At 51.8% G+C, this 70,156-nt stretch overlaps 3 protein-coding genes and 1 pseudogene across 4 annotated transcripts; 1 reads left to right on the top strand and 3 right to left on the bottom strand.

Moving 5' to 3' along the window:
• Positions 1 to 21,971: 21,971 nt before the first annotated feature.
• Positions 21,972 to 58,808, top strand: LOC310890635 (olfactory receptor 14J1-like). Its single transcript, XM_083852947.1, has 2 exons — positions 21,972 to 23,398; positions 58,162 to 58,808. Exons 1-2 carry the CDS (start codon positions 23,099 to 23,101, stop codon positions 58,795 to 58,797), a joined length of 936 nt encoding a protein of 311 aa, XP_083709073.1. The 5' UTR covers positions 21,972 to 23,098; the 3' UTR covers positions 58,798 to 58,808.
• On the bottom strand, positions 31,216 to 32,323 carry LOC310890507 (olfactory receptor 14J1-like; annotated as a pseudogene). The gene has a single exon. The product of its transcript is annotated as an olfactory receptor 14J1-like (transcript).
• On the bottom strand, positions 38,038 to 43,571 carry LOC310890648 (olfactory receptor 14C36-like; the record flags this gene model as incomplete). Its single annotated transcript, XM_083852960.1, has 1 exon — positions 38,038 to 43,571. Exon 1 carries the CDS (start codon positions 38,998 to 39,000, stop codon positions 38,038 to 38,040), a length of 963 nt encoding a protein of 320 aa, XP_083709086.1. The 5' UTR covers positions 39,001 to 43,571.
• Positions 58,809 to 64,595: 5,787 nt separating the features above from the next.
• Positions 64,596 to 65,889, bottom strand: LOC310890660 (olfactory receptor 14C36-like). Its single transcript, XM_083852972.1, has one exon. The coding sequence runs from the start codon at positions 65,771 to 65,773 to the stop codon at positions 64,838 to 64,840; it is 936 nt and encodes a 311-aa protein (XP_083709098.1). The 5' UTR covers positions 65,774 to 65,889; the 3' UTR covers positions 64,596 to 64,837.
• Positions 65,890 to 70,156: the final 4,267 nt, after the last annotated feature.

Raw genomic sequence — 70,156 nt, 5'->3', positions numbered from 1 at the left:
ACTGTCTTTATCTCAACTCACCGGCTTCACTTTCCCGTTTCTCTCCCCCATCCCAGAGAGGGAGGGGGGAGGGTGAGCGAACGGCTGTGTGGTGTTTAGCTGCCAGCCGGGTTAAACCACAACAGAGACAAAGGCAGTGTGAAGGTCACACTGATGTGTAGGGAAACTGGAAGTTTTTGACCAAGCACAAGGGCCAGGCCTTGACCCCTGTCCCCTGGGAAGGGAGATCCTTTCCCTTCTCACACTGCTCAGGGCTCTTCCTGGGGCAGGAGGAGATGGGGATGTGCATGGGCAAGTGCAGGAGAATGGTATGAGCACTGCCTGGTCCATGGCTGGGGGCGAGGAGGCAATGAGGCCCTGGTGCTTTACCGATAAGCTGTCTCCTCCTAGGCCTCAGTGGCAGAGACAACAGCCAGAGCCACAGACATGAAGCCCTGGGTCCTGTTGGGACTCTCAGCCTTGTCACAGCCCTCTATCCTCTCCATACCAGGCTGTTCGAAGGACTCCCCGACCTGCACCTCTTTCCCTGCTGGCTGCAAGCCCTTGTCCGTGTGGTGTCACATGGGATCTGATCTGAGTCTGATAACTCAGATCTTCTTGGTGGCCATGCTCCTCGTAAGGCAGCTCTGTAGGAAGCTGGCCTGGTTCCTGGGGAGCAGCACCACTGCTCGTATGGCATCCCTCGTGGTGCCCAGGCCCTCCTCCTCCTGTGCACTGCTCACTCAGCAGGGTCCCAGTCTGCCCTGATGTGTGGGGTTCCTCTTCCTCTGGTGCAGGACTGGGCTCTTCTCCTTGTAAAGGTCAAGATGTTTCTGTAGGCAAAATCCTGCAGTTTCTCAAGATTCTTCTGGACAGATGCTCCATTCTGTCAGCTGTTAATATCTGTAGGTAGATGGCTCACCCCGATTATGCCGTCTCTCACAAGGTAACAGCAGCAGGAATTTGCAGGACAGTTTCGACAATACAGCAGTAACTGGTTGAATGGAATTGCATCACAAACTCATATAGGGGTACAGGATAGAAGGCTGCCAAATTCCACATTTTTTGTTCTTCCTTCTCATGCATGCGGTTATTTTGTCTGGAACTGTGTCCTATATACAAACACTGCACCATACCAGCTAACAGGAAGAAAATTAAGTCTATCCCAGCCAAAACAAGGACAATATCCACCCCATATTCCACACCATCTGCATCGTGCTCAGCTCCAGTACTTTCTAATTAATCACCACCACCTTTTCTCTTTTGATATACACACAGAGATATCATGCCCTTCGTCTGGGGGTGTCCTGCTTTTGGCTGGAATCAAGTTAATTTTCCTCCTAGTAGCTGGTATGATGCTGTGTTTTGCATTTAGCATGAGAAGAATGATGATCACACAATGATGGCTTAGTTGTTGCCCAGCAGTGGAGGGCTGGGGGTGCCTGAGGAGCTGGGGGGGACAGAAGCAGGACAGCTGACCCCAAGTGGCCAAAGGGATGTTCCATACCGCAGCCGTCATGCTGAACCATCAATATGGGGTGGCTGGCCAGGGTAGGGGGTACCACTGCTGCGGGATAGGCAATCACCATCATGGTCATCATCATCATTGTTCGTATTATTTGTCTTCCCTTTATGGCCTATTAAACTGTCTTTATCTCAACGCATGATTATTCTTATTTATTTTTTTCCCCCTGCTCATTCTGTCCTGCATCCGCTGGGGGTGTAGCAGGGTGTGTGTGTGAGGGAATGGCTGTGTGGTGCTGAGCTGCCTGCCGGGTTAAACCACGCTCTTTTTGGTGTCCGACATGGAGCACAAAGTTTGAGCCAACGACAGCTCTCACCACAGCATGTTAAATAAAAAAATAATAATAATAATAATAATAAAATAATAGGAAGCTATTACAATCATTAGATGATTTTAATAGTTGCTGATAAAAAAGTTTATTTATTATTATTTTTTTTAAGCTCAGGTCTGTTGTGCTCAATTTCAGAACTGTGCTGTATAGCACATGACTTCCTGTATGTCTCCCCTGTCATGCTGTTTATCTTTTCTGATGGCTGCTTCAAGTTTATTCTTTTGTTGTATCGTGTAACACTGGCTTATGATATGATAAAATTCCTGGTCATGAAACTAATCTGGTACTTGTACTCAGCATTGCCATTACCTCCGTACCTTGGGAGCCATCTCTCAGAAACTATTAAGAATTACACTCTTGACCTTTTCTCCTCAGGAAACCAAGCCATGGGGGAGACAAGGGGAGGACACTTTTCCCCACTGCTTCACTCTCCCTTTTTCCTTCACCTCCCCCTTCTCCTCCAGGCTAATTACACTAGCTCTTCAGAGCTTTGAATATCCTTGGGATGGTCAAACCTGCATGTTCCTATTGTTACATCTCCTGGCTGTGTTTCAGCTTTTGTTTATGTTTAAGCAACTACTTAATGCATGCCATCCAGAGATCTGTCCAGAGGCAGGAGAGTGAGGAGTGGCAGGGAGTGTGGGAGGATCTGGGCAGGCACCTAGAGCAGGGGACACCTCCAGTGCTTTGGAACTTCACCTCTGAGCAAGTGCAGAGTCCTAAAGAAAAATGTGAAAACTGTGTGTCATCACCCTGGTAATTGCAAAGAGACACAAATCACTGCAGTGTGCTGGGCTCTGCCCCATGCTTAACAAGCCACAGTCAACACCTCCCCAACCCCTGTGACTTTTCCTGCAGGCACACGCCAGCCCCTGTGGCAGGCCCAGCAGCCACTCCAACCCTTGTGAAGGGCCCAGCAGCCACTCCAAAACCTGCAACAGGCCCTGCAGGTGCTCCAGCTCCTGAGATGGGCGTAAAATTAAACCAACCCCTGTGACAGGCCCTAGAGCCGCTCCCAAAACTGCAATAGGCCCTGCAGCCACTCCAACTCCTCTGAAAGGCCCTGCAGCCAGAACAACTCCTGTGATGGGTCCTGCATCCGCTCCAGCCCCTGCGATGGGCTCCATGGCTGGGCCAGAGAACCAGCCTATGCCAGTATCGGTTGCCTCTTTATGAAAGAGAAAACAATGGGTGTGGAAGTCAGTTTTTCTTTAGAAAGGAAAGAAACTCCTACCAAGACAAGAAATAAGGAAGAAGATCAGGCAGGTTTCTCCAAAGCTGGACCATCTTGGAAACAGGAGGACGAAGAAGAAGAGATCATCTAAACATCAGAAACCAAGTGATCCCTTTCCCAGGGTAAGCTATGAGATAAGGGATAAGATTTCAGCCATCATCTTGATGAGCACATTGTCACCTGGCTGCCCCAGTGCTGGGAGAAAAGGGCCAATAGCCTGGAATTAGAGGGCAGGGAAGCCAAGCAGCTGGGATCCCCCTCTAGAGAAGGAGTGATTGACAAAGCCGTTGCAAAAGGGCACAAGGAATTTAATCCTGTCAGGCGTCAAGGAAAGGTCTCTCTTCAAGAAAGATCTTGTATGTCAACCAGGAAAGTGGATCAACATGGAGAGGGGTATCCGGTACCTGAGGGAATTAGCCATGCTGAAGGTGATTGATAGTGACCTAGACAACAAACAGCTGTCCAAAGTTCCAGATGAAGTCGAGTGCCCATGACCCATGTGGCAGAAGTTTGTACAGAGCGCACCATCACCGTATGCCAGCTCATTGGCAGTTATGACCTGGAAAGACCAAGAGGAACCCACATGGATGAATCGACTAGCCTACTACAGCATTACAATGAAAGTCTCTCTTCTTCCCTATGGGCCTGCATCTCGTCTAGAGAGAAACTTTCTCACGAGATGCCAGAACTACAAGAGGATACATCTTCCTCCCCACCTGCACGATCCAATAGCTCGGCTATCAGGTGTAAGCATCCCTTTGCTCAAGAAAGTTGATATAGTGCGTGCATACTACGTGCCACCCTGTGGTTTTAACTGTGTGACCATGGAAAGGCCATGAGAAAACGGGATGCAAAAATCTACCCTACCTCCACCCTAGAGGCATGGATACATGAAGCGCAAGGAAAAGCATTCGCAAAAAAGTGGTTCTTCTGAGAAAATTGCTGCTCCAGCTTCTAGCAGCCAGTCCTCCAAACAGAGTAATGAATACTATGAGCAGGACTAGAGAGGCCCAGCCTCCACCCAGGGGGAGGAAGGGGACAATCGGGTGTATTGGACTCTGAGGAGTATTGGCCTGGCACATAAAACCCAAGAGTTAACTGTACTGGAGGCTGAAGTGAGCCTAACTGGGAAGGAGTGGCAAAAGAAACCCATTGGGACTGGCCTGGAGGCTCTGTGCAACCTTAACATAGACTACTTCAGGAGGGGGTACTTCAAAGATCCACAACGGTATTGGTGGGCTTTTGGCATGACTCCCTTGGAGATGGAGGACATCAAACAGTTGTCTACCTTGCCCACTCTCTCACAAGACCCTTCTGCTGTGCAGGTGCTGATGGCCAATGGGCAGCAGGTGCCAATCGCTACCACAACAGCGCACCTGAGGCAGTATTGCACTCACAGAGACTCCCTGATTCCCATGCATGAGCTGGTTCATTGACTGCAGAGCCAAGGGGTGATCAGCAACACTTGCTCACCCTTCAGTAGTCCCATATGGACAGTGCAAAATTCTAATGGTGAGTGGAAGAGAACGGTGGGCTTCTGTGGCCTGAATGAAGTCACACCACCGCTGAGTGCTGCTGTGCTGGGCATGCTAGAACTTCATTCAGTAGTCAAAGTAGTAGTCTGCAGTCAAAGGCAGCCAAGCGCTATGCCACAATTAATACTGCTAATGCATTTTTCTCCATCCCTTTGGCAGCAGTGTGAAGGCCACACTTTGCTTTCAGTTGGAGGGGCGTCCTGTCCACTTGGAATCGACTGCGCCAGGGGTAGAAACACAGCCCTACCATTTGCCATGGGCTGATCCAGACTGCCCTGGAACACAGGGAAGCTCCTGAACACCTCCTGTACATTGATGTTGTCATCACATGGGGCAACACATCTCAAGAAGTATTTGAGAAAGGGAAGAAAATACTCCTAATCCTTCTGAAATCTTGTATTGCCCTAAAACAAAGTAAGGTCAGGGGACCTGCAGAGGAGAACATAATGCAGGCTGGTCAGGTTCAGGGGGACCCCTGCTTGGGGAAAGGTTGGGCATCAGTCAGTGGGTGATGACCAATTGCATTGTGCATCACTTGCTTTATACATATAATAATAAAAAAATAAAAATTATTACTATTTTTTAGTAGTATTGTTAAAGTTATTACTATCTCTTCAATTTCTGTCCATTTAAACTACCTTTATTTCAACCCATTATCTTTTGGAGGTGGTTGTCAACTAACATCTGTGTGGTGCTAAGGTGGCTGACGGGTTAAAGCACAATGTGTTTGACAACCACAGTCCAACAGCACAAATCACACTTGTAAAAATCAGTCTCTGACATCTACAAAGAGGAGCAGTCGGCGATGACTTTGGTCTGCTTCAGACACCACAGCCCAGCAGAGACCCTGTTGCCTTCAGGAGCTGTCAGCCGTGAGGCCTTGGGGATACCTCGAGGGAGCCCAATGGCACAGAGCAAGCGATGCCATGGTCGGGTGCTGTGCTGCTGAGCTAGGCCGGGCTCGTGGGACAGAGAGAGCTCGTGGCAAGAGGGCCCTGGTGCAGGGAGACAGCTCTGCCCAGGAGCAGCTCCTGTGCACAGCGCAGCAGGGCTGGGGGCTCTGACCGCAGCTGGCACGGGGACAGGAGAGAAGGAGAGAGGGCTTGGAGGCAGTGAGGAGCGCAGCAACAGAGGGCAGCGTGTGGCAGGACAGATCTGCAGGCTCTTGACACCGTGAGTCTCTGGCTGCAGGCCCATGCAGGTGGGGTTGCCAGAGGGGTCTTCTACAGCTGGCACATCCGATGCCTGATAGCATCTGTCGGGATAGTTGTCTCTCTGTTTCTCCAGCAAGGAGTAGAAAATGCTTTAGAGAATGGCATTTATGATTGCAATTTTCAAAAGAAAGACCAAGTCAGGGGCTACCAGAAAGGCAGGACTTTGCCTGTAGCCTGTGCTTGAAGAATCCTGCAGTGGAGGGGAGGCAGGTTTCATGGTAATGAGTGGTCAGGATTTTGCAGGAGACTGAGACTCCTGGAGCATTGCAGTGAGGGACCAATATGTCATCAATGAACTTCAAAAAGTCCCTTCCCACACCTCAGCCCACAGACTGCACCAACATCATCATTGTGGTCCTCTCAGGCTTTATCCTAGCTAATCTTTAGGAGCTACAAAAGCCCTGATACCCCCCCTGCCTTTGGAAGGTGCCTGCAGGCTTGAGGTGAGCACAGATCGTTTGCAATGAGCAGGAGCTGCCTCCTCTGCAGGCAGAGCTGCAGCACAGGAGGGTGTGCTGAGTGTCCGTCTGTCCCTCCCTGGCCTTGCCTCCCCTGACAGCAGCACGCTGCCATTCCTCCTGGCTTCTCCACCTGGCCGTGCTGCTGCTGCTCTTGTTCCCAGGCTGCCTGGGGATGGGGGTTTCACCTGCCCATGGAGTGAGCCCTCGGGGTGCCTGGGGGAAGGGGAGTACGGGGACAGGGTGAGGGGTCTGGAGATGGGCACTTGGAGCCAGGATTCCTCTGCTCCCAGCAGTGTCCAGGTTCTGTAGGCACTGGAACAGCTACCCCAGGGAAGTGTTCACAGTGCTGAGGCTGACAGAATTCAACAAATATTTGGACAACACCCTCAGGTGTATGGACTGATTTTTGGGTGTTCTTGTACAGATTAGGGTGGGATCTGATGATCCTTGTGGAACCCTTCCAAGTCAGGATATTCTACAGCTTCTAGAGGATTCTACAACTCTAGGAACATAGGAGGAGAATTGTCCTGGAGCTCAAAGACCTGCCAACACAGGGCATCTGAGACCAGGACTGGTGGAATGACTGGCTCTCCTCTCTGAAGGGCACTCTGCTCTAACAAGGCAGTATCTGTGACTCTGAGGACCTACAGGGTTTCACTTGGAGTGCAGCAGAACGCCCAGGATTTATGCCTTAGAAACACTTCTCAGGTGTGGTGGGGCAGCTGAACAAAGAGGACAAATCAAACAAACAAAGAAACAAATAAATAAATAAATCTCTCTTCGATGAACTAGGAGCAAAACTGGGGAAATCTCTTCTATATCAGGAGTGAAGTGAATCTGAGACTACGCCATGTTCCTACCATGTTGTTACCTTGAGCTGTAGTGCACGACTGATTCTTCCATTGCCCACAGAAGAGTACTCTTCTTGCAGAGAAACTCAGAAGCAGTTGGAAGTCATTAAAGGGAACTTCAAAATAACTGCCCGCAATTGGACAATCCTCTTGATGTTTTTTAATGAGAAAATTAAATTTTCCTCAGGTAAATCTGTTGTACATTATTACTATTCTTTCTCTTTGTGCAGGACCACATCCCAAAAAAGCAGATGTCCAACAGCAGCTCTGTGAGCGAGTTCCTCCTGCTGGCATTCGCAGACACGCGCGAGCTGCAGCTCCTGCACTTCGGGCTCTTCCTGGGCATCTACCTGGCTGCCCTCCTGGGCAACGGCCTCATCCTCACTGCCGTAGCCTGCGACCACTGCCTCCACACTCCCATGGACTTCTTCCTCCTCAGCCTCGCCCTCCTCGACCTGGGCTGCATCTCCACCACTCTCCCCAAAGCCATGGCCAATGCCCTCTGGGACACCAGGGCCATCTCCTATCAAGGATGTGCTGTCCAAGTCCTCTTTTTAGTATTCTTGCTTGGAGCAGAGTATTGCTTTCTCACCATCATGGCCTACGACTGCTACGTTGCCATCTGCAAGCCCCTGCACTACGGGAGCCTCGTGGGCAGCAGAGCTTGTGCCCAGATGGCAGCAGCTGCCTGGGGCAGTGGCTTTCTCAATGCTGTCCTGCACACGGCCACTACCTTTTCCCTGCCCCTCTGCCAAGGCAATGCTGTGGACCAGTTCTTCTGTGAGATCCTCCAGATCCTCAAGCTCTCCTGCTCAGATGCCTACCTCAGGGAAGTTGGGCTTAATGCAATCACCTTCGGTTTAGGTATTGGCTGTTTTGTTTTCATTGTGCTGTCCTATGTGCAGATCTTCAGGGCAGTGCTGAGGATGCCCTCTTCTCAGGGCTGGCACAAAGCCTTTTCCACGTGCCTCCCTCACCTGGCCGTGGTCTCCCTGTTTGTCAGCACTGTCCTGTTTGCCTACCTGAAGCCCCCCTCCATCTCCTCCCCATCCCTGGACCTGGTGATGTCATTTCTGTACTCAGTGGTGCCTCCAGCAGTGAACCCCCTCATCTACAGCATCAGGAACAGGGAACTAAGGAATTCAGTGAAGACGGTTCTAGAATACACAATTCTTCAATATATTTACATATAATAATATGCATAAAATCAAAATTCTTATGTTTCCTCAAAAAAACATAAGACAATTTTTTGTTAATATTTGTCTGTATTATTATATTCTGAAAATATTGTTTCTGATTTAAATAATATATTTTTTATTTTCCTATTTGTTAATCATTTTCCCAGAGATGCCAGTTTCCTGTATAGATATACCCAGTAAGGAAGTCATCAGAAGCTCATTGCACTGAGTTGCTGTCTCTTCCCATCTCCTTTGGAGCTTGGGGAGCAGCCCCAGCACGCAGGAGGGGCTCAGGGCCCAGAGCCCAGCTGCCACAGGGAGGAGCAGCCCCGCTGGCCCTCGCGGCTGCCCCTCACTGCCCGCTGGGCTCTGCCTCTCTGCTGCCTTCGGGTCGGGGCTGCTGCTTCCCTGGAGCCATGGCCATGGCCACCAGCAGGACGTGGCCTTTTCACTGCTGCTCTCTTTTGCCTTCCAGTGTGTTCCTCCTGTGCTCTTGTATCTGTGTTAGTCCTGAGGTCTCATGTACCTTGGTGACAGTCCTGTTCTCTCTGCAGTGACATCCCTCTGGCTGCAGGCAGCAGCAGGCACTGTGCAGCCCTGGGTCACAGCCGGCGTCCCTGCTAGTAGCACAGTAGCAAGAGGGGCTGCTCAGGGCAAACCCAGAAGCCTGGGCACCTCTTCCAAATGTGCTATCAGGAATAGAGCCAAGGGGTTGCTCCCTGCTCTTCTGTTTTCTGGGCTTCTTCATGAAGGACACTGGCTGAAAGTCCCAGGGTGGTCTGTGACGCACCAAGGGCTGGACCAAGAGCTCAATTTGTGGTGCAACTTCCCCAAGCAGACACAACAGGTCTTGGACTCATCTGCATGGGACTGTGCCCCCTGCAGTGGGGCTGATGCCAGATTCCAGCCTGGAGAGGAATCTGGAGCTGGCATCAGATGTCAGGGGATCTCCAGGGACAATGTGCTCGGTGGGTAGTGATTAGGACCTCTTAAAATGAGTGACCATCCAAGGAAGAGTCTTTTAGGGGGAAAAGTGAATCTGAGGTGTCCAGGGGCTAAGGAGAGCTCTGCAACGCCAGGGGAGGATGTGAAGAGGCAGCAGGTGAAGGCCCATAAGACTGCAGAGTAATTGAGGAGACCTTATTTAAAGCCCTGAAGAAGACGCAATACTTCTTCATCTCTGCAGCCAGCCCCCGAGAAATTGCCTGCCCCCCGAGAAATTGCCCCCCTCTCTTGGAAAGATGACCCCTTTATTTATTGCTGAGCACCACGTTACTGAGTTCCACCTGGAAGGCAGGGCTAGGCAGTGGGGATGGCAGGAGGAAGACTTGTGTGAAGACTATGAAAAACATGGAAATTCAGGGCTTTAGCAGATCCTTAAAGTCCTGCCTGGGTCCCCAAATGGAAAGCGATGTATGTCTGTGGGTGGAGGAGGAGGAGGCGAGTCCCAGGACAGGGGCAGGGCTGAAGGGCCCTGCGCGAAGCTGGGCTGATGGAGAAGTGTCCACCTTGCGTGTGTGTCTCAGCCTGGGAGAAGGGGCCTGCCCGCGGTGCGGGATGGCTGGGCTGTGCTCAGCCATGCCCCAGGAGCTGACCTTGCTCTCTTCCTCCCCGCCACTCCCCACACGGGGCAGGCCCTCGGGAAACACCCCTGAGCCTGGAGATGCACCAACCTGCTGCGGTGAGGTGCCACTACTGCAGGGGAAGAGGGGAGGGTTGGAGAGACACGTGGGGCCTGCGGGCAAGAGTGGTGTGGCCTGGGGAAGTGAGGGCCTGGGAAAAGTTACCCTGGATCCATAGGAGCCATTCTGGAAAGAAAACTTGTAGGCAGGAACAGCGCATTTCTGGAGGTACAGAGCTGCTGCGCACATTGTGCAGGGTGCTCTGATGGACTTTTGTGTCCTTTTCCATCGTGTCTTCAGTGCCACTTTTCTCAGAAATAGAGTAGCCAGCAGAGGTGTGATGGATATGCTGAGATCATGAAAGCCATCATCAACATGCCCCTAAGAAGATGACTGTTAAGGGGAGGTCGGGAGAAACCCAGGACAGGAGAGATGTGAGATTTGGAGGACGGAACAGGGGCTTAGCCAGCAGAAATTAAGGATTTTGTAGAGGTAAGAAGGTTCAGGTTTTTGCTGATGCTGTTGTAACTGTGACTTAAAATAGTCACACGAAGCCCTTCACCGGCTTCAACCAGTAAACTTAATTCCTAAATTTAAATGCTACTCCACACCCTGACAGGAATCCACTACTCTTATGTCTGACCTCAAAGTATGCACTGAAGCCAAAACTCAGCCCATAGCCTCTTTCCCTTACCCTTACTCTCTTGCTTACCTTGATCCCTACCCTTAAAACAAGATTTAAATGCTCTATTTAAGCCTAGATTCTTGGAAGAACTAAACAAAATCCTAAATCACAAGGCTTCGCCATACCCTAACCACACACCTGACACACCAAGCACAACACCAAACCCTCCCACTAAATCTTTTTTTAAGCTCTAACCCAGAAATATGAGACCTAGTCCCTAATCCCATTCATGAAAATCTAACACATAAAGCCCTGTTCCTGTGCATTAACCTCCTCACCTTCAGCCCCTCTCCTAACCCTTAAGGTGCTTGGCCCCCTGGGGTAAGGCAGGAATTGTGAGACTTCTCTGCAGTCCCATGGCATTCAGAGATGGATGTGAGGGGCCATGGATCTGATCAGCTTGTGGGCCACAAGGAGGACATGCGTGGGAATGCTCTGCTGAGCTCAGCTCTACCTCAGGATCTCCTGCCCCAGCAGGAGGAATGGGACTGGGGCAGTGACTGGGAGGTCACTTCTGTCTCTGCAGCTGATAGGGCAGCAGCAGGAACGTGTCACGCAAAGGGACTGTGAGGTCCCTTGTGTCTGGAGTTGGCAGGTCACCCTTGGCTTCTCCCTGGGATCGGCACTTTGGGGCTGACATCTGCCAGTGGCCCTGCTAGGCCAGCAGAAGGCCCCTGCTTGGCATGCCGACTGTGGGATCCCCTCTGCCTCCATCCCCAGGAGGACCCAGACACAAAGAAGGCCCGCAGAGGGGTTGTCCTGTCCCTTCTGCTTGAGTCCAGGACTGGACAGCAGGAGGCACAAGGCTTGGCTGTGTCTAGCCAAGAAGCTGCAAGGCCAGCAGCAGGCCCAGGCCTTGGAAGATGCTGCTGAGGTGACTTCTGTCTGCTTGGCTGACAGGCCGCAAGGAGCCTGATGGGTTGGGATGCCTGCTTCACGAGTGGTTTCCGCCCTGATGGAGCTTTCTTTGGTAGTAGGAAACTTTAACTTTTCCTTCAGACTTTACGTTCTCAAGCAATTGCATCATTCTCCTCTCAGTATCCATGTTTCACTGACTCAGCACCAAAGTACACCACAGAACTCATTAAAACAGAGAAAGTCCTAAGCAGCCATAACTCTCCCACAGTTTTCTTCATGTCTTCAAAACTTGCAGAGCTAATTGGAGAGCTCTCATGGTGTAGTTAAGGAGGAAGATTTCAAAGAGCATCTAATAGAAATCTTTCCTCATTTTAAAGGCTGAATTTTGTTGCATTTCAGTTTGGAGCATCATTTTCCTATAGATATTGGTCTAGGGTTGCTCCTTTGGAGACCTGCTTAGGTAGGAAGAGGAAGGTTTTTCCTATTTAAAAAGAAACAGCACGAAATCATGCTGCAGTTTAAAAAAAAAAAAAAAAGTTAAAGTTCCTTATTTTTTGGCCTCCAGTTATGTTTACCTTCCCAAAAGGATGACTGTTCAAGATGTATTTTACAGTGATTAATAAGAAATTTAAAATCATAGTGTTAATATTAATCCATATCATACTAATTCAATGAGAAATTCTCATGATTCTCAGATGAGTTTCTGGCTAAGGAAACCATTAGACAGACTGCTGAGAGATGGGCGAGCTGGAACTCACTGAAACTCAAAGCAGCAACTGGGTTCGTGAGGGCGGTCTCAATGATCCAAGAGTAAGGGGAGGGCAAAGCAGGAGAACCATGGGAAGTGCATAGGTCCAGACAGGCAGCTGGAAAGGGGACATTCAGCAAGGTCTGTGTAATCAAGTCAGGTTTTGTGCCTGGAAGATGAGGGAGAACACCATTATAGACAAAGGAATGACAAAGCAAGTACAGGTGAACACCAGGATTTCTTCTCCTGCGATGAATATACATTCTGAAAATTCACATTTCTTCATGATCTTCTTTGTGAGACATTTAATGGAAGGGGTTGAATCATTTGAGCTGATGAGTAGTTGCTTTATTAGTTAAGTACTAAAAAAATTACAGGGTATTGAGGCAGAGCTTTGCTGTGTGACCATAAGCATAACCAGGGAAAACCTCCTGTGGCCCAGTTGTGTTTGAGGCACTTCCCTGGACCGGCAGATGTCAGAAAAGACCTGCACGAGACTGGAGACCTTTGGGAAAATCCGGTGGAGCCAGGTGGAGTTCCTAGAGCACCTCCACTGCCAGCAGTGGTCTTGTCCCTGTAACTGCAGCCCAGCTCAGCACAGGAAACCCCTTCAAAGACAAATCCCTTCTTCTGTGGGTTCCTGGGACTGACCTAGATTTGAAATGGCCATTGGAAACCCATGATATTCTTATTCCTACTTAACCCATGATACCCCTTATTCCTTCGAGACACCTGAACATGCATTTACCTTCCTGGGTCATCTTTAGCAAATTCAGGCTGAGAAATTCAAATATAGCACGCTTCAAATGGCTGAACCAGAACCCATCAACCTGCCCCAGTTTGGGAAATCATCCCCTTCCAACTAGGGTTTTGAAAGTGAAAAATGTGAAATGACCCGTCAGGTCAATGCGCAGAGTAAGGGGAAGTCACACATATTGTGCTGGAGTGTCAGAAGGCAAAAAGCACTGCACTGTGCCTCAGAGTAACCAAGGAGACCTAATCCAGTTCATCTGTGAGATAAAGCAGAGTGAAGGACGTTGAGTTGTGTCCCAACATGAAGAAGGATGTACATCACTGGTGAAGGAGCTGTCTTTTTGTGCCATCACCAATGCAAATTACACAAGAACTACATCAAATAAAGGTAAGCTGTCCCACCTTGGCCCTGTCACACCACGGGGCAGCGGAGGGACCTTTTTCAGTTTCAGCCTCTTCTTCAGAGAGGCTTTGCCCTCTCCCTGCGCACCACAGGGCACAGCCTGGCCCTGGACGCTGTGTGAGCGCCGTGCAGGTTGTTGCAGGCTGCGGTGAAGGGACGAATGCCCTGGGCCCCCTTCCTGCTCTGCCCAGGCCAGCAAGGGCCCCGAGCTGCCTCCTGTCCCCTGCCCCTGCAGCTCGGGGCTCCCTTCCCCAGCCCTGGCTCTGCAGCACCAAGCCCTGCTGGGAGCCCTCCCCTGCATGCTGCCACCGCTCCCTGACGCTGCTGGTGCCCTCTGCCGGGCACTGCCCAGCCCAGCCCAGCCCCTGCCCACCTCTCCCCACCCCCCGGACCTTGCCTGGTCACCCAGTCTTGGTCCTTTCCGCTTGTTCACTGAAGACCTCTGAGTCCTTTGTGCTGTGGCCTCGCTGTGTGTCCTGGCATTGCAGAGCTCCCATCAGCCCGTGCATCCTTTGGCTTGGCTTTACTGTGAAGACCCACTTGCTGCCCACCCAACACAAGGCACACGGCATCCCAGGAGAACCCTTAGGATATCCTGGTGGCTCCCAATACCTCCCTGATGCCGCCAGCCCTGTCACGTTTCAATCCCAGGAAGCTGCTTCTTGACCAGTCAGGGCCTCCAGGGGCACTGGGAATCCGCCAGTGACGACTCAGTCCAGCCCTGACTCCCTCACCCCCCACCCTGTGCCCTCCTGCCCCTGTGTCCAGGTGGCACCCAAGCACAAAAGTGAGGCCTTGAGCCTGGCATTCCCTGAGCGTCTTCTGCACTCCAGTTTGGGAAGAAGAGCCCTGAGCACCGAGCAACTTCACTTTTATTGACAAGATGCCACAACAGAGGCCAGATGTCATTTAGGAATAAACACATTCAGAGAAAGCGTGTGGGTCACACAGAGGGTTAGTCATCTGGAAAAGAAGAATGAAAGCAAATATTTATCTGCAAACAGAATTTTAAAGAATACGTACCTAAAGATCGAGAATTGCCTGAGATTAACTTGAGTAAAACTAGCAAAGGGAGATAGCCAATTTATTGCTAAATAAATATTACCACTAGAACCAGTTTCTTCAGTGTGGCTTTCAGGTCCTGGTTCCTCATGCTGTAGATGAGGGGATTCACTGCTGGAGGTACTACTACATATAAAACTGCCAGCAGTAGGTCCAAGGATGGTGAGGAGATGGAGGGGGGCTTCAGGTAGGCAAACAAGCCAGTGCTAACAGTCATAGATACCACGGCCAGGTGAGGGAGGCAAGTGGAAAAGGCTTTGTGCCGGCCCTGCTCAGAGGGCATCCTCAGCACAGCCCTGAAGATCTGCACATAGGACAGCACAATGAAAACAAAACAACCAAAGACTAAAGAAACACTAAACACAAGTGCCCCAACTTCCTTGAGGTAGGCATCCGAGCAGGAGAGCTTGAGGATCTGGGGGATTTCACAGAAGAACTGGTCCACTGCATTGCCTTGGCAGAGGGGCAGGGAAAATGTAGTGGCCGTGTGCAGGACAGCATTGAGAAAGCCACTGCCCCAGGCAGCTGCTGCCATCTGGGCACAAGCTCTGCTGCCCACGAGGCTCCCGTAGTGCAGGGGCTTGCAGATGGCAACGTAGCGGTCGTAGGCCATGATGGTGAGTACATAAAGTTCTGCTGATATAAAGAAGAGAAAGAAAAAGACCTGAGCAGCACATCCTTGATAGGAGGTGGCCCTGGTGTCCCAGAGGACATTGGCCATGGCTTTGGGGAGAGTGGTGGAGATGCAGCCCAGGTTGAGGAGGGCGAGGTTGAGGAGGAAGAAGTCCATGGGGGTGTGGAGGCAGTGGTCGCAGGCTACGGCGGTGAGGATGAGGCCGTTGCCCAGGAGGGCAGCCAGGTAGATGCCCAGGAAGAGCCCGAAGTGCAGGAGCTGCAGCTCCCGCGTGTCTGCGAATGTCTGCAGGAGGAACTCAGTGATGGAGCTGCTGTTGGACATCTGCTAACTCTGGTCATGAGGTCCTGTACAAGGAGGACAAAGGCAGTGATAATGTACCACAGGCATATCAGAGGAAAACTCTTTCCATTTTCTCACTTAAATTCACCAAAAATTACCCTATTCCAGGCACATATTTTGAAGGTCTCTTTCATTGATTTTGCCTTAGAGTGTCTCTGGGAGCAGGGGACTCATCTGTGGGCAATGGAAGAATCAGTCCTGTACTGCAGCCAGAGGTAGTAGCATCGTAGTAACATGGTAGTAACATGTTAGGAACATGGTAGGAACATGGGGTAGTCTCAGATTCACTTTACTGCTGATATCAAAGAGACTTCCCCAGTTTTGCTCCTAGTTCACCCAACTGCAGAGCAGAGGTGTGGAGATTTAGTTATTTAATTATTTGTTTTGTATTTTTGGTTTTAGCTGCCCCACCACACCTGAGGAGTGATTCTAAGGCAAAAATCCTGGGCGTCTGCTGCACTCCAAGTAAAACCTTGTGGATCCTCAGAGGCAAAGAGACTGTTCCTTTAGTGCAGAGCGTCCCACACAAACACCCAGTCTGTCCATCAGTGCTGGTCTGAGCTGTGCTGGCAGCAGCAGCACATTTGAGCATTTGAGCTGCAGGACAATTGCCTTCAGAGGTTGACCTGAGAAGTACCAGGACACTGCTGAGGGCAGAAGAAGCCAGGCTCAAAGTGCCCATCTCCAGACCCCTCACCCTCTCCCATAATCCCCTTTCCCCAAGCACCCTGAGGGCTCACTCCATGGGCAGGTGAAACCCCCATCCCCAGGCAGCCTGGGAACAAGAGCAGCAGCAGCACGGCCAGGTGGAGAAGCCAGGAGGAATGGCAGCGTCTACTTCATATTGGAGAAACAGAGATATCCATCCTGTCAGATGCTATCCGCCATGAGCTGTGTTGGCTTCAGAAAAACTCTTTGGAAATCCCATTTACATGTTCCTGCTGCCAGAGACTCACAGTGCCAAGAGCCTGAAGATCTGTCCTGCCACACGCTGCCCTCTGTTGCTGCGCTCCTCACTGCCTCCAAGCCCTGTCTCCTACACTTCTTTCCCTGTGCCAGCTGCGGTCAGAGCCCCCAGCCCTGCTGCGCTGTGCAGAGGAACTGCTCCTGGGCAGAGCTGTCTCCCTGTAGCGCTGCCCGCTTCCACGAGCTCCCCTTAGGCCCAGGAGCCCGGCCCAGCTCAGCAGCACAGCACCCGACCATGGCATCGCTTGCTCTGTGCCATTGGGCTCCCTCGAGGTGTCCCCAAGGCCTCAGGGCTGACAGCTCCCAAAGGCAGCAGGGTCTCTGCTGGGCTGTGGTGCTTGGAGCAGACTGACTTCATCACCAACTGCTCCTCATTGAAAGTGGGAAAGACTGGTTTTAGTAGTGTGATTTGTACTATTAAAGCTATTTTCTTCCCTTTCTCAAATACTTCTTGAGATGTGTTGCCCCATGTGAGGGCAACATCAATGTACTGGAGATGTTCAGAAGCTTCCGCCTCTTCCAGGGCAGTCTGGATCAGCCCATGGCAAATGGTAGGGCTGTGTTTCTACCCCTGGCACAATCCATTCCAGGTGGACAGGACGCCCCTCCAACTGAAAGCAAAGTGTGGCCTTCACACTGCTGCCAAAGGGATGGAGAAAAATGCATTAGCAATATTAATGGTGGCTGAGCGCTTGGCTGCCTTTGACTGCAGTTCGTACTGAATGAAGTTCTAGCATGCCCAGCACAGCAGCACTCAGCGGTGGTGTGACTTCATTCAGGCACAGAAGCCCACCGTTCTCTTCCACTCACCATTAGAATTTTGCACTGTCCATATGGGGCTACTAAAGGGTGAGCAAGTGTTGCTGATCACCCCTTGGCTCTGCAGTCAATGAACCAGCTCATGCATGGGAATCAGGGAGTCTCTGTGAGTGCAGTACTGCCTCAGGTGCGCTGTTGTGGTAGCGATTGGCACCTGCTGCCCATTGGCCATCAGCACCTGCACAGCAGAAGGGTCTTGTGAGAGAGTGGGCAAGGTAGACAACTGTTTGATGTCCTCCATCTCCAAGGGAGTCATGCCAAAAGCCCACCAATACCGTTGTGGATCTTTGAAGTACCCCCTCCTGAAGTAGTCTATGTTAAGGTTGCACAGAGCCTCCAGGCCAGTCCCAATGGGTTTCTTTTGCCACTCCTTCCCAGTTAGGCTCACTTCAGCCTCCAGTACAGTTAACTCTTGGGTTTTATGTGCCAGGCCAATACTCCTCAGAGTCCAATACACCTGATTGTCCCCTTCCTCCTCCTGGATGGAGGCTGGGCCCCTCTAATCCTGCTCATAGTATTCATTACTCTGTTTGGAGGACTGGCTGCTAGAAACTGGAGCAGCAATTTTCTCAGAAGAACCACTTTTTTGCGAATGCTTTTCCTTGCGCTTCATGTATCCATGCCTCTAGGGTGGAGGTAGGGCAGATTTTTGCATCCTGTTTTCTCATGGCCTTTCCGTGGTCACACAGTAAAAACCACAGGGTGGCACATAGTATGCACGCACTATATCAACTTTCTTGAGCAGAGGGATGCTTACACCTGATAGCTGAGCTATTGGTTCGTGCAGGTGGGGAGGAAGATGTATCCTCTTGTAGTTCTAGCATCTCGTGAGAAAGTTTCTCTCAGGATGAGATGCAGGCCCATAGGGAAGAAGAGAGACTTTCTTTGTAATGCCAGAGTTGGCTAGTTGGCTAGCTGATTCATCCACGTGAGTTCATCTTGGTCTTTCCAGGTCATAACTGTCAATGTGTTGGCATATGCTGATGGTGTGCTCTGTACAAACTTCTGCCACATGGCTCGTGTGCACTTGACTTCATCTGGATCTTTGGATAGATGTTCATTTTCTAGGTTTCTACAAATGGCATTCAGCATGGCTAATTCCCTCAGGTACTGGATACCCCTCTGCATGTTGGTCCACTTTCCTGGTTGACATACAAGATCTTCCTTCAAGGGATACCTTTCCTTGACGCCTGACAGGATTAAGTTTCTTGTGCCCTTTTCCAATGGCTTTGTCAATCACCCCTTTCTTACGTGGGGCACCCATCTGCTTGGCTTCCCTGACCTATAATTGCAGGCTATTGGCCCTGTTCTCCCAGCACTGGGGTAGCCAGGTGACAGTGTGCTCATCAAGATGATGGCTGAAATCTTATCCCTTATCTCATAGCTTACCCTGGGATAGGGATCACTTGGTTTCTGATGTTTAGATGATCTCTTCTTCTTTGTCATCCTGCTTCCATGGTGGACTTTCTTTGGAGAAACCTGCCTTATCTTCTTCTTCCTCCTTTCTTCTCTGGGTAGGAGTTTTTTTCCTTTCTAAAGAAAAACTGACTTCCACACCCATTGTTTTCTCTTGCATAAAGAGGCAACCGATACAGGCAGAGATTGGTTCTCTGGCCCAGCCATGGGGCCCATTTCAGGGGCTGGAGTAGCTGCAGGGCCCATCACAGGAGTTGTTCTGGCTGCAGGGCCTTTCAGAGCAGTTGGAGTGGCTGCAGGGCCTATCGCAGGTTTTGGAGTGGCTCTAGGGCCTGTCACAGGGGTCGGTTTAACTTTGGGCCCATCTCAGGAGCTGGAGCGCCTGCAGGGCCTGCTGCAGGGTTTGGGGTAGCTGCTGGGCCCTTCATAAGGGTTGGAGTGGCTGCTGAGCCTGCCACAGGGGCTGGCGTGTGCCTGCAGGAAAAGTCACAGGGGTTGGGGAGGTGTTGACTGTGGCTTGTTAAGCATGGGGCAAGGCCCAGCACACTGCAGTGATTTGTGTCTATTTGCAATTACCAGGGTGATGACACACAGTTTTCACATTTTTTTTAGGATTCTGCACTTCTGCACTTGCTCAGAGGTGAAGTTCCAAAGCACTGGAGGTGCCCCCTGCTCTAGGTGCCTACCCAGATCCTCCCACACTCCCTGTCACTCCTCACTCTTCTGCCTCTGGACAGATCTCTGGATGGCATGCTTAAGTGGTTGTTTGACATTAAACAGAAGCTGAAACACATTCAGGAGACATAACAATAGGAACATGTGTGTTTGACCATCCCAAGGATATTCAAAGCTCTGAAGAGCTAGTGTAACTAGCCTGGAGGAGAAGGGGGAGGTGAAGGAGAAAGGGAGAGTGAAGCAGTGGGGAAAAGTGTCCTCCCCTTGTCTCCCCCATGCCTTGGTTTCCTGAGGAGAAAAGGTCAAGAGTGTGATTCTTAATAGTTTCTGAGAGATGGCTCCCAAGGTACGGAGGTAATGGCAATGCTGAGTACAAGTACCAGATTAGTTTCATGACCAGGAATTTTATCATATCACAAGCCAGTGTTACACGACACAACAAAAGAATAAACCTGAAGCAGCCATCAGAAAAGAGAAACAGCATGACAGGGGAGACATACAGGAAGTCATGTGCTATACAACACAGTTCTGAAATTGAGCACAACAGACCTGAGGTTAAAAAAATAATAATAAATAAACTTTTTTATCAGCAACTATTAAAATCATCTAATGATTGTAATAGCTTCCTATTATTTTATTATTATTATTATTATTTTTTTTTTATTTAACATGCTGTGGTGAGAGCTGTCGTTGGCTCAAACTTTGTGCTCCATGTCGGACACCAAAAAGAGCGTGGTTTAACCCGGCAGGCAGCTCAGCACCACACAGCCATTCCCTCACACACACACCCTGCTACACCCCCAGCGAATGCAGGAGAGAATGAGCAGGGGGAAAAAAATAAAATAAACTAAAAAAAAAAAGTCATGGGTTGAGATAAAGACAGTTTAATAGGCCATAAAGGGAAGACAAATAATACGAACAATGATGACGATGACCATGAAGGTGATTGCCTGTCCCGCAGCAGTGGTACCCCCTACCCTGGCCAGCCACCCCATACTGATTGTTCAGCATGACGGCTGCGGTATGGAACATCCCTTTGGCCACTTGGGGTCAGCTGTCCTGCTTCTGTCCCCCCCAGCTCCTCAGGCACCCCCAGCCCTCCACTGCTGGGCAACAACTAAGCCATCATTGTGTGATCATCATTCTTCTCATGCTAAATGCAAAACACAGCATCGTACCAGCTACTAGGAGGAAAATTAACTCCATCCTAGCCAACAGCAGGACACCCCCAGACGAAGGGCATGATATCTCTGTGTGTATATCAAAAGAGAAAAGGTGGTGGTGATTAATTAGAAAGTACTGGAGCTGAGCACGATGCAGATGGTGTGGAATATGGGGTGGATATTGTCCTCGTTTTGGCTGGGATAGACTCAATTTTCTTCCTATTAGCTGGTATAGTGCAGTGTTTTGTACATAGGACACAGCTCCAGACAAAATAAGAGCATGCATGAGAAGGAAGAAGAGAAAAAGTGGAATCTGGCAGCCTTCTATCCCGTACCCTTCTGTGATTCTGTGCTGTAATTCCATTCAACCAGTTACTGCGGTATTGTCCAAACTGTCCTGCAAATTCCTGCTGCTGTTACCTTGTGAGAGATGGCATGATCAGGGTGAGCCATCTGCCTGCAGACATTAACAGCTGACAGAATGCAGCATCTGTCCAGGGGAACCTTGAGAAATGGCAGGATTTTGCCTACAGAAACCTCTTGACCTTTACAAGGAGAAGAGCCCAGTGCTGCACCAGAGGAAGAGGAACCCCACACATCAGGGCAGACTGGGACCCTGCTGAGTGAGCAGTGCCCAGGAGGAGGAGGGCCTGGGCACCAAGACGGATGCCATACGAGCAGTGGTGCTGCTCCCCAGGAACCAGGCCAGCTTCCTACAGAGCTGCCTTATGAGGAGCATGGCCACCAAGAAAATATGAGTTATCAGACTAAGCTCAGATCTGCTATGATACCACAGGGACAAATGCCTACATCCATCAGGGAAAGATGTGCAGCTTTGAGAGTGCCTAGGAAAGCCTGTTGTGGAGAGCAACAAGGGCTGTGACAAGGCTGAGAGTCCCAACAGGACCCAGGGCTTTGTGTCCATGGCTCTGGCTGTTGTCTCTGCCACTGAGGCCTAGGAGGAGACAGCTTATCGTGAAAGCACCAGGGCCTCATTGCCTCCTCGCCCCCACCCATGAACCAGGCAGGGCTCGTACCATTCTCCTGCACTTGGCCATGCACATCCCCATCTCCTCCTGCCCCACGAAGAGCCCTGAGCAAGGTGTGACATGAACAGATCTCCCTTCCAGGGTGCCAGGGGTCAAGGCCTGACCCTTCTGCTTGGTGAAACACATCCAGATTTCCTACACACCAGTGCCACCTTCACACTACCTTTGTCTCCTTGTCCTCATTGCCTCCAATGCTCTGCTCTAACGAGCTCCAAGGGAGGCTGTGTCAGTGCTGGCCCTCAGGGGGACATTGCAGGAAACTTGCCTCTGACTTGGACTTGTTGAGAGATGGCTTCAGTTGTCTCTCAGTGCCTGAGGTTCGTGGGCTCCTCAGCAAAGCCCCCCGAGGGGGTATTCCAATGCCTTGGGCTGGGCGTGTGGTGCTGAGCTGGGCCGGGCTCGTGAGACAGAGAGAGGTCGTGGCAAGAGGGCCGTGGTGCAGAGAGACAGCTGTGCCCAGGAGCAGCTCCTGTGCACAGCGCAGCAGGGCTGGGGGCTCTGACCGCAGCTGGCACGGGGAGAGGAGAGAAGGAGAGAGGGCTTGGAGGCAGTTGGCAGTGGGAGGATGCTGGGAGCTGCCTGCAGGAGAAATCTGCACAGCCCTTGACAAGGTACGTCTCTGGCTGCAGGGCCATGCAGCTGCACGTCCTGGAAGGGTCTCCTGCTGGGTCTTGTTGCTGGGAGGGCAGTGGGCAATGCAGTAGGCTTTGGGAGTCCTGCTGGATAGCACTGCGAGGTGAGGAAGTCTGGCAGAAGCCCCTCGGAGTGCCCTAAGCCAGGTGCCCCCGGTCAGCCAAGAGTGGTGTGGCCAAGCATCCTCCAGACACTGCACGGGTGCAGCTGGGATGGTGGCACATCCCAGCTTTAAGATATCCATCTCTGTCTGTGGGGCATCCTCCTGGTCTGCAGGCTGCTCTCCAGGAGGATGCAGCTCTCTCGTGGCATCCTTGTGTTATCCAGGTGCCCTAAGGAGGAGACACCTCCGTGTTAAGGCCATGTCCGTGCTGCTGGATGGCTGTCTGTGGGCAGCCGGAGTGAGGCCTCTGCAACCCAGGATAGGAGGGAAGAGCTGAGATCCTGCTCATGCAAGACAAGGTGAGGATTCTATCCCAATGCACTTGGACTGGGGCTTCTCTGCTCTCAGCTGTCTCCAGTTTCTTCTCAGGGAAACACCTGAGCAGAACGGTCCTTCAGCTCACAGAGGGGTGACACAGGGCAGCTGGGAACAGGAGTGTTCAGCAGTGTCAACTGCAGCTATGTTCTGCATTGGGATGCATTGTTTGAAACAGAACTGCAAATTTCATTGACCTGATCAGTGGACTGACCTTGAGTTTCCCCCATGTTCCTGCTTCCCTCCTGCTGCACTGCAGGAAGGACTCCTCTGGAGCCCACAGCAGCCCCTGCTCCCAGTGCCACTCTCAGCCAGCACCAGCCGCAGCTCAAGCAGGAGACCTGCAAAAAGGTTCTCCTGCAAAGAGAGTGGCTCAGGATGGTGGCTGCTGTGAGGCTTGCAATAAATCTCCCTCAGAGAAGTGTGTACTAGCTTTGTTCTCCCTTTATCGTCTTCAACAGGCAGCTGTGTCCAAAGTCAGAAAATGCCGAACAGCAGCTCTGTGAGTCTGAGCGAGTTCCTCCTGCTGGCATTCGCAGACACGCGGGAGCTGCAGCTCCTGCACTTCGGGCTCTTCCTGGGCATCTACCTGGCTGCCCTCCTGGGCAACGGCCTCATCCTCACCGCCGTAGCCTGCAACCACCGCCTCCACACCCCCATGTACTTCTTCCTCCTCAACCTCGCCCTCCTCGACCTGGGCTGCATCTCCACCACCCTCCCCAAAGCCATGGCCAATTCCCTCTGGGACACCAGGGCCATCTCCTATCAGGGATGTGCAGCTCAAGTCTTTCTGTTCACTGTCTCTGCTGGAGCAGAGTTTTCCCTTCTCACTGTCATGTCCTATGACCGCTACGTTGCCATCTGCAAGCCCCTGCACTACGGGAGCCTCGTGGGCAGCAGAGCTTGTTCCCAGATGGCAGCAGCTGCCTGGGGCAGTGGCTTTCTCAATGCTGTCCTGCACACGGCCACTACATTTTCCCTGCCCCTCTGCCAAGGCAATGCTGTGGACCAGTTCTTCTGTGAAATCCCCCAGATCCTCAAGCTCTCCTGCTCCATTTCTTATCTCAGGGAATTTGGACCTCTTGTGGTTATTGGCGCATTAGCCTTTGGCTGTTTTGTTTTCATTGTGGTGTCCTATGTGCAGATCTTCAGGGCTGTGCTGAGGATGCCCTCTGAGCAGGGCCGGCACAAAGCCTTTTCCATGTGCCTCCCTCACCTGGCCGTGGTCTCCCTGTTTGTCAGTGTCATTATGTTTGTCTACCTGAAACTCCCTTCCAAATCATTCCCATCCCTGGATCTGGTGTTGTCATTTCTGTACTCGGTGGTGCCTCCAGCAGTGAACCCCCTTATCTACAGTGTGAGGAACCAGGAGCTCAAGTATGCCCTGAGGAAACTCTTTTGATACATGCTTCTCCAACACTGATAAGGGACCAATTATCTTAAGAGGACAACAAGGACACTCAGAAAGTATTATGACAATATTTTGTTGTTCTTTGTGTTCAGTATGGTTTTCTCACAAGTGTTATGATATTATTTTTATTTAAATATTTTTATTCTTATGCTCTCATCTTTGATTATTCTATTTAAGTTGATCCAGTCCTCTCATGTATCTATAGAACTGGGCATCTTGTGTACATAAAGACAATTAAGAAGCCATGAGAAATTCAGTGGTCTCAGGTCCCCTCTCTTCCCATCTCCTGTGCAGCTGGGGGAGCAGCCCCAGCATGCAGGAGGGGCTCAGGGCCCAGAGCCCAGCTGCCACAGGGAGGAGCGGCTCCGCTGGCCCTCGGGGCTGCCCCTCACTGCCTGCTGGGCTCTGCCTCTCTGCTGCCTTCGGGTCGGGGCTGCTGCTTCCTGGAGCCATGGCCATGGCCAGCAGCAGGGCCTCAGTGATAGTCCTGTTGTCTCTACAGAGACCTCTCTGTCACATTTCTGCACACCTCTTCACAAACCTGGTGTCAGGAATACACCCAAGGGGCTGCTCCATTGACAGGTCTCTTGCTTTTCTGGGCTTCACCATTAATCAGAGTCCCAGAGTGACCAGTGTGGGACCAAGGACTGGACTGGGAGCTCCCTTCTTGGTTGCACATAGCCCAGCAAACAGTAACTGGCCTTTGACATATCTGCATGGGACTGTCATAGTGGTGCTGGGGTTGATGGCAAATAACATTCTGGAGTGGAGTACAGAACTGTCAGGATATGTCAGTTGATATCCAAGGACAGTTTGCGAGTCTGGGTTGGCAGCGGTTCCTCAACTAATGAATCACAGAATCACAGGATCACAGAATCATCTAGGTTGGAAGCGACCTCCAAGATCACCTAGTCCAACCTCTTACGTAACACTAACAAGTCCTTCACTAAACCATATCACTAAGAACAACATCTAAACGTCTTTTAAAGACCTCCAGGGATGGTGACTCAACCACTTCCCTGGGCAGTCCATTCCAATGCCTAACAAACTTTTCGGTAAAGAAGTTCTTCCTAATATCTCTCCCTGGACAGATTGGAGAGCTGAACAATCACCAACCACATGAAGTTTAACAAGGGCAAGTGCTGGGTCCTACACCTGGGATGGGGCAACCCTGGCTATACGTACAGACTGAGCGATGAGACGCTGGGGAGCAGCCCCGCAGAGAGGGATCTGGTGGTTGTGGTTGACAGCAAGTTGAATGAGCCAGCAGTGTGCCCTGGCAGCCAGGAGGGCCAGCCGTATCCTGGGGTGCATCAAACACGGCATTGCTAGTCGGTCGAGGGAGGTGATTGTCCTGCTCTACTCTGTGCTGGTGCGGCCTCACTTCGAGTACTGTGTGCAGTTCTGGGCACCGCAGTACAAGAAGGACATTAAACTGTTGGAGAGTGTCCAGAGGAGGGTGACGAAGATGGTGAAGAGCCTAGAGGGGAAGACATATGAGGAGCAGCTGAGGTCACTGGGCCTATTCAGCCTGGAGAAGAGGAGGCTGAGGGGAGACCTCATCGCAGTCTACAACTTCCTCACGAGGGGGAGTGGAGAGGCAGGTGACCTATTCTCCATTATCACCAGTGACAGGACCTGCGGGAATGGTGTCAAGCTGAGGCAGGGGAAGTTTAGGCTGGACAAAAGGAAGAGGTTCTTCACCGAAAGGGTGGTCGCCCACTGGAACAGGCTCCCCAGTGAAGTAGTCACTGCACCAAGCCTGTCTGAATTTAAGAAGCGATTGGACTGTGCACTTAGTCACATGGTCTAAACTTTTGGGCAGACCTGTGTGGTGCCAGAAGCTGGACTTGGTGACCCTTAAGGGTCCCTTCCAACTCAGGATATTCTATGATTCTATGATTCTATAATATCCAACCTAAACCTCCCCTGGTGCAACTTTAGCCTATCCCCCCTTCCTATCACCAGACACATGGGAGAATAGACCAACCCCTACCTCGCTACAGCCTCCTTTAAGGTACCTATAGAGAGCGATAAGGTCGCCCCTGAGCCTCCTCTTCTCCAGGCTGAACAACCCCAGCTCCCTCAGCCGCTCCCCGTAAGACTTGTTCGCCAGACCCCTGAGTGAACCGTCTGTGGTTCAATTTGGTAGAGAAAGGTAAAGCAAAAGGTGAAACTGAGGAGCCCATGGGTTAAAGAGGGCTCTGCAATTCCAGAAGGGTTTAAAGGAGCCAGCTGGCAAAGGCACATGAAAGTCCAGTGTGGTTAAGGACAACCTCTCTGAAACCCCAAAATTGCGACCTAGTGTAGCACTCGCCTGCCCTTTATGCCATTAGAGAAACCCCATGGTCCTGCGAAAGCACTGCCCTGTGCTGCTGAGCCATAAGGGGAGATGGAAAGGGGCTAAGCAGTAGAGATCCCCACGGAGTTCAGTCTGCTGCCCACCCTGAGCAGAATGGGCAGAGCGGAGATCCCTGGATGACCAAGGACACCAAAACCCCTGGCTCTGCAGAGCAGCACCACCAGCTCTATGCCCTCCATCTCCTGAGCCATGGCTGGCAGCAGCACGGGGGCTGCTGGGGAGGCCCAGAGCTGCCTTTGTGCCAGCAGCTGCGGTGCCTTGCAAGGGGCTGGGGCTGTGCTGGCCGTGCCCAGAGCCCTGCAGCAGGCTGCAGTGGGCACTGCCCTGGGGCCAGCCCAGCCTGGGCTGCTGGGCTGGGGAGAGGTCCGGGAGGTGGGGAGAGGTGGGCAGGGGCTGGGCTGGGCTGGGCAGTGCCCGGCAGAGGGCAGCAGCAGCGTCAGGGAGCGGTGGCAGCATGCAGGGGAGGGCTCCCAGCAGGGCTTGGTGCTGCAGAGCCAGGGCTGGGGAAGGGAGCCCAGAGCTGCAGGGGCAGGGGACACGAGGCCGCTCGGGGCCCTTGCTGGCCTGGGCAGAGCAGGAAGGGGGCCCAGGGCATTCGTCCCCTCACCGCAGCCTGCCACGACCTGCATGGCGCTCACGGAGCGTCCAGGGCCAGGCTCTGCCCCGTGGTGCACAGGGAGAGGGCAAAGCCTCTCTGAAGAGGCTGAAACTGAAAAAGATCCCTCTGCTGCCCCGTGGTGTGACAGGGCCAGGGTGGGACAGGTTACCTTTATTTGATGTAGTTCTTGTGTAATTTGCATTGGTGATGGCACAAAAAGACAGCTCCTTCACCAGTGATGTACGTCCTTCTCATGTTAGGCCACAACTCAACGTCCTTCACTTTCCTTTATCTCACAGATGAACTGGATTAGGTCTCCTTGGTTACTCTGAGGCACAGTGCAGTGCTTTTTGCCTTCTGCTACTCCAACACAATATGTGTGACTTTCCCTTCATCTGCGCATTGACCTGACGGTTCATTTCACATTTTCACTTTCATATCCCTAGTTGGAAGGGGATGATTCCCCAAAGTGGGGCAAGCTGATGGGTTCTGCCTCAGCCATTTGAAGCGTCCTGCTCTTGAGTCTTTCAGGCTGACTTTTCCACACATGACCTAGGACGGTAAATGGATGTTTAGGTGCCTACTAGGAAGGAGGGAGAGTTTCTTGGGATCCCAATGGCCATTTCAAATTTAGGCCTCTCCCAAGAAATGGCTGAAGAAGGAATTTGCCTTGAAGGGGTTTCCTGTGCTGGGCTGGGCTGCAGTTTCAAGGAGAAAGACCACTGCTGGCAGTAGAGGTGCCCTGGGAAACATCACCTGTCTCCACGGTATCCACCGACCGCCTCTGGTCTCCTGCAGGTCCTTTCAGACAGCTTCCATTCCAGGGAATTACTCTAACTGCACCAGAGCCTCTGCAGGCCTAATGATTTCATTGAAAACAGAACCAGGAAATGGGATTTCAAGGAAATATTTCAAGTGTGAGTAAACTAATCTGAAGACCTTGGCACTGGTTGCTTATGGTAAGACAGCAAAGCTCTGCCTCAGTACCCAGTATTTTCTTCAGGACTTAAGTCATAAAGCAACTACTCATTACCTCCATTGATTCAATCTCTTCCGTAAAATGTCACACAGTGTAGTTTCTCTCATGAAGAAATAGGCATTTTCAGGATGTATATTCATCACAGAAAAAGAAAAACTGGTGTTCACCTGTACTTGCATTGTCATCGCTTTGTCTATCATGGTGTGCTCCCTCATCTCCCAGGTACATCCACCTGTCTTGATTAAACAGCCCATGTTGAATGTCCCCTTTCCAGCTGCCTGTCTGGACCTATGCGCTTCCCATGGTTCTCCTGGCTTGCCCTCCCCTTCCTCCTGGATCACTCAGACCGCCCTCATCAACCCAGTTGCTGCTTTGAGTTTCAGGGAGTTGAAGCTTGCCCATCTATCTGCAGTCTGTCTAACTGTGTCCTTAGAAAGCTCTTCATCATTTATCATTGAATTAATATCATATGGATTAATTCTAATCTTAACACTTAAAATTTCCGGTTTATCAGTATAAAAGACTTCTTGTCCAGTCATCCTTTTGGGAACATAAACCTCAGAGGAGGCATACAGGATGAGGAGCTTGCTTTGCTTTTGGAAGATTGCTGCATGTTTTCCTGTTGTTTGGTTTGAAATAAGGAGAAACCCTTCTGCGCCTGTGTGCATCCAGGTCTCTAAGGCAAGCAGGAGGGAGCTGGTGCAAAGGAGCTGTAACATCCAGCTGCAGACTTCTGTGCCAAAGTCTGCTGGAAGGAAAAGTGAAGCAAGCGCCAAAGAGAGAAATGTCAGGGCTGGGGTGGTGAGGAGCAAGGTTCTCCATGCAGTGTCAGACCTCAAGAGTCTGCTTTTCCTCCCTATGCAGGATCCTGGATCAATATCAGTTAGAGAATAATGCTCCAAACTGAAATTCAACTAAACGAATCCTTTAAGATGAGAAAAGTGTATTTTTTCAGGTGTTTCTTGATATCTTCCTCCTTAACTACACCATGAAAGCTCTCCAATTAGCTCTACAAGTCTTGAAGACTTGAAGAAAACTGTGGCAGAGATATGGCTGCTTAGGACTTTCTCTGTTTTAATGAGTTCCATGGTGTATTTTGGTGCTCAGTCTAAGAAGCTCAGGTACTGAGAGGTGAATGATGTAACCGCTTGAGAAGGTAAAGTCAGAAGGAAAAGTTGAAGTGACTTGGAGTATTAATGGGCCCCACTGAGGGCTGTTCCTAACAAAGCCTCCCCAGGGACTTGTTAGGGCACATAATTGGAGGCCATGATTGCAGACAGGCAAAGCGCTGTGCTGGGAAAAGTCTTGGTTGGTTTTGGTGAAGCAGAAGGGCCAAGGCCTGAGCCCAGCCACTGGGAGGGGAGATCCTGCACCCCCCCGTCTGGCTCAGGGCTCTTCTTGGGGTCTGTATGATGTGGTGGGCAGTGTGATGCCACAAGAAGAACTTCATTATGGCACCTCCCCACCCCTGCACAGCGTATCAAGGAAGCAGTGAGGCCCCATTGCAATGACTATATCTCGTCCCCTCATAAGCTCTAGGCAAAGGGACAAAAACGTCAGGGCTGTTGGGGCTTTCCATTCCTGCCAGCACCCTCTGCCTTCTCCTCTGCAGGCTTCCCTATGCTGTCCCACGCTTTGCCCTATTTCCTTGAAGTCTGCAGACACCCTTCTCTTTCCACCACCTTACTCTCATCCCAGCACTTCCATCATTTCACGTGTGTCTCATCAACCCTCACCAGCTGTTCCTTGAAACACAAAGTTAGAGTCTCATCATAGACACTCACCAGCATCTTCCAAGGCCTGGGCCTGCTGCTGGCCTTGCAGCTTCTTGGCTAGACACAGCCAAGCCTTGTGCCTCCTGCTGTCCAGTCCTGGCCTCAAGCAGAAGGGACAGGACAAGCCCTGTGCGGGCCTTCTTTGTGTCTGGGTCGTCCTGGGGATGGAGGCAGAGGGGATCCCACAGGCAGCATGCCAAGCAGGGGCCTTCTGCTGGCCTAGCAGGGCCACTGGCAGATGTCAGCCCCAAAGTGCACATCCCAGGGAGAAGCCAAGGGTGACCTGCCACCTCCAGACACAAGGCACCTCACAGTCCCTTTGCGTGACACGTTCCTGCTGCTGCCCTATCAGCTGCAGAGACAGAAGTGACCTCCCAGTCACTGCCCCAGTCACATTCCTCCTGCTGGGGCAGGAGATCCTGAGGCAGAGCTCACCTCTCTTGTCTCTTTGGGACTAGGGCTCACTTTTCTGGGTTAGATATTTAGGAAATTTGTTGGTCTGCTTACGGTGTCAGGTCTTTGATTAGGTTATGGGCAAGCTTTGTGGATTAGCTTTTTGTTCTACATCTGCCTAGAAGTCTAGGTTTAATAGAGGATTTAAATGCTAGTGTTGAAGGCAGGGATTAGGGTGAGCACAAGATTAAAAGCAAGGGAATGGGCTATGGGCTGAGTTTTGCTTCATGGAATACTTTGAGTTCAAGCATTAGACTAGTGGATTCCTGTCAGGGTGTTGGAGTAGCATTTAGGTTTAGGGATTTAGGTTACTCTTTAAAATTGGGTAACAACCTTACTTTGATGTTTTGATTCAGTGTTAAAGCAGCATTAACATTACCTGAAGCCTCTTACCTCTACAAAATCATTGTAGAGGTTCGCTCACCCTTCCCCCTCCGTCTCTAGGATGGGGGGAGAGAATTAGAAAGAAATGAAAACTTGTGGGTTGAGATAAATAGAAAGGGTTTATTAGGACAGGAAATAAGGGATAATAATAATAATAATAATTATAGTAATAATAATAATGTGTACAAACAAGTGATGCACAATGCAATTGCTCACCACCCGCTGACCGATGCCCAGCCTATCCCCAAGCAGCCGGCTCCCCACCCCGGCCAGCCACCCCTATATATTGTTTAGCATGACGCCAGATGGTATGGAATACCCCTTTGGCCAGTTTGGGTCAGCTGTCCTGGGTCTGTCCCCTCCCAGCTCCTGCTGCACCCCCAGCCTGCCCGCTGGCAGGACAGAGCGAGAAGCTGAAAAGTCCTTGGCCTGGTGTAAACACTGCTCTGCAACAATTAAAACATCAGCATGTTATCAGCGCTCTTCTCATCCTAATCCAAAACATAGCACCCTACCAGATACTAGGAGGAAAATTAACTCTGTCCTACTTGAAACCAGGACAAATTCTATACCTAAAGGTCACAACTTCCCTGAGATTAACTTCAGTTAAACTAGAAAACTGAGATAGACAGTTCCTTACTAAGTAAATACTACAACCAGAATCAGTTTCTTCAGTGTGGCTTTCAGCTCCTGGTTCCTCATGCTGTAGATGAGGGGGTTCACTGCTGGAGGCACCACCGAGTACAGAAATGACAACACCAGGTCCAGGGATGGGGAGGAGATGGAGGGGGGCTTCAGGTAGGCAAACAGGACAGTGCTGACAAACAGGGAGACCACGGCCAGGTGAGGGAGGCACGTGGAAAAGGCTTTGTGCCGGCCCTGCTCAGAGGGCATCCTCAGCACAGCCCTGAAGATCTGCACATAGGACACCACAATGAAAACAAAACAACCAAATGCTAAACAGACACTAACTACAATAAGCCCAACCTCCCTGAGGAATGACTCTGAGCAGGAGAGCTTGAGGATTTGAGGAAGCTCACAGAAGAACTGATCAAGCTCATTACCTTGGCAGAGGGGCAGAGAAAATGCAGTGGCCGTGTGCAGGACAGCATTGAGAAAGCCACTGCCCCAGGCAGCTGCTGCCATCTGGGCACAAGCTCTGCTGCCCACGAGGCTCCCGTAGTGCAGGGGCTTGCAGATGGCAGCGTAGCGGTCGTAGGACATGACAGTAAGAGTATAATATTCTGCTGATATGAAGAAGAGAAAGAAAAAGACCTGTGCAGCACACCCTTGATAGGAGATGGCCCTGGTGTCCCAGAGGCCGTGGCCATGACCAGGGCATTGGCCATGGCTTTGGGTAGAGTGGTGGAGATGCAGCCCAGGTCGAGGAGGTCGAGGTTGAGGAGGAAGAAGTCCATGGGGGTGTGGAGGCGGTGGTCGCAGGCTACGGCGGTGAGGATGACGCCGTTGCCCAGGAGGGCAGCCAGGTAGATGCCCAGGAAGAGCCCGAAGTGCAGGAGCTGCAGCTCCCGTGTGTCTGCGAATGCCAGCAGGAGGAACTCGCTCACAGAGCTGCTGTTGGGCATTTCCTGCCCTTCATCAAGGGCACTGCAAAGAAGAAAAAATACAGACTGTTAGGGTAATTTTCCGTGAGCAATACTCATTTCTTTTCTCATTAAAGCCTTCACATTGTCTTTCTTTCAGGGTTACCTTTGTGTCTCTCCCTGCTTGTAGCCCTGCTTTGTGCTTCCTGAGTGTCCTGTACTTAGCAACCACCTCAGCCCATCAGCCCCCAACGCGCCACCTCTGCTCCACTGCAGTGGTAAATGTTGTTGCTGTGGCGGAAACCTCAGCCAGAGGTCACGTCCAGGAGGGCTGCTCTGTCCATCCCCTGGTGCCCAGCTGCTGCCGGCTTGCAGCACTCAGGTGTGGGATGGCTGCACTCAGAGGTTGTGCTAAAAAATTACATCTCCTTGTCTGCAGGTCCTAAAGAACAGCACAGAAAAACCCTGGTGCAGTCTCTAAGTAGGGGATAAGGGAGAATATCCCCTCTAAGGGAGGGGATATTCTGAGGTTCGTCACTAACCCGCTTAGGTCTCAGTTCAATGCAGTGGAAGCTCAGTCACCTGTGCAAATCCAACCACTCAACACACAGCCTGCCCCAGAATCAGAGCAGGAAAAGGCAGGCAGAGACTGCAGAAAGTGCCTTCTTTTTCGAGGCAGCCCCTGCCCCCCCCTTCCTCTGCCCAAGGCTGCCCTGCAGCAATTTCTCCTCTGCACTGCACAAGCCACGAGAGACATCCTGGCAGCTCCTGGCCAGGCAGAGATGTCCCGGACCCAGGAGCCCCTTCCAGGAACCTCCCCTGCACTGTCCTGCAGCCAGAGACTTACCGTGTGCAGGGCTGTGAAGGTTTCTCCTGCACTGAGCTCTCCTCTGCTCGCACCCTGCAGGCTGCCTGGAATCCCTTTCTGCCTGGGTGCCTGCGGTCAGAGCCCCCAGCCCTTCTGTGCTCTGCACAGGAGCTGCTCCTGGGCAGAGCTCTCTCTCTGCACCAGGGCCCTCTTGCCACGAGCTCCCCTTGGGCCCAGGAGCCCGGCCCAGCTCAGCACCAGACGCCCAGCCCAAGGCCTTGGAATCCCCCCTCGGGGGGCTTTGCTGAGGAGCCCACGAACCTCAGGCACTGAGAGACAATTGAAGACATCTCTGAAAAAGTCCAAGTCAGAGGCAAATTTCCTGCAGTGTCCCCCTGAGGGCCAGCACTGACACAGCCTCCCTTGGAGCTCGTTAGAGCAGAGCATTGGAGGCAGTGAGGACAAGGAGACAAAGGCAGTGTGAAGGTGAACCTGATGTGTAGGAAAACTGGATGTGTGTCACCAAGCACAAGGGCCAGGCCTTGACCCCCAGCCCCTGGGAAGGGAGATCCTTTCCCTTCACACACTGCTCAGGGCTCTTCGTGGGGCAGGAGGAGATGGGGATGTGCATGGCCAAGTGCAGGAGAATGGTACGAGCCCTGCCTGGTTGATGGGTGGGGGCGAGGAGGCAATGAGGCCCTGGTGCTTTACCGAGAAGCTGTCTCCTCCTAGGCCTCAGTGGCAGAGACAACAGCCAGAGCCATGGACACAAAGCCCTGGGTCCTGTTGGGACTCTCAGCCTTTCTACAGGCCTTGCTGCTCTCCACACTAGGCTGTCCTAGGGACTTCCAGACCTGTACCTGTTTTCTTGCTGGCTGCAGACCCTTGTCCGTGTGGTATCTCACAGGATCTGAGCTGAGTCTGATAACTCAGATCTTCTTGGTGGCCATGCTCCTCGTAAGGCAGCTCTGTAGGAAGCTGGCCTGGTTCCTGGTGAGCAGCACCACTGCTCGTATGGCATCCCTCATGGTGCCCAGGCCCTCCTCCTCCTGGGCACTGCTCACTCAGCAGGGTCCCAGTCTGCCCTGATGTGTGGGGTTCCTCTTCCTCTGGTGCAGGACTGGGCTCTTCTCCTTGTAAATGCCACGATGTTTCCGTAGGTAAAATCCTGCAGTTTCTCAAGGTTCTCCCACATGGATGCTGCATTCTGTCAGCTGTTAACATCTGCAGGCAGACAGCTCAACCTTCGTGTGATTGTGCTTTCTCTGACAAGACAGCGGCATGAGGAGCTGCAGGAAGGTTTGGATAACACAGGAGTAACCAGCTGAATGGAATCGCAGCACAGAGTCACAGAAGGGCAGGGGATGGAAGGCTGCCAGGTTCCACCTCCTCTGTGCTTCCTTCTCATGCATGCTGTCAGTTTGTCTGGAGCTGTGTCCTGAATGTTATGGGACTGTGCAGGTCAAAGTTAGAAGGGCCAAAGCGCTGCTAGAGCTCAATCTGTCTACTACTGTCAAAGACAATTAAAACCGTTTATATAAACACTCTAATAAAGGAGGATTAAGAAGACTCATCATCCTTTAAAGGATGTGGGGGTAAACCTGGTGACAAGAGAAGAGGTAAAGGCTGAGGCACTTAATGTCTTCTTTGCCTCAATCTGTAGCAGCAAGACCAGTTGTTCCCCTGGACTTTTCCTCCTCCTCATGGTGAGTGCCAACATTCCAAAGTGAATTCTGTGGCACCTTTTTCTCTCCTGCTCTTTCCTACTACCAAAGAAAGCTCCATCAGGGCGGAAACCACTCCTGAAGTAGGCATCCCAACCCATCAGGCTCCTTGCGGCCTGTCAGCCAAGCAGACAGAAGTCACCTCAGCAGCATCTCCCAAGGCCTGGGCCTGCTGCTGGCCTTGCAGCTTCTTGGCTAGACACAGCCAAGCCTTGTGCCTCCTGCTGTGCAGTCCTGGCCTCAAGCAGAAGGGACAGGACAGCCCCTCTGCGGGCCTTCTTTCTGTCTGGGTCGTCCTGGGGATGGAGGCAGAGGGGATCCCACAGGCAGCATGCCAAGCAGGGGCCTTCTGCTGGCCTCGCAGGGCCACTGGCAGATGTCAGCCCCAAAGTGCAGATCCCAGGGAGAAGCCAAGGGTGACCTGCCACCTCCAGACACAAGGGACCTCACAGTCCCTTTGCGTGACACGTTCCTGCTGCTGCCCTATCAGCTGCAGAGACAGAAGTAACCTCCCAGTCACTGCCCCAGTCACATTCCTCCTGCTGGGGCAGGACATCCTGAGGCAGAGCTGACCTAGGGGAGACATAGCTGACCTAGAGTGCCCCCTCGGTACCTGTTTTTCACGTTCTGGGTTGGAGATTAAGCAAAGTTTTAGTGGGAGTGTTTGGTGTTCTGCTTGTGGTGTCAGGTCTGTGGTTAAGGTATGGGCAAGATCTGTGGTTTAGGGTTTTTTTAGGTCTGCCAAGAAGTCTAGGGTTAAATAGACCATTTTAATGTTAGTGTTAAGGGAAGGCACTAGGTTAGCAAGAGAGAAAATGGATTCCTGTCAGAGTGTTGTAGTAGCATTTAGGTTTAGGGATTAAATTCCTGGTTCAAGTAAGGTAAGGGCCATACATGACTGTTTTAAGTCAGTGTTACTGCAGCATCTACATTACATGACCCCTCATACCTCCATGAAATCATTAATTTCTGTTGGCCAAGCTCTTATTCCCACCCCAAAATCTCACATTTTTCTTGTCCAGGCTGCTCCTGACCTCCCCATATCTTATTGGGATCAGCTTTCTGATGACATTCTTGGTCCCAGAGTATCTGTCTCACCTCTGTTGGCTACTCTAGTATTGAGACAGAAGTGGCATTGTAGTCAGGAGGGAAAAGGGCATGAATGTCTGTAGGATCATCCTCCACAATGTGCCCATCAGCTCTGCACCTCCACAAAACTGCGCTTCCTACCTACAAGTTTTGTTTCCAGAATGGTTTGTATGGTCCAGGGTTCCTTTTTCCAGGCCCTCACGCATGGTTTTGTTTCGGATGTGCAGCGATGGGATAAGGAAAGCCAAGGCACAGATAGAATTGAGATTGGGAGAGGAAGCAACGAATAACAGGAAGAGATTCTAGAGATACATCAGAAATGAAAGGCCAAGGAGAGTGTTCCCCCTCTGATGGATGAGAAGGGTGAACTGGTAATGACATCCATGGAGAAGGCTGAGGGACTCAACAACTTCCAGTCAGTCTTCACTGCCAGTCAGGCTTCCCAAGTCTTTCATTTCCCTGAACCCAGAGATGGAGGCTGGGGGGCAAAGTCCCACCTGCTGTAAGTGAAGAGAGAGCTTGGGAACACCTGATGAAACTCCACAAGTACAGGTCTATGGGGCATGATGATTTGCATCCCAGGGTGCTGAGGGAACCGGCTGATGTAGTTGCCAAGCCTCTCTCCATCATATTTGAAGAGTCCTGGCAGTCGGGTGAAGTCCCTGGTCCATCAGGGTGGAAAGCACACCTGAAGCAGGCATCCCAAGCCATCAGGCTCCCTGCGGCCTGTCAGCCAAGCAGACGGAAGTCACCTCAGCAGCATCTCCCAAGGCCTGGGCCTGCTGCTGGCCTTGAGATGCACCATATCATTTTAATGGGCAACAATATCATAATTAAAGATATGAAAAGCCTGTAATAAAGATACAAAAATAAATAGTTTTTCCTGTAACTACTGACATTATGAGTCATATGCAGAAGGAGACTGGAAACTTCTTGCCTTAGGAACACATCCAGTCATCAGTTTCCACACAGCATGCCTGAGCTCTTTGTTCCGCATGCTGTAGGCGAGGGGGTTCAGTGCTGGAGGCAACATCGAATAAAGAAATGACATGATAAGGTCCAGGGATGGGGAAGAAATAGAGGGAGGATTTAGGTGAGCAACTGTGGCAGTGCTGACAGAGAGGGAGACCACAGCCAGGTGAGGGAGGCACGTGGAAAAGGCTTTGTGCCGGCCCTGCTCAGAGGGCATCCTCAGCAAGGCCCTGAAGATCTGCACATAGGACAACACAATGAAAAGAAAACAAACTAATGATAAATAAACACTAAACAAGAGTGTCCTATCATGGAGACCAGCAGACGTGAGCCTAAAGGCACAGATGCCAGCCAGGAGTCAAGGGATGACCTGTCAGCTTCTTCAGAAAAAAGTCACCTCACAGGCCACTTAACAGCCATTAGCTGCCTACTGGACTTGGAGCTTCTGAGGCAACACTGATCTCGTAATACCACACCTACAAAACACCCCCTTTTTGGCCCAGAATCTGCCCAGGTAGAAGTGATCTGGTTGTGCTCCTTCCAGCCCATGGCACAGCTCCTGGGCTCCCAGCCTCTCTGGCACACAGGAGCCAGTGCCGTGCCAGTTCTGGGAGGTGCTAGGGCAGGAGGGACCTTGCAGTCAAATCACTCGCCAGACTCCTTGGCTGGGGCTGCTGCGTGCCCTGGGGCTGCAGAGCTCTCCTCTGCCTGCTCACAGCAGATTGAGCCCTTGAGCTGTGGTGAGTCCACCTTGGAGGAGATCCCCCCTTAGGAGGGAAGTGCTGCGGCGCAGGCCGGCTGTGCCACTGCCGTGCCCACTGCCTGTCCCTGGCTGCAGTCCCAGCACAGCCCCACAGCAGCACTGGCACCAAGCTACAGGAGCAGCCGGGCCTGACCCCACCAGCAGGGCTCAGCACCAGAGGGGGGCAGTGGCAAGAGAGCAGCTCGGCATGCCCCAAGCGCTGGTGCTCCCTGGCCGTGCTGCTGGGATGGGACTCTTTTCCTCTGCAGCCCTGCACATGTCACTGCCCCTGCAGAGCCCGAGCAGCTCTCAGAGGAAGGACGTCACACAAGGAAGGCAGTGCAGGCTCCTTTCTTTTATTTCAATTCACAGAGGGCCTGGCTCCTCATATACAGCATCTCTGAGCTATACTCGACAGGTACATACTGTAAAAGAAATCAGATGAATCATACCATTTTAATGGGCAACTTTAGCCGTATTAAAACAAAGAAAGTTCTGTAACGAAAACACTCATAAATATACAAACACACACAAAAATAATCATATCTATAATATTAGTTGTTCTTGTAGTCATTGACATTATTAGTCATCTGCAGAGGTAGAACGGAAATTTATTGCTTCCGAAACACATCTAGTCATCAATTTCCAGAGCACATGATTGAGCTCCTTGTTCCTCATGCTGTAGATGAGGGGGTTCACTGCTGGAGGCACCACGGAGTACAGAACTGCCACCACCAGGTCCAGGGATGGGGAAGAGATGGAGGGGGGCTTCAGGTAGGCAACCATGGCAGTGCTGACAAACAGGGAGAGCACGGCCAGGTGAGGGAGGCACGTGGAAAAGGTTTTGTGCCGGCCCTGCTCAGAGGGTATCCTCAGCACTGCCCTGAAGATCTGCACATAGGACAGCACAATGAAAACAAAACAAACAAATACTAAAGAAACACTAAACACAAGTGCCCCATCTTCTCTGAGGTAGGCATCTGAGCAGGAGAGTTTGAGGATCTGGGGGATTTCACAGAAGAACTGGTCCACAGCATTGCCTTGGCAGAGGGGCAGGGAAAATGTAGTGGCCGTGTGCAGGACAGCATTGAGAAAGCCACTGCCCCAGGCAGCTGCTGCCATCTGGGCACAAGCTCTGCTGCCCACGAGGCTCCCGTAGTGCAGGGGCTTGCAGATGGCAACATAGCGGTCGTAGGCCATGACCGTGAGAAGGGAATACTCTGTTCCAATGAAGAAGACAAAAAAGAAGACCTGTGCAGCACACCCTTGATAGGAGATGGCCCTGGTGTCCCAGAGGGCATTGGCCATGGCTTTGGGGAGAGTGGTGGAGATGCAGCCCAGGTCGAGGAGGGCGAGGTTGAGGAGGAAGAAGTACATGGGGGTGTGGAGGCGGTGGTCGCAGGCTACGGCGGTGAGGATGAGGCCGTTGCCCAGGAGGGCAGCCAGGTAGATGCCCAGGAAGAGCCCGAAGTGCAGGAGCTGCAGCTCGCGCGTGTCTGCGAATGCCAGCAGGAAGAACTCGGTGATGGAGCTGCTGTTGGACATCTGCTGTTAAGTCGCATCGGGTTCTGCTCAAAGAATAGAAAGACATTAATAATGTACAACCTACTTAGCAGAGGAAAACTCCCACCATTTCTCATTTAAATCTCCCCAAATGATTCCACATCCAGGCAGGCATATGGCAGGTCCCTTTCCTGAGTTCTACTTGGTCCTGCCTTAGGGTGTCCCTGGGAACAGGAGACTTTGCTGTGGGCAATGGAAGAGTCAGTCCTGTGCTACAGCCAGACATAGAGAGGAATTTGGTGTCATCTCAGCTTTACTTTACTCCTAATATCGAAGACTTTTCCCCAGTTTGGCTCACATTCAAACCAACTGCTCAGGAGTGCTGTTGGGATTTTTATTTTTATATATTTTTTTGTATTTTTTATTCTAGCTGCCCCAAGACACGTGAAGGCTGCTTTTAAGTCAGAAGTCCAGGCATCTCTCCTGCACTCCAAGTAAGACCCTGTAGATCCTCAGAGACAAAGGGACTGTACCCTTACAGCCCAGAGTCCTTTAGAGTGTTTAGACCCTAAGTCCATCAGTCCTGCTATCAGCTGCCCTCTGCTGGCACTTCTTTGATCTACAAGACAGTTGCACACAGAAGTGCACCTGAAAAAGAATGGATGCTGCTGAGAGCAGAAGAATCCAGGCTCCAAGTGCCCATCTCCAGACCCCTCACCCTGTCCCTGTACTCCCCTTCCCCCAAGCACCCCGAGGGCTCACTCCATGGGCAGGTGAAACCCCCATCCCCAGGCAGCCTGGGAACAAGAGCAGCAGCAGCACGGCCAGGTGGAGAAGCCAGGAGGAATGGCAGCGTGCTGCTGCCAGGGGAGGCAAGGCCAGGGAGGGACAGACGGACACTCAGCACACCCTCCTGTGCTGCAGCTCTGCCTGCAGAGGAGGCAGCTCCTGCTGGGGACAGCGGGGGCTTGAGGTCACAGGCTGTGCTGGTGGCAGAGGAGAGCAGGGGGTGTCCCAGGGAAGGTGCCTGCCCTGCAGGGGCTGGCAGGGAGGTGCCTGAGCCCTCCGTGGCACAGCATTTCTGGCAGCAGCTCCCTCTCACCACCTGCCCATGTGCCTGTTGCCTTCCTATGTCCCTGCTGGGAGCTAGTTCTGTGTCCCCACATCTCCTCCCTGTCCATGCTCACAGACCCATCCCACAAGCTGTGTACTCAGATTGACTCAGATTCCCCTCCACTGCAGGAATCTGAAAGCAAAGAATCCAAATAAGCCTTTCCCTTCACATAAACCAAGCCTCAGTATTCCTCTGGAAATTTCCTCTAATAAATGCCATTCTCTACAGCATCTTCTACACGTTGCTGGAGAAACAGAGAGACAGCTATCCAGAGAGACGCTATCAGGCATCGGATGTGCCAGCTGTAGAAGACCCCTCTGGCAACCTCACCTGCATGGCCCTGCTGCCAGAGACTCACAGTGCCAAGAGCCTGCAGATCTGTCCTGCCACACGCTGCCCTCTGTTGCTGCGCTCCTCACTGCCTCCAAGCCCTCTCTCCTTCTCTCCTGTCCCCGTGCCAGCTGCGGTCAGAGCCCCCAGCCCTGCTGCGCTGTGCACAGGAGCTGCTCCTGGGCAGAGCTGTCTCCCTGCACCAGGGCCCTCTTGCCACGAGCTCTCTCTGTCCCACGAGCCCGGCCCAGCTCAGCACCAGACGCCCAGCCCAAAGCATTGGAATCCCCTCTCGGGGGGCTTTGGTGAGGAGCCCACGAACCTCAGGCACTGAGAGACAATTGAAGACATCTCTCAACAAGTCCAAGTCAGAGGCAAGTTTCCTGCAGTGTCCCCCTGAGGGCCAGCCCTGACACAGCCTCCCTTGGAGCTCGTTAGAGCAGAGCATTGGAGGCAGTGAGGACAAGGAGACAAAGGCACTGTGAAGGTGACCCTGATGTGTAGGAAAACTGGATGTGTTTCACCAAAGCACAAGGGTCAAGTCTTGAATCTTGGCACTCTGGAAGGGAGATCCTTTCCCTTCACACACTGCTCAGGGCTCTTCGTGGGGCAGGAGGAGATGGGGATGTGCATGGCCAAGTGCAGGAGAATGGTACGAGCCCTGCCTGGTTCATGGGTGGGGGCGAGGAGGCAATGAGGCCCTGGTGCTTTACCGATAAGCTGTCTCCTCCTAGGCCTCAGTGGCAGAGACAACAGCCAGAGCCATGGACACAAAGCCCTGAGTCCTGTTGGGACTCTCAGCCTTGCTACAGTCCTTGATCCTCTCCACACCAGGCTGTCCTAGGGATTGCCACACCTGTAGCTCTTTTCCTGCTGGCTCTAGACCCATGTCCGTGTGGTATCTCACAGGATCTGAGCTGAGTCTGATAACTCACATCTTCTTGGTGGCCATGCTCCTCGTAAGACAGCTCTGTAGGAAGCTGGCCTGGTTCCTGGTGAGCAGCACCACTGCTCGTATGGCATCCCTCATGGGTGATGTTCACGAGTCTATGGAGCTAGATGGGATCCCCCTGTTGGTACTGAGGGAGCTGGCAGAAGTGCTCACCAAGCCGCTTTCCATCATTTATCAGCAGTCCTGGCTATCAGGGGTGTTCCCAGTCAACTGGTGACAAGGAAATATGATGCCCACCTACCAAATGGCTGGAAGGAGGATCTGGGGAACTACAAGCCTGTCAGTCTGACCAGTGATGGGGACGTTCATGGAGCAGATTATCTTGAGTACCATCATGCAACTCTTAGAAGATAACCAGGTGATCAGGGGCAGTCAGGAGGGCTTTATCAAAGTCAGGTCCTACTTGACAAATCTAAACTCCTTCTATGACAAAGTGATGCACTCAGTGGATGACGTAATGGCTGTGGATGTGGTTTATCTAGACCTCAGTAAGGATTCTGAAACTGTTTCCTACAGAGTTCTCCCAGAGAAAATGGCTGCTCGAGGCTTGGACACTTATACGCTTCCTTGGATTAAAAAGGGTCTGTGTGGCTGGGCCCAAAGAGTTGTGGGACATGGAGCTAAATGGAGTTGGAGGCCGTTCTCTAGTGGTGACCCCCAGGGCTCAGTTCTGGGGCCAGTTCCCTTGAATATTTTCATCAGTGATCTGGACAAGGGGATTAAGTGCACCCTCAGTAAGTTTGCAGACAACACCAAGTTAGAAGCGAATGTTGGTCTGCTCGATGGTAGGTGGGCTCTGCAGAGGGTCCTAGATAGGCTGGACTCATGGGCCAAGGCCAAATCTATGAAGTTCAACAAGGCCAAGTGCTGGGTCCTGCACTTGGGGCACGACAACCCCCTTCCATGCTGGGGAATGGCGGGTGGAATGCTGCCCATGGGAAAGGGACTTGGGGGTATTGGTGGACAGTCGGCTGAATAGGAGCCAGCAGAGTGCTCAGGTGGCCAAGAAGGCCAACAGCATCCGGGCTTGTACCAGGAATGGTGTGGTAAGCAGCAGTAGGGAAGTGATTGTCCCTCTCTACTCAGCCCTGGTGAGGCCACACGTCAGGTATTGTGTTTAGCTGTGGGGCCCCTGGCATAAGAAGGACACGGATCTATTTGAATGAATCTAGAGGAGGGCCACGAGGATGATCAAGGGGCTGGAGCACCTCTCCTCTGAAGACAGGCTGTGGGATTTGGTGTTGTTCAGCCTAGAGAAAAGAAGGCTCTGGGGAGACCTTATGGCGGCATTCTAATACCTAAAGGGGGCTGTAGGGAAGCTGGGGAGGGACTCTTCATCAACTAGCTTAGTGACAGGACTAGGGGAAATGGTTTACATTGAAAGAGGGTAGGTTTAGATTAAATATTCGAAAGAAGTTCTTTCCTCAGAGGGTGGTGAGGCACTGGAACAGGCTGCCCAGAGATGTTGTGGATCCCCCCTCACTGGAAGTTTTGAAGGCCAGCTTGGATGGGGCTTTCAGCAAGCTGGTCTAGTGGAAGGTGTCTCTGCCCACGGCAGAGGGGTTGGAATTTTAGGATCTTTAAGGTCCTTTCCTACCCAAACTACTCTCTGATTCGCTGATTCTGTAAATCCAAAACACAGCACCACACCAGCTCCTAGGAAGAAAAATTAAGTCTATCCCAGCTAAAACTCGGACTATATCCACCCCTTACTCCATACCATTGTTCCTATGTCCTACTCAGGTCTGACACTTTCTAAATACCTATCACCACTTTTCCTCTCTTTTGATATACCCGCAGAGATATCTTGCCTTTAGGCTATTTGTGTCCTGGTTTTGGTTAGGATTGAGTTAATTTTCATCCTAGTGTCATAGAATCGTAGAATGGCTTGTGTTGGAAGGGACCTTACAGATCATCTAACTGAACTCCCCCCAGATTCCACCCACTAGATCAGGTTGGCCAAGGCCTCATCCAGCCTGGCCTTGAACACCTCCAGGGATGGGGCATCCACAACTTCTCTGGGCAACCTGTTCCAGTACCTCACTACCCTTACAGCGAAGATTTTCCTCCTAATGTCTAGTCTAAATCTCCCCTCTTTTACTTTAAGACCGCATCCTCCTGTCATTATCTACCTGAGTAAAGAGACCTTCTCCATTTTTTTTTTTTAAAGCCCCTGTTAAGGATTGAAAAGCTGCAAGGTCTCCCTGGAGCCTTCTCTTCTCCAGGCTGAACAAACCTAACTCCTTCAGCCTGTCTTCACAGGCGAGGTGCTCCAGCCCTCTGATCATCTTTGGAGCCCTCCTCTAGATTTGATGAAAGAGGTCCACATCCTTCTTGTGCTGGTGGCCCCAGACCTGGACACAGTACTCCAGGTGAGGCCTCACAAGGGTAGAGCAGAGAGGGACAATCACCAGCCTCCACCTGCTGGCCACCCCTCTCTTGATGCAGCCCAGGATGCACTTGGCCTTCTGGGCTGTATGTGCTCACTGCTGGCTCACGTTGAGTATTTCAACCAGCAGAACCCCCAAGTCCTTCTCTGCAGGGCTGCTCTCAATGAGTTCTTCTCCCAGCCTATCCCCATGTCTGGAATTTCCCCGGCCCACGTGCAGCACCTTGCACTTGGACCTGTTGACCCTCCTTAGGTTCACATGGGCCCAAATTTCAAGCTTGTCCAGGACCCTTTGAATGGCATCCCTTCCTCTGTTGCATCCACTACACCCCTCAGCTTGGTGTCATCTGCACACTTGTTGAGGGTGCACTCTACCCCACTATCTGTGTCAATGATAAAGATATTAAACAGTACCGGTCCCAGGATAGAACCCTGAGGGACAGCACTCATCACCAGCCTCCACTTGGACATAGAGCCGTTGACCATCGCTCTCTGGGTGTGACCTTCAAGCCCACTCCTTATCCACTCAATGGTCCACCCATCAAATGCGTATCCCTCAAATGTGGAGACGAGGATGTCATGAGGGACCGTGTCAAAGGTCTTACAGAAATCCAAGTAGATGACATCGCTCGGTCTTCCCTTGTCATCCGATGTGGTCACTCCATTGTAGAAACCCATCAGATTGGGCCAACACGACTTACCCTTTGGTGAAGCCATGCTGGCTGTCTCTGATCACCTCTTTGTCTTGCATGTGCCTTGACATTGATTCCAGGAGGATCTTTTCCATGATCTTTCCAGGCACAGAGGTGATGCTCAATGTTCTGTAGTTCCATGGGTCCTCCTTTCTACCCTTAATCAAAAGGGGAGTGATGTTTCCCTTTTCCCAGTCACCAGGGACTTCACCCGACTGCCAGGACTCTTCAAATATGATGGAGAGAGGCTTGGCAACTACATCAGCCAGTTCCCTCAGGACCTGGGGTGCAAGTCATCAGGCCCCATAGGCATGTATGTGTTGAGTTTCATCAGGTGGCCTCAAACCTGCTCTTCACTTCCAGCAGGTGGCATTTTGCCCCCCAGCCTCCATCTCTGGGTTCAGGGAAATGAAAGACTTGAGAAGCCTGACTGGAAGTGAAGACTGAGGCAAAGACGTTGCTTCTCCATGGCTGTCATTACCAGTTCACCCTTCTCATCCATCAGAGGGGGAACACTCTCCTTGGCCTTTATTTTCTGTGCAATGTATCTGTAGAATCTCCTCCTGTTATTCTTTGTATCCCTTCCAAGCTCAGTTCCATCTGTGCCTTGGCTTTCCTTACCCCATCCCTGCACATCCGAAACAAATCCATGCGTGAGGGCCTGGAAAAAGGAACCCTGGACCATAGAAGCCATTCTGGAAACAATACTTGTAGTTAGGAAGCGCAGTTTTGTGGAGGTAAAGAGCTGCTGGGCACATTGTGGAGGATGCTCCTAAAGACCTTTGTGCCCTTTTCCCTCCTGACAACAATGCCACATCCTTCTCAAGAACAGAGTAGCCAACAGAGGTGAGACAGATACTCTGGGACCAAGAATGTCATCAGAAAGCTGATCCCAGTAAGATATGGGGAGGTCAGGATCAGCCTGGACAAGAGAGATGTGAGATTTCAGGGTGGGAAGAAGAGCTTGGCCAGCAGAAATTAATGATTTCATAGAGGTAAGAGGGTTCATGTAATGTTGTAGATGCTGAGGTAACACTGACTTAAAACAGTCAAGTATGGCCCTTACCTTACTTGAACCAGGAATTTTAATCCCTAAACCTAAATACTACTACAACACTCTGAAAGGAATCCATTTTCTCTCTTGTTCACCCTGATCCCTTCCCTTAACACCAGCACTGAAATGCTCTATTTAACCCTAGACATCTTGGCAGACCTAAAACACCCCTAAACCACAAAGCTTATCCATACCTTAACCACAGACCTGACACCACAAGCAGAACACCAAACACTCCCACTAAAACTTTGCTTAATCTCTAACCCAGAAAGTGAAAAACAGGTACCGAGGGGGCTAGAGAGAGGTCAGCTCTGCCTCAGGAACTCCTGCCCCAGCAGGAGGAATGTGACTGGGGCAGTGACTGGGAGGTCACTTCTGTCTCTGCAGCTGATAGGACAGCAGCAGGAACGTGTCACGCAAAGGGACTGTGAGGTCCCTTGTGTCTGGAGGTGGCAGGTCACCCTTGGCTTCTCCCTGGGATCGGCACTTTGGGGCTGACATCTGCCAGTGGCCCTGCTAGGCCAGCAGAAGGCCCCTGCTTGGCATGCTGCCTGTGGGATCCCCTCTGCCTCCATGCCCAGGAGGACCCAGACACAAAGAAGGCCCGCACAGGGCTTGTCCTGTCCCTTCTGCTTGAGGCCAGGACTGGACAGCAGGAGGCACAAGGCTTGGCTGTGTCTAGCCAAGAAGCTGCAAGGCCAGCAGCAGGCCCAGGCCTTGGAAGATGCTGGTGAGTGTCTATGATGAGACTCTAACTTTGTGTTTCAAGGAACAGCTGGTGAGGGTTGATGAGACACACGTGAAATGATGGAAGTGCTGGGATGAGAGTAAGGTGGTGGAAAGAGAAGGGTGTCTGCAGACTTCAAGGAAATAGGGCAAAGCGTGGGACAGCATAGGGAAGCCTGCAGAGGAGAAGGCAGAGGGTGCTGGCAGGAATGGAAGGCCCCAACAGCCCTGATATTTTTGTCCCCTTGGCTAGAGCTTCTGAGGAGACGAGATAGAGTCATTGCAGTGGGGCCTCACTGCTTCCTTGATACGCTGTGCAGGGGTGGGGAGGTGCCATAATGAAGTTCTTCTCATGGCATCACACTGCCCACCACATCATACAGACCCCAAGAAGAACCCTGAGCCAGACGGGGGGGTGCAGGATCTCCCCTCCCAGTGGCTGGGCTCAGGCCTTGGCCCTTCTGCTTCACCAAAACCAACCAAGACTTTTCCCAGCACAGCGCTTTGCCTGTCTGCAATCATGGCCTCCAATTATGTGCCCTAACAAGTCCCTGGGGAGGCTTTGTTAGGAACAGCCCTCAGTGGGGCCCATTAATACTCCAAGTCACTTCAACTTTTCCTTCTGACTTTACCTTCTCAAGCGGTTACATCATTCACCTCTCAGTACCTGAGCTTCTTAGACTGAGCACCAAAATACACCATGGAACTCATTAAAACAGAGAAAGTCCTAAGCAGCCATATCTCTGCCACAGTTTTCTTCAAGTCTTCAAGACTTGTAGAGCTAATTGGAGAGCTTTCATGGTGTAGTTAAGGAGGAAGATATCAAGAAACACCTGAAAAAATACACTTTTCTCATCTTAAAGGATTCGTTTAGTTGAATTTCAGTTTGGAGCATTATTCTCTAACTGATATTGATCCAGGATCCTGCATAGGGAGGAAAAGCAGACTCTTGAGGTCTGACACTGCATGGAGAACCTTGCTCCTCACCACCCCAGCCCTGACATTTCTCTCTTTGGCGCTTGCTTCACTTTTCCTTCCAGCAGACTTTGGCACAGAAGTCTGCAGCTGGATGTTACAGCTCCTTTGCACCAGCTCCCTCCTGCTTGCCTTAGAGACCTGGATGCACACAGGCGCAGAAGGGTTTCTCCTTATTTCAAACCAAACAACAGGAAAACATGCAGCAATCTTCCAAAAGCAAAGCAAGCTCCTCATCCTGTATGCCTCCTCTGAGGTTTATGTTCCCAAAAGGATGACTGGACAAGAAGTCTTTTATACTGATAAACCGGAAATTTTAAGTGTTAAGATTAGAATTAATCCATATGATATTAATTCAATGATAAATGATGAAGAGCTTTCTAAGGACACAGTTAGACAGACTGCAGATAGATGGGCAAGCTTCAACTCCCTGAAACTCAAAGCAGCAACTGGGTTGGTGAGGGCGGTCTGAGTGATCCAGGAGGAAGGGGAGGGCAAGCCAGGAGAACCATGGGAAGTGCATAGGTCCAGACAGGCAGCTGGAAAGGGGACATTCAGCATGGACTGATTAATCGAGACAGGTGGATGTACCTGGGAGATGAGGGAGCACATCATGATAGACAAAGCGATGACAATGCAAGTACAGGTGAACACCAGTTTTTCTTTTTCTGTGATGAATATACATCCTGAAAATGCCTATTTCTTCATGAGAGAAACTACACTGTGTGACATTTTACGGAAGAGATTGAATCAATGGAGGTAATGAGTAGTTGCTTTATGACTTAAGTCCTGAAGAAAATACTGGGTACTGAGGCAGAGCTTTGCTGTCTTACCATAAGCAACCAGTGCCAAGGTCTTCAGAGTAGTTTACTCACACTTGAAATATTTCCTTGAAATCCCATTTCCTGGTTCTGCTTTCAATGAAATCATTAGGCCTGCAGAGGCTCTGGTGCAGTTAGAGTAATTCCCTGGAATGGAAGCTGTCTGAAAGGACCTGCAGGAGACCAGAGGCGGTCGGTGGATACCGTGGAGACAGGTGATGTTTCCCAGGGCACCTCTACTGCCAGCAGTGGTCTTTCTCCTTGAAACTGCAGCCCAGCCCAGCACAGGAAACCCCTTCAAGGCAAATTCCTTCTTCAGCCATTTCTTGGGAGAGGCCTAAATTTGAAATGGCCATTGGGATCCCAAGAAACTCTCCCTCCTTCCTAGTAGGCACCTAAACATCCATTTACCGTCCTAGGTCATGTGTGGAAAAGTCAGCCTGAAAGACTCAAGAGCAGGACGCTTCAAATGGCTGAGGCAGAACCCATCAGCTGCCCCACTTTGGGGAATCATCCCCTTCCAACTAGGGATATGAAAGTGAAAATGTGAAATGAACCGTCAGGTCAATGCGCAGATGAAGGGAAAGTCACACATATTGTGTTGGAGTAGCAGAAGGCAAAAAGCACTGCACTGTGCCTCAGAGTAACCAAGGAGACCTAATCCAGTTCATCTGTGAGATAAAGGAAAGTGAAGGACGTTGAGTTGTGGCCTAACATGAGAAGGATGTACATCACTGCTGAAGGAGCTGTCTTTTTGTGCCATCACCAATGCAAATTACACAAGAACTACATCAAATAAAGGTAACCTGTCCCACCCTGGCCCTGTCACACCACGGGGCAGCAGAGGGATCTTTTTCAGTTTCAGCCTCTTCAGAGAGGCTTTGCCCTCTCCCTGCACACCACGGCGCACAGCCTGGCCCTGGACGCTGCGTGAGCACCGTGCAGGTCGTGGCAGGCTGCGGTGAGGGGACGAATGCCCTGGGCCCCCTTCCTGCTCTGCCCAGGCCAGCAAGGGCCCCGAGCGGCCTCGTGTCCCCTGCCCCTGCAGCTCTGGGCTCCCTTCCCCAGCCCTGGCTCTGCAGCACCAAGCCCTGCTGGGAGCCCTCCCCTGCATGCTGCCACCGCTCCCTGACGCTGCTGCTGCCCTCTGCCGGGCACTGCCCAGCCCAGCCCAGCCCCTGCCCACCTCTCCCTACCTCCCGGACCTCTCCCCAGCCCAGCAGCCCAGGCTGGGCTGGCCCCAGGGCAGTGCCCACTGCAGCCTGCTGCAGGGCTCTGGGCACGGCCAGCACAGCCCCAGCCCCTTGCAAGGCACCGCAGCTGCTGGCAAAAAGGCGGCTCTGGGCCTCCCCAGCAGCCCCCGTGCTGCTGCCAGCCATGGCTCAGGAGATGGAGGGCATAGAGCTGGTGGTGCTGCTCTGCAGAGCCAGGGGTTTTGGTGTCCTTGGTCATCCAGGGATCTCCGCTCTGCCCATTCTGCTCAGGGTGGGCAGCAGACTGAACTCCGTGGGGATCTCTACTGCTTAGCCCCTTTCCATCTCCCCTTATGGCTCAGCAGCACAGGGCAGTGCTTTCGCAGGACCATGGGGTTTCTCTAATGGCATAAAGGGCAGGCGAGTGCTACACTAGGTCGCAATTTTGGGGTTTCAGAGAGGTTGTCCTTAACCACACTGGACTTTCATGTGCCTTTGCCAGCTGGCTCCTTTAAACCCTTCTGGAATTGCAGAGCCCTCTTTAACCCATGGGCTCCTCAGTTTCACCTTTTGCTTTACCTTTCTCTACCAAATTGAACCACAGACGGTTCACTCAGGGGTCTGGCGAACAAGTCTTACGGGGAGCGGCTGAGGGAGCTGGGGTTGTTCAGCCTGGAGAAGAGGAGGCTCAGGGGCGACCTTATCGCTCTCTATAGGTACCTTAAAGGAGGCTGTAGCGAGGTAGGGGTTGGTCTATTCTCCCATGTGTCTGGTGATAGGAAGGGGGGATAGGCTAAAGTTGCACCAGGGGAGGTTTAGGTTGGATATTATAGAATCATAGAATATCCTGAGTTGGAAGGGACCCTTAAGGGTCACCAAGTCCAGCTTCTGGCACCACACAGGTCTGCCCAAAAGTTTAGACCATGTGACTAAGTGCACAGTCCAATCGCTTCTTAAATTCAGACAGGCTTGGTGCAGTGACTACTTCACTGGGGAGCCTGTTCCAGTGGGCGACCACCCTTTCGGTGAAGAACCTCTTCCTTTTGTCCAGCCTAAACTTCCCCTGCCTCAGCTTGACACCATTCCCGCAGGTCCTGTCACTGGTGATAATGGAGAATAGGTCACCTGCCTCTCCACTCCCCCTCGTGAGGAAGTTGTAGACTGCGATGAGGTCTCCCCTCAGCCTCCTCTTCTCCAGGCTGAATAGGCCCAGTGACCTCAGCTGCTCCTCATATGTCTTCCCCTCTAGGCTCTTCACCATCTTCGTCACCCTCCTCTGGACACTCTCCAACAGTTTAATGTCCTTCTTGTACTGCGGTGCCCAGAACTGCACACAGTACTTGAAGTGAGGCCGCACCAGCACAGAGTAGAGCAGGACAATCACCTCCCTCGACCGACTAGCAATGCCGTGTTTGATGCACCCCAGGATACGGCTGGCCCTCCTGGCTGCCAGGGCACACTGCTGGCTCATTCAACTTGCTGTCAACCACAACCACCAGATCCCTCTCTGCGGGGCTGCTCCCCAGCGTCTCATCGCTCAGTCTGTACGTATAGCCAGGGTTGCCCCATCCCAGGTGTAGGACCCAGCACTTGCCCTTGTTAAACTTCATGTGGTTGGTGATTGCTCAGCTCTCCAATCTGTCCAGGGAGAGATATTAGGAAGAACTTCTTTACCGAAAAGTTTGTTAGGCATTGGAATGGACTGCCCAGGGAAGTGGTTGAGTCACCATCCCTGGAGGTCTTTAAAAGACGTTTAGATGTTGTTCTTAGTGATATGGTTTAGTGAAGGACTTGTTAGTGTTACGTAAGAGGTTGGACTAGGTGATCTTGGAGGTCGCTTCCAACCTAGATGATTCTGTGATCCTGTGATTCTGTGATTCATTAGTTGAGGAACCGCTGCCAACCCAGACTCGCAAACTGTCCTTGGATATCAACTGACATATCCTGACAGTTCTGTACTCCACTCCAGAATGTTATTTGCCATCAACCCCAGCACCACTATGACAGTCCCATGCAGATATGTCAAAGGCCAGTTACTGTTTGCTGGGCTATGTGCAACCAAGAAGGGAGCTCCCAGTCCAGTCCTTGGTCCCACACTGGTCACTCTGGGACTCTGATTAATGGTGAAGCCCAGAAAAGCAAGAGACCTGTCAATGGAGCAGCCCCTTGGGTGTATTCCTGACACCAGGTTTGTGAAGAGGTGTGCAGAAATGTGACAGAGAGGTCTCTGTAGAGACAACAGGACTATCACTGAGGCCCTGCTGCTGGCCATGGCCATCGCTCCAGGAAGCAGCAGCCCCGACCCGAAGGCAGCAGAGAGGCAGAGCCCAGCGGGCAGTGAGGGGCAGCCCCGAGGGCCAGCGGAGCCGCTCCTCCCTGTGGCAGCTGGGCTCTGGGCCCTGAGCCCCTTCTGCATGCTGGGGCTGCTCCCCCAGCTGCACAGGAGATGGGAAGAGAGGGGACCTGAGACCACTGAATTTCTCATGGCTTCTTAATTGTCTTTATGTACACAAGATGCCCAGTTCTATAGATACATGAGAGGACTGGATCAACTTAAATAGAATAATCAAAGATGAGAGCATAAGAATAAAAATATTTAAATAAAAATAATATCATAACACTTGTGAGAAAACCATACTGAACACAAAGAACAACAAAATATTGTCATAATACTTTCTGAGTGTCCTTGTTGTCCTCTTAAGATAATTGGTCCCTTATCAGTGTTGGAGAAGCATGTATCAAAAGAGTTTCCTCAGGGCATCCTTGAGCTCCTGGTTCCTCACACTGTAGATAAGGGGGTTCACTGCTGGAGGCACCACCGAGTACAGAAATGACAACACCAGATCCAGGGATGGGAATGATTTGGAAGGGAGTTTCAGGTAGACAAACATAATGGCACTGACCATCAGGGAGACCACGGCCAGGTGAGGGAGGCACGTGGAAAAGGCTTTGTGCCGGCCCTGCTCAGAGGGCATCCTCAGCACAGCCCTGAAGATCTGCACATAGGACAGCACAATGAAAACAAAACACCCAAAGGCTAATGCGCCAATAACCACAAGAGGTCCAAATTCCCTGAGATAAGAAATGGAGCAGGAGAGCTTGAGGATCTGGGAGATTTCACAGAAGAACTGGTCCACAGCATTGCCTTGGCAGAGGGGCAGGGAAAAGGTAGTGGCCGTGTGCAGGACAGCATGGAGAAAGCCACTGCCCCAGGCAGCTGCTGCCATCTGGGCACAAGCTCTGCTGCCCACGAGGCTCCCGTAGTGCAGGGGCTTGCAGATGGCAACGTAGCGGTCGTAGGACATGACGGTGAGAAGGGAAGACTCTGCTCCAGCAGAGACAGTGAACAGAAAGATTTAAGCTGCACATCCCTGATAGGAGATGGCCCTGGTGTCCCAGAGGGAATTGGCCATGGCTTTGGGGAGGGTGGTGGAGATGCAGCCCAGGTCGAGGAGGGCGAGGTTGAGGAGGAAGAAGTACATGGGGGTGTGGAGGCGGTGGTCGCAGGCTGCGGCGGTGAGGATGAGGCCGTTGCCCAGGAGGGCAGCCAGGTAGATGCCCAGGAAGAGCCCGAAGTGCAGGAGCTGCAGCTCGCGCGTGTCTGCGAATGCCAGCAGGAGGAACTCACTCACAGAGCTGCTGTTCGGCATTTACCAGCTTTGGTCGTGGACACTGGCAAATGACAAAAAAGTTAAAAAAAAAGAATGTTATGAGTAAAGTCTGTGAGCAAAATTCAGTTCATTCCCATTTAAAGCCTTACATTCCCTGTTTCCAAGAGGACCTCTATCTATCTCCCTGTCTGGAGCCCTGCTCTGTGCTTGCTGAGTGTCCTGTACACTGCAGCTGCCTCTGCCCAGCAGCTCCCAATGAGCCTGCTCTGCTCCATTGGAGGTCCCAAGAGGGCAGGTTCCTGGGAAGGGGCTCCCTCGGTTGAGTGAGGGGTGTTTGGCTGTGTGACTCCATGTGCATCTTCCCTGTCCAATACCCAGGAGACAAAAGCAGCAGGTGGATCGTGCGTGTCTGGCCGGAGAGAGCAGGGAGCATCTCCTCCTGCCTCACCATCTGTGCACAGCACTCCCTGTCAGAATCAGGCACCAGCAGCTGCCACGCTGGGCAAGGGAGAGAAGCAGGCATGGGCAGGCAGGGCGGACCCAACGCGGTGCCGAGGCTGCGGTGTCGGTGAGGTAGAGCCTGTCCTCACACCCCTGTGCCATCTGCCCGGCACAGCCAGCAGAGGGAAAAGAGCTCTGGAGTGCAAGAAGCGTTGGGAATGTGCTCCTTGTCATATGGTAGGAAATTTGGGGTAAGACCTCTGTGGAGCCAGGAGCTGGACTCGATGATACTTGTGGGTCCCTTCCAACTCGGGATATCCTATGATTCTGTGATTCTGTGCCTGCTTCCGTGGAGGAAGGTGGAGGGGGCCTGCAGCAAATGTGTCTACTTCCACAGAGATTTAGGGTTCACACACCCCATATTCTCAGCCCCCCAGATTATACATGCCATGACAGAAGCTGTGAGGGGAAGAGGAGACCAGGGGCTGCTGCAAGGAAGGTGCCTGCACTGCAGGGGATGGCAGGGAGGGAGCAGCTCCCTCCCACCGCCTGCCCATGTCCCTGCTGCCTGCAGCTGTCCCTGCCAGCAGCTCTTTCTCTGTCCCCACGTCTCCTCCTGTCCATGCTCACAGACCCCATCCCACCCACTGTGTGCCCAGCTCTGCCCTGCAGACAACTCCAAATCCAATATCTCCAAATCTGTATGGTACTGAAGACCAGCTCAGAAAGGCCCTGGTGCAGTCTGTAAGCAGGGAGAAGGGAAGGGATATTCTCAGGTTCCTCACTAACCTGTTTATATCTTGGTTCAATGCAGTAGGAAGTTCCATCGTCTGTGCAATCCCTACAACTCTGCTAACACAGAGCCTGCCCCAGAATCAGAGCAGGAAAAGGCAGGCAGAGACTGCAGACAGTGCCTTCTCCTTGCAGGCAGCCCCTGCCCTCCCCTTCCTCTGCCCAAGACTGCCCTGCAGCACCTTCTCCTCCACACTGCAGGAGCCACGAGAGACGTCCTGGTAGCTCCTGGCCAGGCAGAGATGTCCCGGACCCAGGAGCCCCTTCCAGGAACCTCCCCTGCACTGTCCTGCAGCCAGAGACTTACCGTGTGCAGGGCTGTGAAGGTTTCTCCTGCACTGAGCTCTCCTCTGCCCGCACCCTGCAGGCTGCCTGGAATCCCTTTCTGCCTGGGTGCCTGCGGTCAGAGCCCCCAGCCCTGCTGCGCTGTGCACAGGAGCTGCTCCTGGGCAGAGCTGTCTCTCTGCACCAGGGCCCTCTTGCCACGAGCTCTCTCTGTCCCACGAGCCCGGCCCAGCTCAGCACCAGACGCCCAGCCCAAGGCCTTGGAATCCCCCCTCGGGGGGCTTTGGGGAGGAGCCCACGAAGCTCAGGCACTGAGAGACAATTGAAGACATCTCTCAACAAGTCCAAGTCAGAGGCAAGTTTCCTGCAGTGTCCCCCTGAGGGCCAGCACTGACACAGCCTCCCTTGGAGCTCGTTAGAGCAGAGCATTGGAGGCACTGAGAACAAGGAGACAAAGGCACTGTGAAGGTGACACTGATGTGTAGACAAAGTGTATTTGTTTCACTAAGCAGAAGGGCCCTGACAATAGTGAATGATTTTAAATTTGAAAAGACAGAAAAGGAAGTTAAAATAGTAACAATAACAATAATAACAATAACAGAATAATATTAATATGTACAAAGCAAGTGATGCACCATGCAATTGCTGAGAAGCCCCTCACCGATGCTCAACCTGTCCCTGAGCATTGGTCCCCCTGACCCTGGCCAGCTTGCAGCAGGATCTCTTGTGCACGTCCCTTGACCTTCAGTTCTTTTAGTGCAAAATCAGCTTTCAGAGGAATTTGGAGTATTTTCTTCCCTTTCTCAAACACTTCCTCTGCTGTGTCACCCCACACAACGATGCCATCGATGTACTGCAGGTGTTCAGGAGCTTCCTCCTCTTCCAGGGCACTCTGGATCAGTCCATGGCAAATGGTAGGGCTGAGTTTCCTGCCCTGGGGCAGTCGATGCCAGCTTGAAAGCAAGCTGTGTCCTTCTCTCTGCTGGCAAACGCATGGAGAAAAATGCATTAGTGATATCAGTTGTGGCAAAACGCTTGGGTGCCTTTGATCCCAGTGTGCATGGAAGCTCTACCGTGTCCGGCACTGCAGCACGCAGCACTGCATGACTTCCTTCAGGCCACGACAATCCTCTGTCAGCGGACTCGGTTGGTGCTCTACTGACTGAGGTGCACGGCTGTGGCAGTGATTGGCACCAGCTGTCCTTCAGCCCTCATCAACCCCACAACAGAAGGGTCCTGTGAGAGACCAAGGCAAGGCAGACAACAGCATCATGTCCTCCGTCTCCAAGGCAGCTGTGCCAAAAGCCCACCCATACCCTTTTGGGTCCTTGAAATATCTCTCCTCTCCTGAAGCAGTCTCTTCCAAGGATGCACAGAGTCCGGGGCCAGTCCCAGTGGGGTGCTTTTGCCACTCCTTCCCACTTAGACTCACCTCAGCCTCCAGTACAGGTCAGTGTTGGGATCCCCCTGTCACTCCAGACATACAAATGGGTTCACCCCTCCACAGCTTGATGGCACTAGGGTACGCTGTGCAGTGGTGTCCACTGGAGCCTGAGACTTCTGGGGTCTGATGTGCAAGGCCATCGAATCCACACAGCCCAATACAGCCGATGGTCCCCTTCCTCCCCCTGGCTGGAGGCAGGGCCCCTCTCGTCCTGCTCATAGTATTCCTTACTGTGTCTGCAGGACTGCCCGCTGGAAAGTGGAGCAGCAGTTCTCTAAGAACCCCTTTTAGGGATCGTTGTTCCTTGCCACTCACATACCCGTGCCTCTAGGGTTGAGGCAGATTTTCCATCCCACTTTCTCATGTCCTCTCCATGGTCACACAGGTGAAACGACAGGGTGACACATCGTGTGTACCCACCATCTCTCCTTTCCTGCCCTCTGACTCCAGGGAGGGGCCCCATTTCTCCCAGCACCAGAGCGGCACAGGGACAGGGATCGCGTGATTACTGATGCTCTTAGGACCTCTTCCTCTTCGTCCTCCTACTCACATGATGGCCCAGCTTTTCTGAAGCCTGCCTCATCTTCTTTCTCCTCCTTTCTTGTCTGGGTAGGAGTTTCTCTCCTTTCTTAAAAACAAACAAACAAACAAAAAAAAAACCTGACTTTCATATCTATTTTTTTTTCTTGCATATAGGAGCAACTGATACAGACACAGGTTGCTTCTCTGGCCCAGACACAGGGCCCATAAAAGGAGCTGGAGTTGCTGCAGGGCATTTTGCAGATGCTGTAGTGGCTGCAGGGTCTGTCAGAGGGGTTGGAGTGGCTGCAGGGCTTGTCACAGAGGTTGGAGTGGCATTGATTGTGGCTCTGTAAGCATAGGCCAAGAGCCAGCACACTGCAGTGGTATGTGTCTCTTTGGAAATGCCAGGGTGATAACACGACTTTTCCAAGCATTTAACCAGTTTTTTTAGGATTCTACCTTTGCTCAGAGGTGAAGTTCCAAAGCACTGGAGGTGCCCCCTGCTCTAGGTGCCTGCCCAGATCCTCCCACTCTCCCTGCCACTCCTCACTCTCCTGTCTCCATACACATCTGTGGATGGCATGCTTAAGTGGTTGTTTGACATCAAACAGAAGCTGAAACACACTCAGGAGACATAACAATAGGAACATGCTGGTTTGGCCATCCCAAGGATATTCAAAGCTTTGAAGAGCTATTGTAATTAGCGGGGAGGAGAAGGGGGAGGTGAAGGAGAAAGGGAGAGTGAAGAAGTGGGGAAAGGCCTCCCCCACTGTCCATACCAGTTCCACCCCCCCACCTCCTGCCCCACCCCACATAGATTTACTCCCTGAGGAGAAAAGGCAAAAAGTGTAAAAGAGTGCAATTGTTAAGAGTTTCTAAGAGATGAAGAGATGGTTCCGGAGGTACAGAGGTGGCAATAATTTTATCCTATCAGAAGTCAGTGTTATCCAATACAGCAAAAGATTAACCTTAAACCTGCCCCCAGAATTGATGAACAGCATGACATGGAAGTCAGACTCTTAGCAATGTGCTATACAACACAATTCTGAAAACAAGCACAACAGACCTCAGATCAAAAAGATCGACATTGTGATCAGCAACTGTTAAACTGATCTAATGCTTATTACAACTTACTTTTAAAACACTCTGGTCAGATCTGTCATCTCAACCTTTGTGCTCCACGCTAGGCACCAAGAAGACTTGCTGTGGTTTGACCCGGCAGGCAGCTCAGCGCTACAGAGCATTAATCCACTGGGATGGAGGAGAGAAGTGGGAGGAAAAAAAAAAAAATCTATAGGTTGATACAAAAGCAGATTAATAGGACACAAAGGAAATAATAATAACAATAACAACAACAACATAATAATAATAATAGAATATATTTTTATTATTATTATTATATACACAATAGGCTAAGGAGATGATCTTTTTGTATGCATATCAAAAGACAGAAAAGACGGGTGGTGGTGATTAGTTGGAAAGTGTTGGACCTGAGCATGACAGACATAATATGGAATAAGCGGTGAATATTGTCCTAGTTTTTGCTCCAAAAGAGTACATTTTTCTTCCTAGGAGCTGGTAAGGTGCTGTGTTTCATATTTACAGAATTACAGAACAGTTTGGGTATGAAAGGACCTTAAAGATCACATCATTCCAACTCCCCTGCCCTGGGCAGGGACACCTTCCACTAGACCATCCTCACCGCCGTAGCCTGCGACCACTGCCTCCACACCCCCATGTACTTCTTCCTCCTCAACCTCGCCCTCCTTGACCTGGGCTGCATCTGCACCACTCTGCCCAAAGCCATGGCCAATGTCCTCTGGGACACCAGGGCCACCTCCTATCAAGGATGTGCTGCTCAGGTCTTTTTCTTTCTCTTCTTTATATCAGCAGAACTTTATGTACTCACCGTCATGTCCTACGACCGCTACGTTGGCATCTGCAAGCCCCTGCACTACGGGAGCCTCGTGGGCAGCAGAGCTTGTGCCCAGATGGCAGCAGCTGCCTGGGGCAGTGGCTTTCTCAATGCTGTCCTGCACACGGCCACTACATTTTCCCTGCCCCTCTGCCAAGGCAATGTTGTGGACCAGTTCTTCTGTGAAATCCCCCAGATCCTCAAGCTCTTCTGCTCAGATGCCTACCTCAAGGAAGTTGGGGCACTTGTGTTTAGTGTTTCTTTAGTCTTTGGTTGTTTTGTTTTCATTGTGCTGTCCTATGTGCAGATCTTCAGGGCTGTGCTGAGGATGCCCTCTGAGCAGGGCCGGCACAAAGCCTTTTCCACGTGCCTCCCTCACCTGGCCGTGGTCTCCCTGATGGTCAGCACTGCCACGTTTGCCTACCTGAAGCCCCCCTCCATCTCCTCACCATCCTTGGACCTACTGCTGGCAGTTTTATATGTAGTAGTACCTCCAGCAGTGAATCCCCTCATCTACAGCATGAGGAACCAGGACCTGAAAGCCACACTGAAGAAACTGATTCTAGTGGTAATATTTATTTAGCAATAAATTGGCTATCTCCCTTTGCTAGTTTTACTCAAGTTAATCTCAGGCAATTCTCGATCTTTAGGTACGTATTCTTTAAAATTCTGTTTGCAGATAAATATTTGCTTTCATTCTTCTTTTCCAGATGACTAACCCTCTGTGTGACCCACACGCTTTCTCTGAATGTGTTTATTCCTAAATGACATCTGGCCTCTGTTGTGGCATCTTGTTAATAAAAGTGAAGTTGCTCATTGCTCAGGGCTCTTCTTCCCAAACTGGAGTGCAGAAGACGCTCAGGGAATGCCAGGCTCAAGGCCTCACTTTTGTGCTTGGGTGCCACCTGGACACAGGGGCATGAGGGCACAGGGTGGGGGGTGAGGGAGTCAGGGCTGGACTGAGTCGTCACTGGTGGAATCCCAGTGACCCTGGAGGCCCTGACCGGTCAAGAAGCAGCTTCCTGGGATTGAAACGTGACAGGGCTGGTGGCATCAGGGAGGTACTGGGAGCCACCAGGATACCCTAAGGGTTCTCCTGGGATGCTGTGTGCCTTGTGTTGGGTGGGCAGCGAGTGGGTCTTCACAGTAAAGCCAAGCCAAAGGATGCACGGGCTGATGGGAGCTCTGCAATGCCAGGACACACAGCGAGGCCACAGCACAAAGGTCTCAGAGGCCTTCAGTGAACAGTAGGAAAGGACCAAGACTGGGTGAGCAGGCAAGGGCAGGGGGGTGGGGAGAGGTGGGCAGGGGCTGGGCTGGGCTGGGCAGTGCCCGGCAGAGAGCACCAGCAGCGTCAGGGAGCGGTGGCAGCATGCAGGGGAGGGCTCCCAGCAGGGCTTGGTGCTGCAGAGCCAGGGCTGGGGAAGGGAGCCCAGAGCTGCAGGGGCAGGGGACACGAGGCCGCTCGGGGCCCTTGCTGGCCTGGGCAGAGCAGGAAGGGGGCCCAGGGCATTCGTCCCTTCACCGCAGCCTGCAAGGACCTGCACGGTGCTCACGGAGCGTCCAGGGCCAGGCTCTGCCCTGTGGTGCGCAGGGAGAGGGCAAAGCCTCTCTGAAGAAGAGGCTGAAACTGAAAAAGGTCCCTCCGCTGCCCCGTGGTGTGACAGGGCCAAGGTGGGACAGCTTACCTTTATTTGATGTAGTTCTTGTGTAATTTGCATTGGTGATGGCACAAAAAGAGAGTTCCTTCACCAGTGATGTACATCCTTCTTCATGTTGGGACACAACTCAACGTCCTTCACTCTGCTTTATCTCACAGATGAACTGGATTAGGTCTCCTTGATTACTCTGAGGCACAGTGCAGTGCTTTTTGCCTTCTGACACTCCAGCACAATATGTGTGACTTCCCCTTACTCTGCGCATTGACCTGACGGGTCATTTCACATTTTTCACTTTCAAAACCCTAGTTGGAAGGGGATGATTTCCCAAACTGGGGCAGGTTGATGGGTTCTGGTTCAGCCATTTGAAGCGTGCTATATTTGAATTTCTCAGCCTGAATTTGCTAAAGATGACCCAGGAAGGTAAATGCATGTTCAGGTGTCTCGAAGGAATAAGGGGTATCATGGGTTAAGTAGGAATAAGAATATCATGGGTTTCCAATGGCCATTTCAAATCTAGGTCAGTCCCAGGAACCCACAGAAGAAGGGATTTGTCTTTGAAGGGGTTTCCTGTGCTGAGCTGGGCTGCAGTTACAGGGACAAGACCACTGCTGGCAGTGGAGGTGCTCTAGGAACTCCACCTGGCTCCACCGGATTTTCCCAAAGGTCTCCAGTCTCGTGCAGGTCTTTTCTGACATCTGCCGGTCCAGGGAAGTGCCTCAAACACAACTGGGCCACAGGAGGTTTTCCCTGGTTATGCTTATGGTCACACAGCAAAGCTCTGCCTCAATACCCTGTAATTTTTTTAGTACTTAACTAATAAAGCAACTACTCATCAGCTCAAATGATTCAACCCCTTCCATTAAATGTCTCACAAAGAAGATCATGAAGAAATGTGAATTTTCAGAATGTATATTCATCGCAGGAGAAGAAATCCTGGTGTTCACCTGTACTTGCTTTGTCATTCCTTTGTCTATAATGGTGTTCTCCCTCATCTTCCAGGCACAAAACCTGACTTGATTACACAGACCTTGCTAAATGTCCCCTTTCCAGCTGCCTGTCTGGACCTATGCACTTCCCATGGTTCTCCTGCTTTGCCCTCCCCTTACTCTTGGATCATTGAGACCGCCCTCACGAACCCAGTTGCTGCTTTGAGTTTCAGTGAGTTCCAGCTCGCCCATCTCTCAGCAGTCTGTCTAATGGTTTCCTTAGCCAGAAACTCATCTGAGAATCATGAGAATTTCTCATTGAATTAGTATGATATGGATTAATATTAACACTATGATTTTAAATTTCTTATTAATCACTGTAAAATACATCTTGAACAGTCATCCTTTTGGGAAGGTAAACATAACTGGAGGCCAAAAAATAAGGAACTTTAACTTTTTTTTTTTTTTTAAACTGCAGCATGATTTCGTGCTGTTTCTTTTTAAATAGGAAAAACCTTCCTCTTCCTACCTAAGCAGGTCTCCAAAGGAGCAACCCTAGACCAATATCTATAGGAAAATGATGCTCCAAACTGAAATGCAACAAAATTCAGCCTTTAAAATGAGGAAAGATTTCTATTAGATGCTCTTTGAAATCTTCCTCCTTAACTACACCATGAGAGCTCTCCAATTAGCTCTACAAGTTTTGAAGACATGAAGAAAACTGTGGGAGAGTTATGGCTGCTTAGGACTTTCTCTGTTTTAATGAGTTCTGTGGTGTACTTTGGTGCTGAGTCAGTGAAACATGGATACTGAGAGGAGAATGATGCAATTGCTTGAGAACGTAAAGTCTGAAGGAAAAGTTAAAGTTTCCTACTACCAAAGAAAGCTCCATCAGGGCGGAAACCACTCGTGAAGCAGGCATCCCAACCCATCAGGCTCCTTGCGGCCTGTCAGCCAAGCAGACAGAAGTCACCTCAGCAGCATCTCCCAAGGCCTGGGCCTGCTGCTGGCCTTGCAGCTTCTTGGCTAGACACAGCCAAGCCTTGTGCCTCCTGCTGTCCAGTCCTGGACTCAAGCAGAAGGGACAGGACAACCCCTCTGCGGGCCTTCTTTGTGTCTGGGTCCTCCTGGGGATGGAGGCAGAGGGGATCCCACAGTCGGCATGCCAAGCAGGGGCCTTCTGCTGGCCTAGCAGGGCCACTGGCAGATGTCAGCCCCAAAGTGCACATCCCAGGGAGAAGCCAAGGGTGACCTGCCAACTCCAGACACAAGGGACCTCACAGTCCCTTTGCGTGACACGTTCCTGCTGCTGCCCTATCAGCTGCAGAGACAGAAGTGACCTCCCAGTCACTGCCCCAGTCCCATTCCTCCTGCTGGGGCAGGAGATCCTGAGGTAGAGCTGAGCTCAGCAGAGCATTCCCACGCATGTCCTCCTTGTGGCCCACAAGCTGATCAGATCCATGGCCCCTCACATCCATCTCTGAATGCCATGGGACTGCAGAGAAGTCTCACAATTCCTGCCTTACCCCAGGGGGCCAAGCACCTTAAGGGTTAGGAGAGGGGCTGAAGGTGAGGAGGTTAATGCACAGGAACAGGGCTTTATGTGTTAGATTTTCATGAATGGGATTAGGGACTAGGTCTCATATTTCTGGGTTAGAGCTTAAAAAAAGATTTAGTGGGAGGGTTTGGTGTTGTGCTTGGGGTGTCAGGTGTGTGGTTAGGGTATGGCGAAGCCTTGTGATTTAGGATTTTGTTTAGTTCTTCCAAGAATCTAGGCTTAAATAGAGCATTTAAATCTTGTTTTAAGGGTAGGGATCAAGGTAAGCAAGAGAGTAAGGGTAAGGGAAAGAGGCTATGGGCTGAGTTTTGGCTTCAGTGCATACTTTGAGGTCAGGCATAAGAGTAGTGGATTCCTGTCAGGGTGTGGAGTAGCATTTAAATTTAGCAATTAAGTTTACTGGTTGAAGCCGGTGAAGGGCTTCGTGTGACTATTTTAAGTCACAGTTACAACAGCATCAACAAAAACCTGAACCTTCTTACCTCTACAAAATCCTTAATTTCTGCTGGCTAAGCCCCTGTTCCGTCCTCCAAATCTCACATCTCTCCTGTCCTGGGTTTCTCCCGACCTCCCCATATCAGTCATCTTCTTAGGGGCATGTTGATGATGGCTTTCATGATCTCAGCGTATCCATCACACCTCTGCTGGCTACTCTATTTCTGAGAAAAGTGGCACTGAAGACACGATGGAAAAGGACACAAAAGTCCATCAGAGCACCCTGCACAATGTGCCCAGCAGCTCTGCACCTCCAGAAGTGTGCTGTTCCTGCCTACAAGTTTTCTTTCCAGAATGGCTCCTATGGAGCCAGGGTAACTTTTCCCAGGCCCTCACTTCCCCAGGCCACACCACTCTTGCCCGCAGGCCCCACGTGTTTCTCCAACCCTCCCCTCTTCCCCTGCAGTAGTGGCACCTCACCGCAGCAGGTTGGTGCATCTCCAGGCTCAGGGGTGTTTCCTGAGGGCCTGCCCCGTGTGGGGAGTGGCGGGGAGGAAGAGAGCAAGGTCAGCTCCTGGGGCATGGCTGAGCACAGCCCAGCCATCCCGCACCGCGGGCAGGCCCCTTCTCCCAGGCTGAGGCACACACGCAAGGTGGACACTTCTCCATCAGCCCAGCTTCGTGCAGGGCCCTTCAGCCCTGCCCCTGTCCTGGGACTCGCCTCCTCCTCCTCCACCCACAGACATACATCACTTTCCATTTGGGGACCCAGGCAGGACTTTAAGGATCTGCTAAAGCCCTGAATTTCCATGTTTTTCATAGTCTTCACACAAGTCTTCCTCCTGCCATCCCCACTGCCTAGCCCTGCCTTCCAGGTGGAACTCAGTAACGTGGTGCTCAGCAATAAATAAAGGGGTCATCTTTCCAAGGGAGGGTAGAAATTTCTCAGGGGAAGGCTGCAGAGCTGATGAAGTATTGCATCTTCATCAAGGCTTTAAATAAGGCCTCGCCAATTATTATGCAGTCTTATGGGCCTTCACCTGCTGGCTCTTCACGGCCTCCCCTGGCGTTGCAGAGCCCTCCTTAGCCCCTGGACACCTCAGATTCGCTTTTCCCCCTAAAAGACTCTTCCTTGGATGGTCACTCATTTTAAGAGGTCCTAATCACTACCCACTGAGCACATTGTCCCTGGAGATCCCCTGACATCTACTGCCAGCTCCAGATTCCTCTCCAGGCTGGAATCTGCCATCAGCCCCACTGCAGGGGATGCAGTCCCATGCAGATGAGTCCAAGACCAGTTGTTGTCTGCTTGGGGAAGTGCCACCACAAATTGAGCTCTTGGTCCATCGCTTTGTTCCTTCACAGACCGCCCTGGGACTTTCAGCCTGTGTTCTTCACTCCATGAAGAAGCCCAGAAAACAGAAGAGCAGGGAGCAACCCCTTGGCTCTATTCCTGATAGCACATTTGGAAGAGGTGTCCAGGTTTCTGAGCAGCCCCTTTTGTTACTGTGGTGCTAGCCCGGAGGCCAGCTGTGACCCAGGGCTGCACAGTGCCTGCTGCTGCCTGCAGCCACAGGGATGTCACTGCAGAGAGAACAGTACCGTCACCAACATACATGAGATCTGAGGGCTTATCCAAATAAAAGAGCACAGGGGAACACACTGGAGGCCAGAAGACAGCAGCAGCAAAAAGGCCATGTCCTGCTGCTGGCCATGGCCATGGCTCCAGGGAAGCAGCAGGGGCCCTGAGCCCCTCCTACATGCTGGGGCTGTTCCCCCAGATGCAGAGGAGATGGGAAGAGATGGCAGCTGAGACCAGTGTAGTTCTGATGGTTTTTTTTATTGTGTTTATCTACATGGCACGCCTGCTTCTTTAGGTAATTAGATGATTGGGTCACTGTAAATGAAAAAAATAATCTGGGAGCAGGTAAAGGATAACATTATTTAAACCAAAACAAATAATTAGTAGAAGATATTTATAGAGGCATATAATAACAAATTTTTTCCTCACAGTTTCTGTAATCATAAGGGAACTCACAGTCATTACTGATTCTGAAAAAGCATGTATCCAAAGAGTTTCCTTACTGCATCCTTGAGCTCCTGGTTCCTCATGTTGTAGATGAAGGGGTTCACTGCTGGAGGCACCACCGAGTACAGAACTGCCACCATAAGGTCCAAAGATGGAGAGGAGATGGAGGGGGGCTTCAGGTAGGCAAACATGCCAGTGCTGATAAACAGGGAGACGACGGCCAGGTGAGGGAGGCACGTGGAAAAGGCTTTGTACCGGCCCTGCTCAGAGGGCATCCTCAGCACTGCCCTGAAGATCTGCACATAGGAGAACACAATGAAAACAAAGCAACCAAAGGCTAAAGAAACACTACACACAAGTGCCCCAACTTCCCTGAGGTAGGCATCTGAGCAGGAGAGCTTGAGGATCTGGGGGATTTCACAGAAGAACTGGGCCACAGCATTGCCTTGGCAGAGGGGCAGGGAAAAGGTAGTGGCCGTGTGCAGGACAGCATTGAGAAAGCCACTGCCCCAGGCAGCTGCTGCCATCTGGGCACAAGCTCTGCTGCCCACGAGGCTCCCGTAGTGCAGGGGCTTGCAGATGGCAACGTAGCGGTCGTAGGACATGACCGTGAGAACATAAAATTCTGACACAATCAAGAAGACAAACAGAAAGACCTGTGCAGCACAGCCTTGATAAGAGATGGCCCTTGTGTCCCAGAGGGCATTGGCCATGGCTTTGGTGAGAGTGGTGGAGATGCAGCCCAGGTCGAGGAGGGCGAGGTTGAGGAGGAAGAAGTACATGGGGGTGTGGAGGCGGCGGTCGCAGGCGACGGCGGTGAGGATGAGGCCGTTGCCCAGGAGGGCAGCCAGGTAGATGCCCAGGAAGAGCCCGAAGTGCAGGAGCTGCAGCTCCCGCGTGTCTGCGAATGCCAGCAGGAGGAACTCGCTCACAGAGCTGCTGTTGGCCATTTCCTGAATTTGGGCGCAGTTGTCTGTTGAAAAGGAGAAGGCAGAAAAATGTTAAAAAAGACTTCTCTGAGGAAAACCTATTGCAAGCCTTAGAGCACCCCCCACCCAAGCCTCTCTCTTTGCAGGAGAACCTTTCTGCAGCTCTCCTGCTTGAGCTGCGGCTGGTGCTGGCTGAGAGTGGCGCTGAGAGTGGCACTGGGAGCAGGGGCTGCTGTGAGCTCCAGAGCAGTCCTTCCTGCTGTGCAGCAGGAGGGAGGCAGGAACATGGGGGAAACTCAAGTTCAGTCGACTGGTCATACCAGGAGATTTGCAGTGTTGCTTCAAGGAAAGTATCCAACGACTGTGTAGAACAAGGGGCATTTATTTGCTTTATGTTCTGGTACCTACACCTGTAATGTTTAGGAAGAACCATCTATTCGGTGTTCCCATGAGAAGAAACTAAAGAAAGCTGAGAGCAGAGAAGCCCCACACCAAGTGCAGCTGGACAGAATCCTCACCTTGTCTTGCATGAGCAGGATCTCAGCTTTTCCCTCTTCGCCAGGGCTGCAGAGGCCTCACTCCAGCTGCCCACAGACAGCCATCCAGCAGCACGGACATGGCCTTAGCACAGAGGTGTCTCCTCCTTGGGGCACCTGGATAACACAAGGATGCCACGAGAGAGCTGCATCCTGCTGGAGAGCAGCCTCCAGCCCAGAAGAACACCCCACAGACAGACATGAATATCTGCAAACCGGCCTGTTCCACTATCCCATCTGCATCCCCTGCAGTGTCTGGAGGAGGATTGGTCACTCCAATCTTGGCTGACCATGGGCAGCTGGGTTATGACACCCCAAGGGGCTTCTGCCAGACTTCCTCACCTCGCAGTGCCATCCAGCAGGACTCCCAAAGCCTACTGCATTGCCCACTGCCCTCCCAGAAACAAGACCCGGCAGGAGACCCTTCCAGGACGTGCAGCTGCATGGCCCTGCAGCCAGAGACGTACCTTGTCAAGGGCTGTGCACATTTCTCCTGCAGGCAGCTCTCAGCATCCTCCCACTGCCAACTGCCTCCAAGCCCTCTCTCCTTCTCTCCTGTCCCCGTGCCAGCTGCGGTCAGAGCCCCCAGCCCTGCTGCGCTGTGCACAGGAGCTGCTCCTGGGCACAGCTGTCTCTCTGCACCACGGCCCTCTTGCCACGAGCTCTCTCTGTCCCACGAGCCCGGCCCAGCTCAGCACCACACGCCCAACCCAAGGCATTGGAATCCCCCCTCGGGGGGCTCTGCTGAGGAGCCCACGAACCTCAGGCACTGAGAGACAATTGAAGACATCTCTCAACAAGTCCAAGTCAGAGGCAAGTTTCCTGCAGTGTCCCCCTGAGGGCCAGCCCTGACACAGCCTCCCTTGGAGCTTGTTAGAGCAGAGCATTGGAGGCAGTGAGGACAAGGAGACAAAGGCAATGTGAAGGTGACACTGATGTGTAGGAAATCTGGATGTGTTTCACCAAGCACAAGGGCCAGGCCTTGAACCCAGCCCCTGGGAAGGGAGATCCTTTCCCTTCACACACTGCTCAGGGCTCTTCGTGGGGCAGGAGGAGATGGGGATGTGCATGGCCAAGTGCAGGAGAATGGTACGAGCCCTGCCTGGTTCATGGGTGGGGGCGAGGAGGCAATGAGGCCCTGGTGCTTTACCGATAAGCTGTCTCCTCCTAGGCCTCAGTGGCAGAGACAACAGCCAGAGCCATGGACACAAAGACCTGGGTCCTGTTGGGACTCTCAGCCTTGTCACAGCCCTCTATCCTCTCCATACCAGGCTGTTCGAAGGACTCCCCGACCTGCACCTCTTTCCCTGCTGGCTGCAAGCCCTTGTCCGTGTGGTGTCACATGGGATCTGATCTGAGTCTGATAACTCAGATCTTCTTGGTGGCCATGCTCCTCGTAAGGCAGCTCTGTAGGAAGCTGGCCTGGTTCCTGGGGAGCAGCACCACTGCTCGTATGGCATCCCTCGTGGTGCCCAGGCCCTCCTCCTCCAGGGCCAGCACTGACATAGCCTTTGTTGGAGCTCTTTAGAGCAGAACACCGGAGGCAGTGAGGACAAGGAGACAAAGGAAATGTGGATGTGACAGTGATATGTATGAAAACTGGATGTGTTTCACCAAGCAGAAGGGCCCAGATAAGGAAAACCAGGTAAGGGGCAGTGGTGACAGCACCCAAGAAACGCAGCAGTGATGGAACCAGAGCTGGCCTCAGCATACAACAATGCAACACCACACACCACCTCTGTTGCTGTGAAGGACTGTGATGACAGATGGAGCCCAAATTCATGGACTGACTGAACTCAACAGACATTTTAGAGGGATGGTTTTTCCACTATTTGACCAGACCCATCAGTGAGCAGGATATTGTCCTTCTCATCTTCTGGGAGTTTATCAGACAGAGAGGCCTCTTCAACATTAGTCACCTCCTCCTCTGTCAACATTTCCAAGTCCCTGCCCTCTGGACAGTCCATGATCACTTCCAAGACTCCAAGACTGGGGTTTCCTGTCGGAGCCTGCTGTGTAATCAGTGCAGCCCGCTCACTCCGTGGAGCATAAGGTGCATGATGTGTAGAAGGGACCCTTCCTTGGAACTTCCAACCCAGTGCCAGCCGTCAGGGTGCCAAGAGGAGCTGTGCTTCAGTATGAACCAATTCCAAAGCAGCCCCAACCCCTTCATATGTCGCCAACATCACTTTTCAGGCAAAGTATAGTGAGCCTTGGATCCTCACTGTCCCTGACTCCACAACCCTAGGGGTCAACCTCACATCTCCCCTGGTACTTTCTGCCAGAGGCTCCAGGCAGGGCGATTCTCCTGAGGTGCCGTGTAGAGCACAAGTTTTACATCCTGTCCTGCTCCGACTGGCCCCAGAGCTACGGCAGGAACTATCTTCCATTGAATTTGTTCAAAGGATTGTCATTGTTCTGGGCCTGTAGTGGGTTTACGTGGCAAGGTTTTGGTAGCGGGGGAGCCATAGGGGTGGCTTCTACGAGAAGAATCCAGAAGCTGCCCCATGTCAGATAAGGGCCCCGACACCGGCCAGACCTGAGCCAATAAGTGATGTTGTTTGCGCCTCTGTGAGAGCATATTTAAGAAAGGGGAAAAACTGCTGTGGAATAGCATCTGGGAGAGAGAGAGGAGTGAGAAACAGCCTTGCAGACACCAAGGCCAGTGAAGAAGGAGGGGGAGAGGTGCTCCAGGAGCCGGAGCAGAAGTTCCCTGCAGCCCGTGGTGAGGTCCATGATGAAGCAGGCCGACAGCCTATGGTGTACTACAGTGGAGCAGGTATGCTGTGCACCGGTGTCCACTAGAGCCTTATATCTTCTGTGGGTCTCATGTGCCAGGCCATGGAATCCTCAAAGTCCAATAAACCCGATTGTCCCTACCCTCCCCGTGGCTGGAGGCCAGGTGCCTCTAGTCCTGCTCATAGTATTCATTCATCAGGTTAGATGAGGCCCTGAGCAACTGGATCTAGTGGGTGGTGACCCTGCCTATGACAGGGGGTTTGAAATTAGAAAATCTTTGAGGTCCCTTCCAACACAAACCATTCTATGGTTCTATGACTACTCTGTCTGGAGGACTGCCTGATGGAAACTGGAGCAGCAATTTTCTCAGAAGGACCCCTTTTTGTGATTGCATTTCCTTGCAATTCATGGATCCGTGCCTCTAGGATGGAGGTAGATTTTCCATCCCATTTTCTCATGTCCTCTCCATGGCAGAACCACGTGTTGGCACATGGTGTGTACCCACTAATTTCTCTTTCTTGAGCAACTTTCTTTTACTTACTCCTGGCAGCTTACATATTGGTTTCTACAGGTAGGGAGAAAGATGCATTCTCTTGTTCTTCCTGGACCTCTTGAGAAAGTTTATCCACAGCTAAAATGCCGGCCCATGAGGAAGAAGAGAGACTTCCTTCATACTGCCAGTGTTGGCTAGCTGATTCATCCACTCTGGGTTTCTCTTGGCCTTTCCAAGTCATTTCTGCCAATGAGTTGGCATATGAGGATGGTGCACTCTATACAAACTTCCACCACATGGGTCATGTACACTTTACTTCATCAGGATCTTTGGATAGTTGTTCATTGGCTAGGTTTTTATGTATCACCTCCAGCATGACTAATTCCATCGGGCACCAGATACCCAACTCCACTGTCGTCCACTTGCCTGGTTGACATACAAGATCTTCCTTCAGGGGATACCTTTCCTTCACACCTGACAGGAGTATGTTCCTTCTGCCCATTTTCCAATTGTTTGTCAGTCACCCCTTCCCTAGAGGGGGATCCCAGCTGCTTTGCATCCCTGCCCTCTAATTCCAGGCTATTGGCCCCTTTCTCCCAGCAGCCAGGTGGCAATGTGCTCACTTAGATGATGGCT

Source organism: Anser anser (genome assembly GCF_964211835.1).
Source record: "Anser anser genome assembly, contig: HAP1_SCAFFOLD_32, whole genome shotgun sequence".
Lineage (NCBI taxonomy): Eukaryota > Metazoa > Chordata > Aves > Anseriformes > Anatidae > Anser > Anser anser.
This window is presented reverse-complemented; position numbering and strand designations above follow the sequence as displayed.

Excerpts from the sequence above, each read along its gene's own strand:
- LOC310890635 (XM_083852947.1), top strand. The coding sequence starts at position 23,099 with ATGCCGAACAGCAGCTCTGTGAGTCTGAGCGAGTTCCTCCTGCTGGCA. Across the intron at positions 23,399-58,161 it reads ATCAGGGATGTGCAGCTCAA|GTCTTTTTCTTTCTCTTCTT; the intron begins GTCTTTCTGTTC and ends TGTGCTGCTCAG.
- LOC310890660 (XM_083852972.1), bottom strand. The coding sequence starts at position 65,773 with ATGGCCAACAGCAGCTCTGTGAGCGAGTTCCTCCTGCTGGCATTCGCA.